Source organism: Barbatula barbatula, assembly GCF_947034865.1.
Source record: "Barbatula barbatula genome assembly, chromosome: 9".
Lineage (NCBI taxonomy): Eukaryota > Metazoa > Chordata > Actinopteri > Cypriniformes > Nemacheilidae > Barbatula > Barbatula barbatula.
In genome coordinates this window covers 23,455,206-23,516,153 of record NC_136772.1, presented here as the reverse complement: position 1 = coordinate 23,516,153, position 60,948 = coordinate 23,455,206, and the positions used below count along the sequence as shown (strand labels likewise).

Sequence of the window (60,948 nt, the reverse complement as noted above, 5' to 3'; positions counted from 1 at the left end):
ATCCAAGGATGGTCGATTTCAGTCAAGTTGGATTCACTGTAAGCGTCTATATTGTCGATATTAAATAAACACATATGCGCATATAAATACATAACGCTTTCGACTATATTTCAAAAGATCGACCTCTTTTTTACATGCTACTTGATATGTACATATTTCCCGAGTTTCATTTTAAACAGTAAAAAAACATCTGTACCCTTTGTGTTTCAGGGCAAAGTCGCAGTTGAAGAGGATAGAGGGTCCAATAGCCCCAATTTAATTTACTGCCCACAGTTTATTGTACTGTCTAGACTGTTCAAGGTTTCGTAAACAGCCTTAGTGTAAAACAACATATACTAGGAAATGAATTAGTTATAGACCTATAAAGTTTTCACGCTTTGGAACCTGAAAATGGTTTCACTTTATTTCATGGTCCCCCTTTCACTTGCTGTATAATATTCAAAACGCATTTGTTTATAAATTGAAAAACAAAATAATACATGATACAGAAATACGAGCTTGAAACGATGCTCTGATAAATAACTTTTCTTTAGCTGACCTACATGTACACACTACCACACACATCTGACACAGCGATAGACAGAAATATGCAAAAGCCATTTTGTATTTATATTTATTTAATACACCAATACATTACATGCTACTCACGAATAAATGCATACACAGTTCTACCTCAGTGTATTTACGTATTGATTACTGTAATCAAGGTATATTTTGCTTACGCAATGTGAACTGTTTTTTTATTTTATGCGTTTCGTTGAACAGTGGAAAATACAATAAATAAATAAAAACATAAAGCGATTGAATTTCAATGTCATTGACAGAGCATAAAGGATTAAGAGATTGTCCCGGTACCTATGTTCTCCATAATGGTTATTTTCGTTCTTTGTAAGTATACAACGGCGTTGCGCATAAAATCGGTTTAACAATTATTTTGCATAGTTATAAAATACAGTTGACCTGAAAATACCTCATGTGTCTTTTCTTCCACAATTATGACAAAAATATAAACGTGGTCGTCTGCCGAAGCAGACAATATTATGACTTTCAGAACAATGGATTTCCAGTGAAATACTGGAGGCGATCTCGGTTGAGCTTTTTCTCTTTCATCCTTCGGTTCTGGAACCAAATCTTCACTTGTCGGTCTGTAAGACTGAGCATTCTGGACAAGTGCAGGCGTTTCTCTTTGTTTATGTACACATTGAAAAAGAATTCTCGTTCAAGTTCTCGGATCTGGTATTTTGAATACGGGCATCTCTTTTTTCTGGACTTTGTCGCACCTACAAAAAGAAACGTATCTTGGTTACATTACTGTGATATTAATCTGGAACAATCTTGGTAGATTACTTTGAGATGTGTCGTTGTTGGAAAGCGTGGAGGTTTGTTTGAACTGTTGTGTTGTCAACACTACACTTATCAAGGCCCTGTTTAAAAAGAAGTATATACTCACATGCACTGATACAGGCACAATCACATGCATTTACGCGGCCCATGCGCACGCACGCACGCACACACACACACACACAAACACAACACACAAATACGGAATTACACGCAGGCTTCACGTACACAGGCACGCAGGCGCACACTGTAGATGTGCCTTTGGCTATTTCTTTATGAAATACCCTTAGTTATAAACTGTGACGCCATGCTACTAATAATATATGTGTGCACACCTTTGAGAAAATGAATCATGGTTTAAAAGATAGTAAAAGTGAATCAGTCTTGTTTGTTTTTGTTTTCCTTAAAATCACAATTAAACTACAACAGATGACAAAACAAAATATGGTAATTACAGTTAAACACTGGTTACTTTTCGGAAAAGGATGAATGGCCATTGCGTTTGTGTGATCCGGCAAAAGCACTTTATCATCGTAAATATTTTACAACAGCAAAGCAAATCTTACCAGCTATATAAAAACTTTTGCATGCTTATAAAGCTGCACATAAAACTCAACAGACAAAGTAATGTGGTGGATTGAAGCGCCGTTATCGCGCGGACCTACTTGAGCCGTTGTTCTTGTCTTCTTCGCAGGTTGATATTGAGGATTCCTCCTCTGTGGTTTCTCCTCGTTTGCCCTGCTCCGCGCTATCCGGAGACACTTTATCAAACGCAGCATCTCCGGGGACACTTGTGTCCGGCTTTTGTTTGGACTGCTCTGGGCTGGGCTTTTCAGAATTCGCGGTATCAAAGAATTGATCAAATTCTTGCGGAAGCACTCCGTTTCGGCCCACGTTAGTGAGGAGATTGCACGAGGAGTTGGTGCCGCCGTGATGGCTGTACACGGAGTCGTTCTTGAAAATCATTTCCGCTCTGCCTGATGACTGCAGGAGATCTCGGTGCATTATCTCGTCCGTCGAATAATACGACGCGTAATTGCTCCTGTAATGCCATTTGCTCGGATGGTCCAGTCCGTAGTCCCTGAAAGACACTTCGCGAACAGGTTGGACTTGAGCTAGGTTTGAAGAATAGGGAAAATTAACTTGACACGGCGTGGTCTGTGGTAAAAACGACGAGACAGACGAAAAATCGGGTGCAGAAACGTAGTACGGTAAATACATATTAGATGCACAGTTGCTGCGATCATCGTAATCCGTCATTGCTCGCTGCGGTCTCAGAGAGCAGGAATCGGCTGCTTTCTGTGTTAAACTTTGCCCATCTATTGCACCATATGCGTGCGGATAGGACTCGTGAGGGAGAAAAATCGGAAACGCACGCTGACGTGCAATTCATCTTGATCGATTCTTGAGGTAATTGTGTCATGTGATCTGGTAAAAAAATTACCATATATCAATATCAGTCATTAAGTCGGTTCTGAGCGAGCCAAAGGTAAACGCACGAGGCAGGTCATTGGTTGCCTGTATTTTTTGAAACTCCCATGTTGATTTCCTCCAGTGTATTACAAGGCATTAGTAAACAATCGCAGAAAGCCCGCGCCATAGATTATGTTAAAAAAGGAATTTCGAAATGGAATAAAACTGTCATCAAAACGTTAAGCGACGCATTCCATGTGCCCTGTGGTGTTATTCGTTTATTTGTTTGATCTACTATTTTGCGTATCTCAATCACTGCACGTTACAATCCGAAAATGGAAACCATTTACTAGAGAAGTACAAATCTATTTGGTGTCTCCTACATTGTTTAACGTATTTCCGTATACTTAAATCTGCATTATTTCTTTATCATAATGTACCGTGTGTTTTTATACACAACAGATCAGTATTATTCCGTTTTTGGAGCCTGTGGGGTAATTTATAAAAATCTTGACAACATTTTAAACGTACTTATCTAATCTCATCGCTCTTTTGCTATACACACAAGACAAATAAAAAACAACGTCAATGAAAATATAGTTTTTGTGTGCACAGATTTCTGAAAACCAAGCAAAACTAGATGTAAACATTTACATTGTGCGGACAACGAAATGCTAATGGAACCGAACACACGTGTTAAAGAAATTAAACATTTTAAACTGTACCTTTGTATCTTAAGGTGTAAATGGAACTCCGGTGATGGTTTAAAAGGAATCCCTCGACCAAATTAAAAGAGAAGGAAGAGACGGGAAAGACGCCCGAATTCACACTGCCAAGTACAAAACAACTGGCTTTGAACGTCTGTGGTCTGAGACAATACACAGCCGGCAATCACCAATAACCGTCAGCCAAATCATTTTATTGCACAGACAAAAGGATGTGCTGTGGTGTAGTGTGCTGGGTGGAGGTGAATAGTGACCGCTACAAGATTAGCAAGAGAACTTTGAAAATCTACACATTTCCCGTCTTTAGGGGATTTTTACAGAAAAATTAAGAAGAATATTTCAATTGTACTGTTAAACAAATGCGAACCTAAGAGATATGAGAACAGATTTTGATTGTTTTTATTTATTTAATTGATTTGCATTTTTAAATCCAACCACAATGTCTGACTGTATTGGCTACATGAGATTAATTTGTAATACAGCTTTTTGATTTAAGCTATAGTGCACGTTGGTACTGGAACTGATTTAGTTTCGTAGATTTTCATTTTATTTCATTAGATTTTGTAGATTTATTTAAAAAATACGTGTACGTCAGCTCAATTGTAAGGTTGCTTCGTTGTATCGATCCAAATGACCTTTTGTGTTTTTGGTTAAGTGCTGGACGACGCACAAAGAGTTACAGGCCAAGATATATTTTGTTTGTAATGTTCAAAAAGTTTACAGCAGACAAAAAATTGTCCTAACAGCGCGGAAACCTTTTACTTAATTTTTTTTAAAGATGATTGATTTGTTTGTGCATGTTTAAGGCAGATGTCCGTGTTATATGAACGGAAAAACAAAGACAAATGACACGAGTTCAAACGCTTCTTACATATTTGCAAAAAAATTAAGATTGTACAAAAGGTACAAAATGTGAGAAAAATCTCCAGATAAATTAAATGCATGGATAGTTGCATCGGAAGATTACAAAATTAGTCTATTTCAGTGCAAGAAAGTCACTAACTTGACCTTAACTTTGTATTGGCGCCCCCAGTGCGCTCCAGTAACGTCTGGCAATGCTCTTAAGAACGCAACCTTACCACGCGTTTCTTCTTTGTTTGATTTAAAATAAGAACTTTTAAAGGAATTGTCAATGTAACAAACTCAAAATTAACATATGTATTTTTTGAGAAACGTTTAAATGTATTAATTTGCTTTTATGAGAAGGCTACAGTAAAAAAATATAATAGCATCGCGACTGCAGAGAGTTTTGCGTTTGCCACCTAAACAAAAAAGAGGTTTCTCATTGCAAAATGACGAGATATTTACACCGATTTTCATATTAAAGCTTTGATAAATGATTCCTTGTTCTTACCCGAGGTTGAACACTATAATGGTCTACGATATAGTTTCCAGCAAATACACGCACAGTTCAACAACAGGGTTATTTATTCAAAGTATTAGAGGTGTGATTATATCATTTGTGTACACTATGGGATTGTCCAATGTTCAATACGCGTTTTCTCCACGAGTTTTATGTTCTCATCATACCAAAAACTTTTAAAGGCCATTTTTGTTTGTTTATTCAACCAGCGTGCAATTACATATTAGACCACTGCTTCACCATCTCCTGCATACACCAGAAATAATATACATGCGCATTGTATAGAATTTGTGTCTTTTTTCCTTCAAAATATACCAAGCAATGTATAATAAGAATTTAGAATTTTTTCTTGACAGTAGCACGTAATAGTAAGTTTTTAGTTTTCCATTTCGTAAACAAAACAACCTTTAAGCGTGGTGAGGCCTATAGGTAGCTTTGCATATACAATGCAATGCAAAAAAGAAGCCCACTTGGTTATGTCGCTCGGTTTATTTTTACATGACTTATTATATTGAAGGGATAGAGATGTTCTCCATTATTATTCTGTGCATTGACAAACGAACTTGAGCTTGGACTTTTAAGTCAGCGAGGCGCTCCTGTTGTTCTTATTACAGTATTTCAAAATCGGTAAATAAATTAAAAGCCACAAAACCCACAAATTTGGTAGAAGAATGCCAAAAGGTTTAATGTATTTCATAATTCACAGGAGAGTTCATCGATATTACACATAACACTTTAGTAGAAAAAGCCAGATACAAATGAATTTCTACGAACGTTTCTAAAAATGTAATAATTTAACCTAAGAATGTTAGCTGACCATTTGCATTTTTAGAGTTTCAAATGTTGGCAGAACGCATGTTTATTATAACTACAATACATGTCTATACTCAAAATGTGATTCCGTGCTAAACTACTAACTATTCTTTCTGATGATATTTTAGGCTCTGTAAAGCAAGCATTCACAAACATCCAGCAGACACACGAAAAAACAAGCAGTGACATTTTGACAAATAAATATAAATCTCAAAATATGTATCATATATTATTGTACACTTCATAAGCTGGGGATTCATACTTTCCCGGCGTCTGGTGGTCACAAATGAAGCTTCTTGTATGCAAGATGTCATCGCTAAACAAACAAACACTACAATTGTTCACTTATTCCTAGTACATAGTGAAGGAATGCTCGCGCATCATGAGTCTTTTTTTCTTCATCCTGCGATTCTGAAACCAGATTTTCACTTGCTGGTCGCTCAGTTCCAGTCTGTCCGAAAGTTCCTTTCTTCTCTGACGGTTTATAAATTCATTTAGCATAAATTCGTTCTCAAGTTCGGCCAGCTGTGGCTTCGTGTAAGGTTTCCTCTTTTTTCTGGATCTCACCTGTGAAGGGCACCATGGTAGTCCTGGGAATGAGGAAGAACAAGGAATTAAGGAAAGGCGTGGTAGTTATTATTCTTTTACATCACCGAAGTACAGTCGAATTCCCTTAATTGGTTTACAAATATTGATGGATATGGATAATTACAAAAAAATATTTTAAATCCACCCGAATACAACACAATCAAAAAACAAAGTGTGTATACCACACATAAAACTACATATAAACAAACTTGGCCTACAGAATAAACTTCACAAAAATTAAGCTCACAGAGTCACATCAGTATCATTTGTTTATATGACGGAAGGCTCGAAGTTGCGTACCATCGGAGAAGGTTGCGCTAATACTCTGGCTGGTCAGTGATGGCTGGACCGGAGCGCATGAGCTGACAGACTGTTTTGTCCCGTCGGTAACTGCCTGGTCAATGTTGTGTGCCACCCCGCTCTGCTGTCGCCTTTCCAAGTCTGAAACTTCATACTTGCTGGCAGACCCAGAGATTCCTTGCTCACTTGCTAAGGCTGCACTAGGTCGGACCGGCTCCCCTGATTTGTGGCTGACATCTTGGAAGTAGTACCTCCCGGATTCCTCCAGCGAGCCCTTGTTGTGGCTGTTGAGGCTAGCGCTCACAGCGGCGGAATTGCTGAAAAACGGCTGAGAGTAGCCACTGTAGGCGCGGCTCTGGCTCGGGTTAGTGCACGAATTTGGAGAACTCCACGGGAGCGAACACACCTCTCTTCTACCGTAGGATATCGGCGGAAGCCCAGATAAATGGGCTCCATTGCCACGCAAGTTTTGGAGGTACAACGAGTCTGGGGGGTGAAAATTCAAGAGGGGAGCAACATAGCCAGAACTAACTAGATTGTGCTCACACATTTCTCATGAGCTCAACGGAATGCTTCTTACAGTGGTTTTTAGTTACCCCCAAAGAATACGGGCAAGGTAATTGTTGATTTGTTAATGCACCGTCACGTGATATGCAAACGAACGCATACAGCCCCGCCCACGTCTTGACAGTAAAACAGCAGTGTCAGAAATAGATATTGCGTGTACGAAAATGACATACTCACACTTAATTAACAAAATACCCGACATTTTTTTTAAATCAGGCCTGTGTGACTCATTTTTTACCAAGCGACTTAAAAAAACGATGTACCCTATGCGTATAAACAAATACACACAAATAATACGTAAGCAAAGCAGAGTCCTCTCTATGTATGCATTAAATGCAATATGCAGTTAGAATAATATTAAAAACATTAAATGACAAGCCATAATGTTTATTATTTATTATAGATTTAATTAAAAAATAAACATGCTTACGCCGCAGTCTAGGAAGGCTGTAGTTTACAAAGGTAGCACATTTCACACAATTTTTGTCCCTTATTGGTCCCCATTGTCTGAAATAAATGCATTTAGGCTTTATACTGGGATGAAACCAAATGATGCTCTCAAGTATTCAAATGCAAAAGAGGACGAAGACGACAAGGCCGCCTGCAATCTGCATTTTAATACATTTTATTGAATTGTCTTGTTATTATCTGACATTTATATGAACTATACGAACATTTATTTTCCCCAGAAAATACACGTATTGAGATAATTTATTTCTTAAAATGCATTGTACGTCGCTTCGGATATCAGGGTTTATTCCAACGTAAACGTTAAGGACATGTCGCCTACTCAATTCCATTATCTGCATACAACATTGTTAAAATGGTGTAAACGAAACAAATGTAAACAATTAGACAATTTATTCAGAGGGGAAACATTTATGCAATTTGTGATTTCATTGGCCTTGAGATGGCTTGCTTTTTCAATGAAGAACTACTAATATAAAATATGTATTTAGTATTTTTGTGTCTTATTTTTAGAATTTTGCAGACAAGGTTTAAATCTAGTCCCAGATTAAAATGAATGTCTGAGCCGTTTCAACTGAAAATAGCTTGCCCTGACATATCTTCAAATGCATAAGATGCACACCAATGATGTTTTTCTGAGGGATTTTTATAAAAACAACCTAAATATCCTAATTTTACTACACAGTCTGTAAACCGGGCGGCCATCACATCTTAATTCTCTTACCTCCATGGTTCGGCCAGACGATCCAAAATCGGGTGAAATGAACACATTTGAACCTGGAGGGAAAATGACTATTGTAGAAGACCCATCTCCGGAAGAAGTAGAGACAGCACAACCTCCCACTTTTACGAGTCCAGTAAAATCATGAAAACCTTTAAAATAGATTTCTTAGACTGTTTCACATTCTGAGACAGGTGGGCGATCAGACGTTTAATCCTAAACCCCTTATGACACCGACATTAAATATCAGTATAGATCAAGGTCAAAGTCCAGACGAAGAAGAAGCCAAAAACAAGTTCAAGTACATTTGATTAGAAAAGATCAAAGCGGAATGTGATGTAAATTGTGTTTAAAATGATCAGGCAAACCACTGGCGTTTAAAAGGATACCGGCGTCGTGTTAAAGGAAAACGCTAAATATGTTTTCCTTCAAAGTTTGAGACACAGTTGTTAAACCCTTCTCCGTGTTTTACGAGCTTTTAGCCCTTCGAGGGAAGTCTTTTCTGAGCTGAAGAATTTGGTAGCGTTATAGCGCTGCACTATTCGGCACGTTTTTACATTTCCTGTTACATGTATTAGCATCACCACACCTCATTCTACGAAACAAAATAGTATAATATGCACCAATCTCAAATGACTTTGGATTTCTCGAAGTTATCATATACGTTATAATTAAGGCTTAATGCAAGACACATGCTAACCGATAGATGGCGAGACAGTTTCGTGAACTGGCGGGAAGTTTTATTCATGAGGCTCAGTTCAGTCAAGGTCTAGTCTGACAATGTGTATGTCTCAAGGTCATTGAAAAGACCCAAAAGAACAGCAAGAGGTTAACAATGTTTGACCGATACTTCGATTATATATTAACTATATATTACATTTTTATATAGGCCTAAATTATTAAACAAAAACTGAAAATGAATTTCACATAAAAATAACTGAGTGTATGTGGATGCCTTGATTCAGTGGTTAACTTTCTTTTAAATATACATTAATCGTGAGAACATTAAAACACAACTGACCTAATGCAAATACATCCCATCGTAATGGTAAATTTGTTCACGCTTTTAGTTTTAACTATAACTATTATCTAGTAATTATTTTGGGTCAAACATATCTTAAATATTTGTATATATTTGTTTTCCCAAGATAACTTTAACAAACAATACATTTAGATTAAAAAGTGTTTATTTTCTCACTTACATCGATGTTACATAATTGTACGCATAAAGTTTGTTACATGGTCTGTTGTAAAAAAATCGTTAAACACATTCTGATAATGAAAAAAGAGAAGTCTGTAAAATGCAATTATTTAATTGTTATTAGAGCAAAAATATTTATTAAATAATTCAAAATAATAACACCAATACTGTCTATATACTGCAGACCTAAAAACCATTATAAATGTTTGATTAAACAAGACATTGATTGCTTATTTTATAGCAAAGGTATAGGCCTCACAACATATGTAATAAAACAATACACACGGATATATAATAATACGCTAAACTCTTTTATATGTACATTATTTATGTTCGAATTACTTGTTAATAAGATTCATATTCTTTAAAGGCGTTTGGTATTATCTTCTTGTCCTTGACTCGCCGGTTTTGAAACCATATCGTCACTTGTCTCTCAGACAGGTTGGTAGAAGATGCGATCTGCCGTCTCTTGTCCTTTGTGATGAACTTCATGTTGCTGTATTCGCGCTCGAGCTCTTTCAGCTGCAGTTTGGTGTAAGGAACCCTTTTCTTTCTCACCCGCTGACCAAATCTCGCTGCTGTGCCCTCTGAGAAAAGAAAACATATTTCTCAATTTGATTTTCTGTAACAAGGTCGTTTCGTGATTTACAAATGCCTTCATTTGTTCACATATTTACGTCCATGGGGTTTTAAATACCTTCCCATAACCTAAATAAATAATTCAAAAACAAAAAGGGTACATTTACATTTGTACAGTTTTAATGAAACCGTAGGACTTTTTTTAACATTTCATTTAAAAATATATTTTCACTACACAATGCTCAGCGGTTTAAAACAGAAATAAGGTGAAATATGCACCTTTTCTGAATCAATCGAACCCAACTTATGGATTTGTCCATGTTTGACCGAGCTGTGTGTTGAAAATACAGCATCTTTAAAGTGAATGCTTCTACTCTCTTAAAAATACAAGATTTTTGTCCGGCTGTATGGTAAATGGTTTATAAGGAACGGGAAATGTCTTGCATAGAAAACCCTTTCTGCACCTCGTTATGTGTTTATCTTATTTAATGATTCATTCATTCATTCATTCATTCATTTAACAAGTTTTTAATTAAACGAGAGATCTGACATGATCCGGCATAGTGGCAAAACAATTCACAGCCATACATGTTTTGACTTGTGCATTGGCCTTATAATATTAAGACAGTTTATATGCAGTCGTCATTGTTTAAATAAAAGATTTTCCAAAACATGACAACACTTAACTATATGTTTTATTCCATCAATGAGGCACACGGGTAATAATTTGTGACCTTGCCAAAATCCAACCCAGCTAATATATTTGTGTGTGCTATTTACCGTCACATATTCTCCATACATAATGTAAATATAATAGACATATTTCAAATTGAGTAAGATTGAAATCATAACGAAATTAATGAATTACTGAATTTAAACACATTCTTATTTCATAATTAGGTTTTTCGACTTTAATCGGGATTTCACAAGGTCACGTTTGTTCATTTTCTGCTCGGGACATATATGCGTTACTAATAAAAAGAGCTGAGGAGTGATTCGCAGAACAACATAGACCCAATCTTACCTGTTAATGAAGACTTCCAGATAGTGTTCTGACTTTGGTCTTTCAAGTTATTTGTTTTACTATTCCAGTTGTTTGACCAGTCCCATTGCCGGTGGCCATCCGTTGGCAAATAAGCGTCATGCCTGAGGTCTCGGCTGACTGCTCTGGGAACAACAGGTACATCAACATAACCAGATACTCTTGGGTGGGATCCTATGTAGCCCTGGTAAAAAGCGAACTCCTTTAGCTTGGACGAGGTCTCTCCGTAATGTTGCGTCGTATTGGAGCAAACTGTCATATCCAAGCATTTTTTGACTGTCTGTCCATTAACAAAACGATTCTCGTTTTGCTTCACACATGGTCGAAACACAGTGTTTTGAGACAATTTAAAACCACAACAACTGTTGCTAAAGTAACACCCAAAAGTGACTGATTCATTGGCGCTGGTATCCGTCGGGAAAGTCATGTAAGGCGCGAGAGACTCGGGGCTTATGAAAGTCGGTCGTTCCTCGACAGAGTACACCGGAGTTTCCGAGGAGGACGGGATTGTGTGCGTCCCGAAAGCAGACGGGTAAAACCCCCTAAATTCCCCATGTAATCCCCCTGCATCCATACTTGCACATCGCATATGACTGGTTATTCAACTCATCGCCTAATATAGATCCAAAATCAAGACAACGCCGTGCGCAAAGTGTCCATCACCATCTCTGGGACAGTCACCCTTTTATGTTTATTTTCCGGACTAATTACATAGGTCAAATAACTTGGAACACGATTGGCTGGCGAATCCCATGTGACATGCAAACAACAACCCTGAACCTGAACAGCATGGATTTACACAGTTTACGCACTATATATGATTTGCCCGATATTGTAGTATCTATAGTCTTTTACGCCGTTTTAATTCTGATCTGCAATCCGTTTATTGAAACGGGCATGTAAACAGAACTCTGTATTTCCAAAACCTTGCTATGCAGATTAAACCTCATTTGAAGGCATCGGGTTATAAAAAATATCTAATAAATCAATACTTTAATCATTTAGTTTTTTATCTGGATATATTAAATCCCCTATTAAATCATATTCGCGTTCTACTTGAAAAATCAGACCGAGGAAAATAATTTGACAATCCATCTATTCCAAACGACGAAGGCGTCTGAACCGACTGCAGTAACATCTTTATATCACTAGATGGCACTATAAGATCATAAAATAAGTGGCACTTTAGTGCGGTTTCGAGAAAGCAAGGTCTCTTACGTAGTGCTTTTACGCTATTCTTAATTAGGCAATGATGACGTGGACTTCAGACATGATCAAAGTTACCACACGTACTCATATATTATAATCAACACGCATGCATGTGTATGTGTGCATTCAGAATATACACTGTTCATTTGCACAGTAAGCCATTCTTATAGAGTTTTTTGCCGTAACAATAACAAACAAAATAGTTTTGTACTTTCTTTACCCTTGTTTTCGTCATTGGAGTTGTGAGCAAGCAAGCCCCAGCGAGAAACACTTATGACCCCGAAAATTAACAATTATAGCCGGAATTGAACCAGTCAACCCGTGTGTCTCTAGGGCTGTCACAACATGTCTGTACGTTTCTTGACAAGTACTAAAACGATGGGACGTATTTTCTCAAATGTGTTGCAATACACGTGGCCCTGGACCACGATTTTGAAACAAATGTTTCTAGAGACCTTTTTAAGACGTAAAGGCCAGTGCAGTCTAAGTAACAAACAGAAATCAGAATTACATAAAAGCATGCCTAAACATGTTAGTGTCAAGGCCAAAATCAACATACAGGTCTTAACAAAAGTGAGCTTTTAGAATTACAAACAGAGAAGAGAGAAACATTCACACTTTGGGCTTAATAACTTAGTAGTTTCAATAAGCATTATAAAACTGTACATTAAAATTGACAAAAATAGTAATTTCATTACCTGTGATAATAGTTCTAGAATCTATTGAATTCATCAATGTTAATTGAGTCCACCATAAAACTTACAGTCTTTTCTTGAATGGTATAAACCTGCGATTCTTAATCTTGGGCCTTGTGACCCCCGGTCTCTCTCTGTTTAACACAACTGGTTTACTGTAAATCACCAGCTCATAAGAAGAGCACTTCATGAACGAACTGTGTATTGACTGATATGGTCCCTAGACAGTGTTCACTGCTCTCTTCTCTATCCACACAGGAAATCAGATGAAGTTTGAGGAGATTTGCGCTACACGACTGCCTGCAGCACCTTCACGCACATAGACCAAACTTATTACAGAAATATCAAGTGTTCTTTAGCCGTAATCATGAGATGTACATACTTCTTGTGCACTTTAATGCCTTTTAAATCTTACATGTGCTCATTTCCAACTGGAATCACGGCAGAATATCCAGTGATTTATACGGTCACATTGAACAAACTTCCCTGATAGCACACATACATCTGGCTTACGTCTATTTGACGTCTGCATTTACATCTGCAAGACATCTACAATATTTGCTCATCTGCAATATGTCTCGGAGACCTCTAGAAGATGTCTGTAAAATGTTTATGATTTAGAATGGATGAATAACAGCTCTTTCAAAGATGTTTAGCAGATGTTTTTATGTAGCATATGTTTCCAGATCTTTAGCAGACGTATTACAGACGCCTCAGAGACGTATTGCAGACGTATTCATTGAAGAAACTGAGAATAAGAAATGCACGATATATCGTCCCAGCCCTACTGGCAAACCACCTTAGTTTTTTCCTACTATGGGAGTCAATATCAACCCCTACACCACCAACCACAAGAGAATCCAGAGAGCCCTACTCCTTCACGTGAAGGGAGAATGGGCCTGAAGGGTCATTCCAAACCGAAGTGCACAGAACCAGCCATTTCAAAGGACCCTTAGGAAAATAAAGTTAAAGGGTACAACTGATGTACACTTCACTCCCCCATAATTCGTTGCTTGACTATGGTGCCTTTTAAAGGGCACAGGCTGAGGACACAAAAGTTATTTGGTCCAATACTCCTTTCATAGCTTCGAAGCTCTCACTCCCCCTTCAAAGGGATTGGTGCATTGGGATGGACGGAAGAGTGAGATGTCATGCAAGATGGCTGAACTTGATTTGTTTACGGGTCACAAGCTGGAGGTTTTTTGAGTATTGAGGAGTGCCCACTGAGCACCGAGCCTTGACATACAGTTGCCGTTTTCAGAAAGCATTAGGGTGTCTTATAGTGTCAGTTTGTTCTGGTGGTCGTGGCAGGACTTGACATATCTTGCAGCCATGTTTGTCTTGTATTTGATTCCTTAATACACTTGTGTTCACACACAGTTTGGTTATTTATAGAAGTGTTAAACCGCAATCTATAACCAAACTCGCACCTATACATTTTCGTTCAAAGTTTCTGAATATCAAGTTATAGTCATGCCAACTATAAATGCATCTACCACTGACGACTTTTTCTGCAGCTCAGAGCATCTTTTAAAGTTGAAAAAGCTGAACTTTTCTGGAAAAAAACGCGCTACGTCAGTCAAGTGCATTTTTAAAAACTGACCAATGAAAAGCAAGTTCGTTTCCATAACAACGAAAAAGGCAAATGAGAGGAAGGTGATTGCGCGAGCAGGATTGAGCTCGGAAAAATACAATTGGGGCCGAAAAAGCCGGTGAAAGCATAGTTTTGTAAAATTTTCACTTTCAATGACTTTTCATTGTATTTCTTGCGAGAAATATTATATTGTAGTTTTTAAAATGTGATTGGTTGTTGCAAAGACATTCTCTGTATATAATTCAAATAGAATTCCATTATGCTGCCTGTGAAACCTTTCTGAATCTGTTTCTCTGAGCTGCCTAAGCTTTCGCATGGAGCCATGGAACAGGAGTCGGTTGATAGATGCTGTTTAGTACACTACGATTATTTTAAGAAGTACTAGAGATACATTTTTAGTAGCCTATATTAAGTACAAAATTAGTGTGCGAAATAGTGTACCTAATTGAAGTAATTTTTTTCACATAGGGGAGCATTTCCATCACCAGAATGGCACACAAAGCTTTGAACCAATTGCAGAATTGTGACGCATTTTTACACAATCACATAAAAGTCTGACATGTCATGAATTCTGATATGACTGTTCACATTGAGGTCGCATTGTAAAACATCAGACCTGTATCTGATTCAGGAGTACATAAGTGGCTCAAATCAGATTAGAAACGATCCGATTCCATGTGGTTTGTGCTGTTCACACGGTCATGCAAAAATCTGATCTATGTCACATATTCACAAAAATCTGATTTTGATGCCATTTTGAAGTGAACCTATACATTTTTATCTAAATTTGTAAAAATTTGTTGTAATTTGATTGGTTGAAATCTACCGGATGTCAGGGAGACGCGTGTTGCCTTCCTTAATAGTCTGACTAGCAACAAGGCAAAACCTCTGATGACAGAAGAAAGCTATGGTGTTGTGACACTTATTATGTTTACATGCACCCTCATAATGTGATTTTGGAAATAGTGTGATTAAACTTGACCTCATGTAAACTCATTGGTCTAAATATTGTGATTCAGCAGTAACATATCGTAGAAGACTGGTTTTGCCAGGCATCCTTGGAAGAATGAACTCAGATGGAGGCATGGCAATTACTTCTGCATTTGATGCATCCCTGCTATCAAGAAACATCGAGGTATTCTGAGTGTTTGGGCCAGACATTGAGGCTTTGACGTAAAGCGAAAACACAAGGATGCAAGATAAGAACACATACGAGGCCTATGTTTTCTGTCCCAATACATGGGATATTTTCAATTTTTATTTTTAACTTAATAATGTGTCTATACACTGACCCCATTCTTTTTCAAATAAGACCCTGGAAAAATTGATTTTAAGCATGAAGTGGCAATATTGCGAAAAACAAATGACTATTAGGGCAAATATCATTTTAAAAGTCTAAATAACATTTTAAATGCATAACTTGTGATTAAATCACATAACTTGATGGAATTAATTGTCACATGACTTGACTCATGTTGTTTAACTTTTGTCACCAGATGGCATTAATCTGCCGCAATACGTCATATTTTCTTGTTTAAAATTACAGATTTTTTACGGTAGTGAGATTATATAAATGTGCTCATTTACATATGCAGAACAGCAGTAAATTAAATAAACATGTGAAAAAGATAACATAAATATAGATAATGTTATTGTTTCTACATCACCGTATAGGGCCTATAGGCGTTTCCGTTATTTGACTTCCAAATTTCTCTATAGGGCCTATTCGTCATATTCATATAGACATGTTACGTCGCGCCAGTACAAATCCCCCTGAATGGAATAAATGACAATAGCTCTTAAACTCCGATTTAACACTTTTTCGGAAATGTAAGATTTTTGGGTTCATGTGCGATCAGAATTTCTGAGAAAAAAAGCTCACATAACAGTGTAAAAGTCTTCATCATATCTCCACAGCAAACAAAAGTTTGCTTTTATTTCCGATGTCTAAACATTCTTTACCATTAACTGCAGAGAGGTTTTTGTAGGAACAATCAACATTAAGCACTACAGTAGAAGGGTTGGTCCATAGAGAACATAGCATCATCACTGAATCACTCTGGGATAACAAACTTAAATCTTCTGTAGATTCTGAATTAATTATAAGTAATTACATCACACTCTCTCATCATCTGCGTTATCATCAGCATGCAGGTTTAAACTTGCTTCAGACGAAACACGGAAATGCGAAATCAGTTTTTTGTCATACTGCAAACGTCACATGTAAAATAGGCCTTATGCAACAACTGTGAACTGCTTGGTCAATCAGAACGATTTAAACTAAATGTTTTCTGTTGCAGTCGTTGCACTCGATCGGTTGTATTTCCCGAGGATAAACTGGCGAGGGCGCCAAAGAACAAGAAAACAGTTTGATGCTCTTTTAATCACCCCCCCCTCTCTCTCTCTCTCTCTCTCTCTTTCAATACACGAGGAGCAGCGCGAGATTGACCTCGCCATCACAAGCTACTCACACCCCCACGCGCACACTGGATTTGTAGACTGTACATAGACTGTAGAACATTGACTGTAGTCTCACAGAGTCTTGGATCACATAGTCTTTAAATGGCCAGCTTTGCTAATTTTGTAAAGTTCCGTGAGATGCAATGGCAAAAAATTTAAATGAACTTTTATTAAATTTACTTAAATCTAGACGCATCTGTGCAATTGTTCTCGATACATTACCGTGCAGACCACATTCGTGTTCTTATCATATTTCGCGTGTGTGTATATTCGAAGACTTTGATCGTCATTTATGCTAATCATGTTGCCCAATACTACTACTTTAATGATGCCGCTGAACAAATATACCTTTTATTATATCACGCTTTTAAAAACGGACCTAAAATCCTTCAAATAATTACTGATTATTTTTTATCGCCTACGTTTAGTTACACATTTAATATCATAACATCAACATTCGTTAAACCAAAGATCTTCCTGCAAATAATATGTTCATATTTTAACCATGTGATAAAATGACCTTGTCATAATTAAACGAAAACATTTCGTGATAAAAATATCTGCAGTACTTCAACGGTATTCTTTGATGCAAGGCTAGAATGCATTAATAAATAAATGTCAAAAAATAATTGTTATATATCACCTACTAAATGGGAGATCGCAGCAATGTGTTTCTGTACATTTTATTTCTTGAAAAAATTCGTGTGAACCATGTCTTATTTTGTGATAAAATTCTGCAATCGTCTTCGCGTTCGCATCTTCTAACTGGTTGTGAAAACGAATAATTAAATAAAAACTGAATCTTTAACTAATGCCTCTCAACGTCTGCACGGAATAATCGACAAAGCAAGGAAAAAAACGAAACGCGAAGCGAGAGAGGGAGCAGGAGAGCCAGAACAGAAGGAAGGAACAATAGAGAATCAAAGCATAATGATATTCCTAAATGAAGAGGGAAATGTTGCCGCGCTCATTTTATTAATCAGACTGTCAATTTCACCCCAGAGGCCAACCCCAGGAGCCATCTAAAACAGACTCAGATCTGAAGCTGCTCTCCTCACTTCTCCTCTCTCTCTCCACCTGGATATACCGATCAAGGGCCGATGTCAGTCTCTCTCCTATTTATTTGCGTATAAACCTGTTACAATAAATGATCATTCGAACCGCGTCACGCGCACCTTTAACGACGAAGGCACAAACCACTTTTTGATGAATGACATTCTGGACCGGAGAGGATGCTCGGGTCATTTTGAGGAGTCATTCATTGCCCGCACCGGCATCCCTCTGTTTTTTGCGTCCAGCTCATAAAGGTGTTATTTTATTTAGAGGAGGCGGCTGAGCTGAATGCGGATTAGATCCGCCACCAGTCATCTACGCACCAGCCCTGGGACTTTGGATTTTTTCTGCACGACTTCATGATGGAGAGGATAAGAAAGGAAATGATTCTGATGGAAAGGGGACTACACAGTCCAGTGGCAGGCAAGAGACACTCCAACCTTTCTGACTCGGCCGGGAACGCGGTGCTCGAGGCCCTGGAAAATTCTCAGCACGCCTCGGGTCGCCTCAGCCCGAGAATAACTTCCGCCTCTCTGCATGGCAATCTCGGAGATATCCCCACCAAAGGCAAATTCGAGATCGACAGCCTATTCGGAAACCACCACGGAAGCGACAATACCTCATCCACAGAAATCTCGTCCTCTGAAAGCAGGAAGAAAATAAATCTCTATCCCGAACTTTCTCCAGACTCCGACATGAACAGCGATGTGGAGGTGGGCTGCCCGTCCCACCGTTCGCCTGGAAGCGTCAGCCAGCAGAAAGAAAACCACAGCAAAGGTACAACGATTCAAACTTTGATCCAGACCGTTGATCATTTAGCTCTATAAATATTCGATTCTGGAGAAATAACACAAATCGTTATGGTTCCTATATTTTATAGAAGAGCCTTTTTTTGTGATGCCGTTTTAAACAGGGAAATTATTATTTGTAAAAACACTTGTGTCTAATTTATTTAATGTCCATATTGTGTACAGTTTACATCTTTCGTATTAAAAAGTATTTAAAGTATTTAAAAAGAAGATTTTCGCCTTCAAATTTTGATGTTCTCTGCATTTCCTTTTGGGTGCATTTGTTTCGAATTTTACAATGAATTTTAGAGGCAAATAAAAATGATCACGTTGCGAGGAAAATATGCAATTTCACGTGATGAATTATCAGTTTGTTATAAATTATCGTCGCGTATAAATGCAATTGTTTGATGCATTTCTTTCATTATCTTGTTTAGGTTACTCGGACAGTAATTCAGGAACCTCAAACAGTTTATCGTCTCTCTCCAATCTTAATGGTAATTCCATCGGTAGCTCCAACAGCTCGAACTCGGACCAGGTGAGAAGGTATCGGACTGCCTTTACCCGGGAACAAATTGGAAGGTTGGAGAAAGAATTTTACAGAGAAAACTACGTCTCAAGGCCCAGGAGATGTGAACTGGCCGCAGCGTTAAACCTACCCGAAACAACAATAAAGGTTAGAGTGCTTTAAATCATAGACATAAATATAACCTGCAAATGCATAATACGATTTTAAAATATTCAGTTAACATCGACCGCACTTTTTCATCCAACGCGGCGGTTTGGAATATATCCAATTTATCATGTCCTTTTTTAATTCTAATGTGTTTTTTAGTTTATATAGATCATACACTTGAACTTTATGTATTAAACTATTTAAATATGAAAACTATATTTGGTTTTGCTCGTGCCACACAAATCAAATATGTTTCATATAGGCTACACATTCTCGAAATGTAAAATATTGTATTAGCCAGTTTTTGCTGTGGTTTGAGCACAAAAATAGTTCTGTTTTATTCTATTTGATCTCTGTCCACTGCTCACCTGTTTCCTAATTGTTACCTGTGTGTTTTGTGAATGTGTGTAGGTGTGGTTTCAAAACCGGCGAATGAAGGACAAGCGGCAGCGCCTGGCCATGTCCTGGCCACATCCCGCCGATCCCAGCTTCTACACCTATATGATGACGCATGCAGCCGCCACCGGAAGTCTGCCATACCCTTTCCATTCCCACATGCCACTACACTACTACCCCCATGTAGGTGTCACAGCAGCAGCTGCTGCGGCAGCCGCCTCAGGAGCCGCTTCTTCACCTTTTGCTACCTCTATTCGTCCCCTCGATACCTTCCGTGCTCTCTCACATCCCTACTCGCGTCCAGAGCTGTTGTGTAGCTTCCGACACCCAGGACTATACCAGTCACCCGCAGGCTTAAACAGCTCTGCGGCGGCAGCAGCGGCGGCCGCAGCGGCGGCAGCGGCGGCCAGCGCACCGTCGGCACCGTGCTCGTGTCTCAGCTGCCACAGCAGCCAGGCGGCCAGCGCACTGGGTTCCAGGAGCGCCGCCTCTGATTTCACCTGTACGGCGACCGGGCAGAGGTCCGAGAGCGGATTTTTGCCATACTCAGCGGCGATCCTAAGCAAAACTTCGGTGCCCTCACCAGACCAGAGAGAAGAAAGCGCGCTCAATAGATAGCTTAGCACTAGAGATATTTTTGGAAGCACTTGTAATAATAGTTCCCCCCTTTTTTTGGCACAGCATTATTAAATGTATTTCGCCCAGAATTAGAAAAATGATACAACAAAATTAATACAATTAATAAGGCCTTCAAACACACGCAGTGTTACAAAAGTAAATACGTTATGCTTTCATTTGTTCTTCTTTGGTTATTTGAAATCGTAGTACATTTTATTTATTTATTATTATTATTATTATCTGTACGCAAAAAAATATTTTCTACGAGATTAGACCATACAGTGCAGGATAGAGAATATACACTGGATGCTTTAACAAGAGGACCAGGCAGAAATAATGAAGTGTTGCTGCTCGAGGGGCTCTCCCTGATCCAAGAGTGTGGCGGACAAAATCCGCACTGCTTCTACAATGTCAATTCTACCGTTAATAATGTGAAGATTATGAAGAAAATTGCCAATCATGTACCTTGATGGACCTCCTTTGAATGTGGAAATGTAATAAAGTTCCCCGTTCTGAGACTCGCTGTCAAACCATAACAACCCGCTGTGGGAAGTCATTAGACAAGATAGATAAAAGACCTTGAGCATTTCGCATTGTTCTTGGTGTGTAGATTGTACAGTATTAAACGTGGTATTCGTTACCTGAGGAAATTTTAAAAAATCCCCTTTCCACCGAGTCCTATTTCCAATCTTATTGGAGCGTTGGCCGGCCTGGGTACACTTTTTTTTCTCAGAGATGTTACGCTGATGCGAGCAGTCTCATTAAATCCAAACCGATATTTCCATAATGCTCCCAGTAGAGACTTTTCACTCACAATATAATGGGATTATCCACACAACCCCAAACTTCAGACAAATTGCTCATGCATTTCTGTCTGCATACATATTTTTGTCACTGGGAGGAATTCTGCCTCACATGAAACCGCATTTTAAAAATAGCAAAATAGCACTTGTACAGTATTGTGAGGAATGTCGTCATAACACGCATAGTCTCGTTTAAATAGTACGAAACCAAATGTTTTGACTGCCATCCGACATAGATGCCTTTTTATATTTTTTATAATTTGTGTGTCTCGCTTAATGTTTCTTTTATTTATTTTAGGATTACATCGTTGTTTTGGAGGTTCACAAACCCTTCTATTTTTTCACAATGCCGCAGGACAAATTTGACGAGCAGGCCTCAAAGCATGTTCCAAGCCAAAATGCATTTATACCAGTTGTATATAACACATATTACATTGATGTTATTCAAACGAAAGATTTTTTAAATGTTACTGAGTGGATGCGCGGGGCTGGCTGCAGTCTGTTCAGTTAACGAGAATACTGAAATCCCGGTGTTTTGCTCTCTCCCAAGGGTCGCTGTGATACATGACTCTGTACATTACGTCTCTGTATTTTACATATTACCGACTGTATGAATTTTCATATTTTCACTTGAGAAAAATGTGCAATATAAAAATGTATATTATGTTATTTATTGATGGTGTTTGTTCTTGGAAAATAAATATTAAAAACGCAAAAATGTTAATATCGTTATCATTTTGCATGTTGCAAATGGTGTGTGCAGTATTAACCGAGCGCAATTGCCGAGTCAAATCTTAAAAAATGTGGCCGTTTCATTTCAAATTCTTCACGTTTTTTTTACCTCAATTTATTTTGTAGTTAGTTCATGGTGCAGTCCTGATTATAACAGAATTAAGCACAACGAAATTCGTTTTTTTTATTTCATCAAATCAAAAGCAAATCGGTACTGTAAACTAGATCTTATAGGCTATTTCTTTTCAAATCAGCACTGCAACGAAAAACACATCCAAAGCGCAGTTTCTGTACTAATTCTTGCTCCTTAGCGAGTCTCGCATTAATTAAAACGACACGAAAACTACAGGGAATAGAGAGTCTGCGATCACGGGTCATTCTGGCCCTATAATTTACCATTATTTTTACATTACCTCTAAATGATACAAGCTGATAGTGTCGTTAATTGCAGCCTGGTTAAATATATACTAGAACACTCCCCGGGGACTTTGAGATAAGTTGCTTTCTTTTTTGAACGTCCCCATTAAAGAAATGGGATTAGAGGCGAAGTGCGGGTGTGATGTATCGCCATGCATGTTTCGCTATGCTCTTTACCAAGGCGAGGGTTACAACCCATACAACAAAGGCATTGAGATAGATGGAGAGGCAAAGCGAAGAAGACAGAGGGCAGAAAAACACTGGCCACAATAACTCCATCAGTTTGGTATCCAATGTGCAAGGGCTGAAAAAAAGAATTCATCATAAAATGCAGCAAACTGTCTGTCATCTAAGGCGAATCGCTTTTGACAAGAAAATAAATCTGCGGCTTGTTTAATATATTTTATATTTTCTTTATTTCGGTGCTAATAGAAAACCCAAATTAAATGTCCACCGCCGAGATAGAAATGCAAAGATCGATGATGCTCCCGCTACTGTCCAATCACCCCCATTTAATTGACTGTATTTTCTGGGTAATTGAACTGCTTGTTGTAAATTGGAGATTTTATAGAAACGACATAAAAACTGCATTTACTGACATTCATCGCATCTTTGACATTGATTATCTGATCAGCGCGTGTCATGCTAACCTCCAATTCTTCATTACACACTGTTTATGAGCTGTTGCAGAACAACTCGCTTGTTCCACCGTGATTGATTGCCTTATTAACGCGTGTTCTTGTAAGTGTGACCGAACTGATTACGATGCATATGTTTAGAATAATGTTTCATTTAGCTGACTGCGAGTAATGCGAGGTGACAGCTGCTGCGGGGAGGACAAAATCCGAGCTGCAAGCGGGGAGCACGTGGGGCCAAAACACTGTTGTTTTAAGGTGGAACTTGGCTGGGAACAGGATTTGCGGGCAGAAGCCTATACCGCGCCGGTCTGGCTACTCGTTGTGCTTTATTTTTGCAATCAAAACACTTGGCATATGCCGTTATACGAAGCGTCGTTTTTGAGCGTTCTCCGAAAATCGGAGCGTGCTATGGGAGAAAAAGGCGATCCCTGAGATACCCACCTAACGAGCGCATCGCCCTACAAGTTTAATCTGTTAGGGTCCCGAAGACATTATGTAAATAGCACACCATATGCCGTATGAATTGGGCATGAACGTTAAAGCAAGCTTAAATACGCAAGCTAGTGGTTGATTAAAAACAATCATATTCATATTTTAAAATGCTCGAGAATGATCAGTCAAAGATGTAATACTCGCTTAATTCCCTCGTCGTTATCGAAGAAACAGACGGGAGTAGGGTCGTGCTAACATCGGTGGCTTTGATGAGGAGATTTATGCATCAAATGAAACTGCGGCCACCCTTGTTTGTCTCAAATGAACGCTTCTGTTCAAATGTTGCTTTCATATATTATGTGACATTAATTTAACTATAGCTCATTAAGACAGAATGAAATGGTTAAATTAACTTATCAACCCATAATGATGATGAATGAGGTAGTAATGCAGATACAAGCTAGCCAATTTGCAAGTCTGCACATTTTGATAGTTCTCAAATAACATTTTGAATAGCAGGTCATCCCCTCAATCAATTGCATAAGCACGCTAAAGCCTCTACCTCTCTGAAAAAAAAGAAATGTTTTTCATGCATATGTATTAAAACGTGTTCGCAATTATCCTTGAAAATTGCCTTCACTCGCTTTAACTGCAGAGCTGTCGGTTGACTGCCAGCGAGAGGGTTTGCTTTCCTGGAGGGGACGGTCAAAACATTATGGTTTAGCTACTCTTTGAAGTATATCGTAAAACCGATGTACATTGTAATATGCATTGTGTAAAAGGAAAAATGTTAACAGTAAGATAAGCGTGTTGGTTTTGCCATGTCCAATAATAAACTCTTAATGCTTTCTTGGCCTATGCACCGTCATGATGTCCTCTGGCACATAACTTATTTGACGCGCAGAAAACACTCACGCACATTGGTTCTCTTTTCCCGTTTAAACCTGACAGGTAGTTTCAAGCATAACGCATACAACTGCAGCACAATTTATTACTTAAATGAATTACAGAGTTAACCCTTTGTCTGAAATGCAAAAAATTAGTGAAAAACAAAGCTCGATTACAGTGCAAAATTTCAGCTTTATGATGGACTGCGCCTACTTGCATTTTAGACACAAGCGCCTGGTAAACATCTCCACTGACGCGGAGACAGGGCGCAATACTATTGTCGCAACAATAATCGGGGAAGGGTTTTAATTAGATGCGATAAAAGGCAATGTGATCAAGCTCTTGTGAATGATCATGGTTAACAACGAGACTGATGCGGGGTTAGGTCTCTCCAAGTGTTGCAAGGCGTTTACGACAGACATGATATCACACAAGAGTTCAAACTGGATGTATCGGATTTCTGAGTGAGTTACAGAAACGCAATGTGATGATAATTACTATACACTACCTTGACACCTCATTATATTGAGCATGTTTTGATATTGCTGTACTATAATAATGGTGACAGCTGCTTAGATTCCGCTGAGAAGGGCTTCGTGATATCACGATTCAAGAGCAATCTGTGACAATCTCGCCGTTAGTTTGAAGAATATAAATACCTCACAGTTTCAACTCTTGACACACACACACATAAATCAATCTCATGCCATTTATTTTCTATGTTGATAACTCTATCTGTTTATATGAGGTTAGTTGACACAGAGTTTAAAGGGAATTTGATGTAATATTTTATCAATTAAAAACTCCATCAATATAAATATCAGATGTGATAATCTATTTAGGGTGCCTCCCCCTCACTATCTGTCTATAAGCTATATGTGTATAGGTTAATGTTCAGATTTCAGTTTTGTTAATATTTTTATAGTTCATAAAACTATACCTTCATATAACCCATTGTTATTATACTTCACTGCTATTTTGAATTCTTATCTATCTTTATTGTCTTGATATAATCAGCAAGGGGGGGGGGATTTCACAAATCAGATACCTGTCAACTTAAAAACAAATATTAATATTGAACCTTACATGTGTAGGTGAGCTCTAAACGATTTTACAAAAAACGGTGACTTATTTAAATAAATCTGTATGACATGAATCGATTATTAGAAAAAACACCAACAAAGCACCTCTAAACCTAACTGTAAATGGCGGGAAAGTATATGGTATATGAATTCACAAGTAGCAACTTAGTAAAATAAAGAAGAATTGCCATTAGATGGTGCAGGTAAAACTACAATGTAAGATGTATTATTGAACAGGAAATCAGTCGGTGAAATCATTTTTTAAACAAGCAAGAAAATAATGAAACGGCACTGCTGTGTTTTGAATGCATGTCTCTTTAAATAGTAAATTAAACAGAAACAGTATTACACACAATGTTAAGTTTATTCACAATTACAGTTTTTCAGTAACAGATCAACAATGGTTTTATATACAGTTTAAGTACAGAAACAAATAAGGCTCAGATGTACATAAAAGGTGTTTCATTACAAGAAGAAAATGTCTCTCAGTCTGCACTCATGAATTTCAGCTTTATAGATTTTATGTTATGAGGGGACAAGTGATGGGCCACACAGCCAACCCCACAGCCAGAGGATAATAACCTGAGTTTCTTCCAAATACATAAGCCAATAAAATATAATTGTTGTACATGATGCCAGTTCACCTTCTACTTAGCAAATTCATCCAACATGACATAATAATCAAGCTTTTGCTTTTGGATTTGATTCAGACCTTATCAGTGGGCAGGAATGTTTATTTCTGTCTGTCAACTGAGATGAGTCAGGATGAATTTTCTCACACTATGTTTTACCTAATTGTGGATTAAATGGTTATCATTTGTTTCAAGTTATAAATTTTGTTATTGCATGGTTAAGGTGTTGATAAATAAACTGTTTACAATAACTTATTTGAGATTCCAAGTAATTAGATTAACATTTTTACTCTTGGTTGGTAAGGGATTAGTGTAAGGGTACACTGTCCAATGTTTTTACATTTATGCATTTGGCAGACGCTTTTATCCAAAGCGACTAACATTGCATTACATTATACATTTGTTTCTGACTATGTGCAATTCCCTGGGATCGAACCCACGACATTGGCGTTGCTAGCGCCATTCTCTAACCACTGAGCAGTGTTACCCAAACAAGTTACCCAAACTCTGGTGTGTTACGGCTAGTTCACACTGATCCAATAAACACCAACAAATGCATTCATTATTCTAAATTAGAAGTCACTTTTGTTGGATCATTGTGAATAAGATTTTAGATGAAAATATGTGATGTATGGTTACTGTCCATGGTTCTGGTTTTACAATAATCCATGTAAAATACCCCAGAGAAAAAATAACTGTCTGTCAGTTGTTTCATTTCTTAAAACAAAAACTAAGCTCAAGCTCATCAAGGGTTGAAGGATAATGTAATTTTTAAAATTGCATACTTCAGCTTCATCTAGGGCCACAAATTTAAGAAATTATTTTATCTAAATTTAAACAAATGATGTTCCCAGTGGCAGATACACATTTATTATGGCGTTAAATTATAATGTTTGTATTATTAAATAAAATACAAATACAACAAAGATAATAACGCATAATATATCAACAATAATACACAAACTTATCTGTTTGAGTTAAAAAAAACCTTTACATTTTTCTCAACCTGAACAGACGTCTCTGCCACACAAAATCTTCAAATTCAAGTTATAATTGGTGACATTACCAGCATGGCCAGGTACTGTTGTGTACCATTAAGATCATGTTATAATTTTTCATAACAGTTTAAATGGATTGCAATAATATAGGTAAAATAAAACATTCATGTCATGTAATCCATACATTCTATTACTGTAATCCAAATTATTTACATAGGCGGTGACCGGGAATGGTTGCAACCCTTTTTGTGCTATTAACCAAAACTGGTCCTGTATCTCTCAAATTGTAACACAAGAAGATGTCTATAGCAAAAATTAGTCAAATACAGATATCAGATTATAAAGCAAAGTCACGAGTCATTTACCTCAAATAAAGTACCACAGACACATATGACGTAATTTTGTATGGAAAGCCCAGAAGCAAGTTAGCATTTTAGCACTTCCGGATCCATCAACCCAAAGTCTATACATTGTTTTAATGGGTGTTTGGTTAAATGTTTAAAGTGGGGTATGTGGTTAAACCTGTTAATATTTTGACGTTTATCTGTGACACAAAACACACCAGTTGTAACCTGATCGTGATTTTTAAAACTTTGATTTCACTCTGTATACTTATGCTGCCCCTCATTCTTTTTGCCACTCAGTGGGAGGAGCGACAGTCACACCAGCTGATGCTGACATCATGTGCATACTCTATTTTCTTACAATCTCATTTTAGTTTTATTTGCTTTCGTGACAGTGACATTAGGTTTAGGGGTGGGGCTTCAGTATTGCTTTTTCTAGTAATCGTATGTTTTTGTACGATTCACAATGTATTAATTCATGCGAATTTTCCACCTGGTAAAATAGTTACGAATTCCTGTGAGATCAGGTTGGTACTCTATATGGCAAGACAAACCGTAACTTAGTACAGGGCTGGCCCGTGGCTTAGCCGAAATAGGCGGTTATATCTTTCTCTGTGTTCATCAGAACAAAGACATTTATACAGATTGGGAACAGCTCGGAGGTGAGGAACTGATCAGAGTTTTTCCTTTTTTGGGTGAATCTGTGTCCCTACAGCATTTGCGTCGATGTTGACAAAATGTTTTTTGAAATGTGGCTTTAATCTTTAACTAAATAGTAAAAATCAAAATGAAATATAAAATGTTTGACCCCTCTAAACAATTACAGTAAGAAGGTAATTAGAAGGATTATTTACTTACTTCTTATTTATGTTAGTCACAATTCATGTTATTTTAAAATATTTTAAATTCTGATATTTTTATTTATTAGTTTATTGGAAAGGGGCGCAATCTAAAATCTTGCCTAGGGCACCAACAGAGCAAGGGCCAGAATCAATGAAATGTAAAGCTTTAAAACACCTGCCCAAAACCAGGCCAACTGCAAATGCAACAGGCCTCATTGACTTTAAGTCAATATTTAAAACAATAGAGAATATGCATTAAGCAGTTACTGAAAGCATAACTTACAATCATATTTGACTATTTTTTACATGTTTGTAACTTACTGTAGCTATAGCTAATTACAGTGAATGTTAACAGACGATTTGTATCGTTGTAATTATTCTGCTGTTTTGTTCAAATCCAACACATAATACATTCAACACTCTGTAGCTTTTACTGCTCCGACAATAGGAAATATCAGAATAAACGTGCACTGGGTGAGCGCTCCTGTTGTCTTTATGCTCAGATGATGAATGAGGCTCTTCAGAAGAGGGACAGTTCCCATGGCAGCTGCAGTGCACTTTTATTATTTTTTATTAAAGAAACATATGTAAATATACAAATACATTCAGGAGAACATAAAAGAGGTAAAATACAAAAGACAAAGGATACAGAGTAATTACAAATTAAGTACCTTTCCATAGGGAAACGATACCAACTAAAGATAATGATAAAGAAATAAGATAAATAATAAATATAATAAATAAAACTTATTATGACAGAAAGCTGGTCAATCCTGACTATCAGAGCTATTACAAAATAATTGTTCATATAGTTTTAGGGATCTATCACATTTTTGATTTCTTATTAAACTAAAAGATTTAAGCAGTGAGTCGAAAAATGAGAGAAAGTAGGAAGTGACCCCATACATTTCTGTTTATGGATGAAAAATGTGCCAAATAAAATAAAAAAGTTAAAAATGTATTCTTCGGGTGTGTGGGGGTCAGTATAATAACAAATAATATCTTTCAAATTAAGAGTGTGCGTGAATGGGGGTTTTATTTAAATGACACCAGACCAACATTTCTGAACCAAATATCAAGAATCAAATAAGTGTATTAATGTTTCATCTTCCTCGCCACAAAACGAACAAGTACTAGAAGTATCAATATATTTGGACAGGATATATCTTATGTCATATTTTAAAGTGTCTTCTTTGGTCTTGTTGGCAATAAAATAAAGCTGCGGTGCACGTGAACTTCTCATCTCCCGCTCGCGGTCACGTGACAGAGGGGGAGCGGAAGTCAGTGCCGCGCAGACTTATGGGAAGAGTTTGATGACGTTTTCTTCTGAAGTAGACGAATAATACCGCCGTTCTCAGGTAAACCGTCAAACTTTTATCGATATTTGCGTGTTTTTGCGTATTAAAGCTGCGAATATCGTCCGATCACGTGCGGCGCGTCTACTTGCGACTGCTATAAACCGATCCTTTCATTTTCACTTAAGTTAAATGATCGCGTTGCACTTTTAAAACCGTGATTCTGCACGATTCTAGTTGTTCGAGTTTGAGTGCGAAAGCGTGTTTGAAACGAGACATTTATTCATGTCATTGAATGAATAAACCTGTTCAATAAGCACGAGCTCACGCGCTTGTTTGTGCGGCATATAAAGACTTCGTTTCACCCAAAATGTCAGTTTTGGTCTGCGAACTTCTGAGGACTGAAATAGAGAAGCGTCCTGTTACCTTACACAGTCTGTGAATCTGATCTCACTCCTCGGGCACAGTCACAAGTCACAGCTTGATCTGGATTATTAGACCATTTGTTGTTATGCGAGGCTTCAAGTGCACTTTAAATGACTTCGCCATTCTATTGACATCACGTCCTCATTTGGAGACCTTGAAGTTCTAGTAGTTCGTTTTGAAAAACTTTATTATTCGGATTTTGCCACTTGTTTACACAGTTTGGCTTTCTAATGCATTGACATTCATGCACCCAAGTGTGAAACATTTGTTTTTGGGGGCCATTATAAATAAAAGCATGACCTTTACGTGATATCTTGAGTCGTAATCATGTTAAGCGTGAGGCTAAAGTCTTTTTGCTTTGTGAACAGGTGTTGAGTTTTAAAGCTCCGTGACAGGAGTAAGAGAACCCAGGCTTGGACAGAAGGACTTCCCTCGCAGGATGGGGGCCGTGGTGTCTCGATGGAGGGTATTTTTATATCGCTTTTAATGTGTTGCATTGATGTATGAGTGTGTGTAGTCTCCTTTTTAGGTCACTTAAAGGAGTCACATGATACGGCTAAAACAATTATTAGCATTTGTTTTAAATTTAATGCAAAACGCAGTATTTTAACTTATAACACAGCAAAGACACAGAAAAACACGTATTCGCACCATATGACCCCTTTAAGATAGAACAACTGTTCACGTCAAACAAAGCAAACGATTTCCTCCATACTAGCAATTCTCGCTGTGACAGAGATTTCTTGTACTTTTCTTGGAGTACTAACAACAGTGTGCTCTTTCACAGGCCAAGCCGTCCACTGTGGAAGTTTTGGAGGGATTCGATAAGGTATAAAATGCAACGAATCTTCGAGGAGTATTGTTTCTCATTTTGTGACATCGAGTTTCTCTCTTTGCACTGAATCCACAAAAAAATCCATTCAGAGTATATACTTGAGTGACCTGTACAGACACGCTGTGGCTTTGTGTTTGATGATAGTTCAGTTAATATGCTCAAAGATTTGCCAGTGTTTTTTCAGGTCATCCTCTCATTACCTAAAGCAATTCAATTGGGTCAGATCCTGTCCGTCATTGAGGCTTATAGAGTAACGGAGAGAGAGGAATACACAGACACGTGTCTGCTGAAGCTCAGGCCCTGTGAAGCCGACTTTAGGATTATTTTAGGATGGGGCGGTTATACAATACCACACACTTTGAGTTTACAGTGTGCTCCGAGTTTAGATCACATGGATTTGATTCAAGGTTTGACAAGTTTTCATTCCATGCTCCAAAGTTTATAATGTCTTGAGCATCATTTTGATATCAACACTTTTGTACATTATACTGATGCAACAGTTTTTTATATATGCCCACAGTTTTATTCTTCCAGTTCAAACTCGATAATCACAATTTTAACAATTAACCACAATACATTTTTAAGCCATAATCACATCTGAACAGTTTTTTATAGACCATTTTATTCACCCCAATTTAACTTCAGGTCTGTGTTTAGTTATAATAAAGCTATTTATTTTATATTGAATTTATATTCATTTGAACTCAAATAGATTTTGTATTGTTTATTACTATATTCAATTCATGAAAAACTTCTCAACAGTTGCTGATTCTTAGCAGAGGTCTACCGGAAGTTAAGTTTAGGCCACGTAATGTTTGTTTATTTTGTTGTGGCTGAAATCATCTGTAGACCGCTGGAAGATGTAAACAACGCTTCCAGCAAACTTCCTGTTTTAACACTGCACAAACGTTTGATCAACATACCACCAACAGAAAATATATAACCCAATTAAATGTATAATTAATATATAAACCATACATTTGTATAAAAAAAAACAATAAAGTGCTTCTGGACCAATGTTATCATCTTGCGAAGTGGTCTATGTTTAACTAGCCTGCCTGAGTCTCTTATGGATTGTGTATTGTTGACGGCTCTCAGGACATCAAGGCTCTGGAGGAATATCGAGAGAAGAATCAGAGGCAGCTGAAGTTATGGCTTTACAGACTGGTGTTGTATTCGGTTCTCCTTTACTTCGTGGCTTCTATAGTCATCTACGTGTGGTACATCCCTGAGCTTCTGATAGGAAAATTAATAGTGGCTTCACCGTTCTTGATATTTCCTCTGTTGTAAGTACTCTGCAGTTTGATTTGCTTTATAATGAATATCCATCCACACAGTGATTTAGTTTAGTCTCATTTCAAGTGTGCATGAATTTACTTTCGTGGATGAGTTTATTACATATTCTCCTCATTTCTACAGAGTCTGGCTTCTTAGGAAACTGCTGATTGTTTTATACTACAAACGAACGGAGAGAAACGGTAAGAGTTTCCCTGTTTGCCATAATGTTATGTTCTTGTATGGGAAGAATCACACACTCCGTTATAAATATAGTGTTAATAAATATGTTCTGAAGTCAAACGATATGTGAACCAATAAGATGCAACCATGAACTTGCCATGTAAGCATAAAATAGTCATCATTGTTTTCTTGCAAACGTATCGTTTTGCTTCAGAAAGCTTTTTGGAGCTTCGTCATGTTGGCTCCCATAGAGAGAGATAACATGATGTCAATCTAGTAATAAATCATAGGTTTTTGGTAAACTAAAAAACAAGGAAACCATGCATATTTGGAATGGCGTGAGGGAAAATTTTCACACTTTTGACCTTTGAAAACTATCTTTTGTTTTGTACATAAAATCATCATATTGTTAAGAATATAACCTTTTATATTTTTAAGGATTTATATCACTATAATTTCAATCCTTGAGTCAATATTAAAGTGAAATTTATGAGATTATGAGACTTCAGCCTATATTTCACAGACTGTCAAACTTGTGTGAACTGCTCTTTATATTCAAAATAATGAATCGTTTAGTTTTAATCATGCCGACACATTATTTTTGTTTATCTTTTTCGTCTTAGATGAAAGGTTAGAAGAGCTGAAAGCAGAGAAAAAGAAAATAGTGAGTAATCCGTAGAAGTGTCTGTTGTTCAGTATTGTGCATGTACGTGTCTGTCCTCACACCTGTGCATAGCGCTACATGAGCGCAGACCTGCTCGCATACATTTAGCTGAAATATGTTCACCCTAAACTAATGTTAACATCGTCCTGTTTTCCTGCCTTCTGTGGTATTGAGCCGCACGCGAGCGAGAGAGAGATCATTTCTGCTCTTAATAAATAATGTGAAATCAATGGAGACGGCGGCTAATTGGCACAGAGACTTTATTTGGTATAGCGCTCGGCTAATGGCTTGTCTTTAAATTAATAGTGTTTAGTGATGGGAGGAAATAAATCTGAGAAATTGCTTGTCATCCACTGTCATGTCTAATAACTTTCAATAATTACAGCTGATGGATTTTCACACTCCCCATTATCGCAGTAGCTCTTGTAATTATTCTTTTCATTAAAGTTAAATAATTAGCACTATTTGCTCTTTCCCTGAAATGTATTTGGTTTCGCTTTAAAACTTCAAGACGGACAGATTTTCCTTTCGCTCTAAAATAAGCAGTGGGTCTAGTTCCTTCAGTCTGACTAGGTGCGACTAATGTTGTTTCTCACTGTCACGAGTCGATGAGGTTTTTCTAGTGGTTTAAGGGTTTGGTGAATGCTTGATGTTCCCTCACAGCTTGAACAGGTGATGGAAACTGAAACGTACAAAAATGCCAAGCTGATTCTGGAGCGCTTCGACCCAGACTCAAAGAAAAAACTTACTGTAAGTCACATCGCACTGTAATCCATAAAGAAACATTTGGCCCGATACACACTAGTGCATTTATACTGCTTGTGTTTCTGCTTAAGGAGTTAGAGACTCAACCCATAGGTCCAGCTGCGACTCCAAGACAAGGTCAAGGTGAGATGTCTCCGGTTTCAAAGTCACCATGTAGGGGTGTAATGGAGGGAACACTTGTTCTTGATGTATTTACTACTAAATGTTTATTGTGTCAGTCATATTAAAATTAAATCAAATACTTGTATATGTCTATCTGTACACTTGATTTGACCAGGACTGCATGAATGGGGAAAGAATTAACCAATAACATCAAAGTCTGCTTTTCACCATCAGATCATGAAAAAAATCGAGTCCTGGCCTGTGTTTTATTTCCCATCGACTACTCTTGTATTGGGTTCAGTCTAGTTTGCAACTTAAAATGCGGAGCTTAGTCCATCAGACTTCTTACGGCTGATAAAAACAGGATTAATTCAATTAATTATTTTTCAGAGCTGCGTCAGAGGCATGTGACCCCTCGTCCCGTTGGACGTCCACCTGCTGGCCCTGCGACTACCCCGCTGTCGGCACCTGGTGGTCCTCCTGAAAAAGGTTTATCCGCCTCTGCTCCACAGGGTATGATCAGGAGGCCTGGAACCCCGGCTGGCCCAGCAACCCCGGGGGTGACGGGTAAGACATCACATCTGACACGGATCTAATTACGAACAGGAAATGAATGGTACGGTAGTGATCACTAATGTGATGAAAGGCAGCTGAAATTCAAATAATATTAATGTTAACATAGGCCTGTAAAAATGTGGGGTTTTGTCTTTAAATACTCTTTCACCATGTAGAACATCTTTTATTGCCAGTTTGAAGTCACGACTGACAGCAGGAGCAAGTAATGCAGTGCGTGAACACTTCTGGGCGTAGTTCAAGCAAACACCTTTAGCAGGAAATTGGAAGTGAAAAGCACCTCGGTCCACTGCGGCCTCGCCATATGCTGGAAAATGAGTAAACAGCAGGGATTCCACGCTATGCCAAGGCTGGCAGAAATGACCACTCGTCTCGCTATGATCGCTCTTGATGTTAAATTATATTAATTATGAGTGTGGATCGCAGCAGGCGTCAGTCGGGAGGTCCCTGTATTAAACGCTGTCCCGTTTATCATTCACCACGGATATCACCACGCGTCTGCAGAGATGTGCGCTGATGAGTGTGTGTGTGTGTTTGTAGGAATGCACCCTCCAGGACCTCCGCTGACCAGACCTGTCCTCCCCAGAGAGAGAAGTGCCATGGACAGGGTCGTTGAGTACCTAGTGGGTGATGGACCTCAGAACAGGTGAGCACCTTATCTCAAGATGATGATTTATCACTGTACGCTGGGTTTGATATGTTGAAAAATCACCATATTGTGTAGAGAGGTTCAGTTTTTTAGTTCAGATGGGAGACGGGGAGTGGAGATCTGCTTAAATCTTCTAGCAGAATCTGATATCTATTAATGTTGCCTTTATACGGCCATCTCTACGCAACGTTGCAGTAAATATATTGAAAGGAAAATTATTGAGCAAGCACATACATTAGTCGACATTGATCTTTGCTCTTTTTTTCCTCTTCCATGCCCCGATTAACAAAGATGAACTTATAATAGGGGTTTATAAGTTGAAATGTCACATTGACTTTTGTGGCAAATATCAGTTCAAATGGAGATATAGAGGCTAAAGTCAAATAAAACTAATTTAAATGGGATGTTTAATTGTAACAAAGTAACATTGGATTATAATTGTGATTATTATTAATGTATCATTAGAGCTCCACAAAAATAAATGTGTACAAACATTAATAAGAAGGCTATTGATGTGAGGGAAGTTATAAATAATTTCCTATGTTTAATGTCTCCAGTATCCACAGATATTTAACAACCAGGATTTGCTCAACCCCAAACTACCAATACAGTTCCCATTTTTCTTTTTCTTTAATGAGAACTGAATGCGTTAACTACAACCAAAAATTAGACTAATTGCACATTATTGACATAGAAATATTAAATCTATTGACAGTTTTGTTGTCTCGGGTATTGATTTCATATAAATACTGAGATGACAAAGGCTGATATGATACCAAAGCCCGATATGATACCAAAGCCCACATTGAAGTATTGATTCCGTCGTAACCCTGTTACATTAACAGTAAAGCAGATAGAACAGAACATGTTTTGTATTTGCATTTTGTAAAATTTTCCTGTATTTATTGCAGATATGCTCTGATATGCCAGCAGTGTTTGTCTCATAATGGCATGGCTTTAAAGGAGGAGTTTGAGTATATCGGTAAGATTTAGATAGATATGCACCACTTTTCCTTTTTACCTCTAGCATATGAGTTTTTAACATGTCTCCAGTCCCTCCACTGCGTTCACTGGCAGTGTGTGTGTGGTTTGGATATTCACGTAAACGTCTAAAGGATCAGTCGGAGTTTTGAGTTTGTTTTTATTTCTGCTCTTTTAGCATTCAGATGTGCCTACTGTTATTTCCTGAACCCTGCCCGGAAGATGCGTCCCCAGGCCCCGCGTCTCCCGGAATCCACCACAGAAACCAAGATGAGCCAAGACCCCCCCGGTGTTGCCATGGAAACGGACCTGTCGGGCTCTACACCTGTCCCAGGTATCAGATCTCCACCAGAGTTCACCTGAGCAGTGGGAGGAGATGATGCTCCTGATGGCCTCGGAAGCACGAGTAGTCTTTGCTTGTCTGTATTTAGGAGTGACTTTTGAAGGGAATGGGGTTGTGTTTACAGCGCAGCGTTGTGTGTGTGTGTGTGTGTGCCCGCGTGCGCGCTCGTGGCCTCTGAGGAGATATTTGCCGATGTTCTGATGTGTCTGAAAGCAGATCTGTACGGTGATTAAAGGCTTTAGAGTCTTTTATTCCCCCCCACAGCACTGCCTAGTTAGTAGGGCTTTACCCGTGTCTCCACCTGCTCGTGCTCTCTCTCTCTCTGTCTCTCTCTCTGTGTCCTCTCTCTCTCTCTCTCTGTCTCACTGTTATTACTGTATGTGTTCAGCCAATGACGAGTGACTATAATACGCAAACTACTAATGTGTGTGTGGTGTTCTTCGTTTAGTCTTTCATTGCCCTTCTGTTTTAATCGGTTTGTTTGGCGTTTAGCACAGCTTCTTACTGTAATTGAACAAAGATAAAATGTCTGAAGACCGGTGTGCTAGTTACTCTTCTTGCTATAGTACATATTTGACCTCTATGTAAAGGCTAGCCCATGACTGGTTATAGGTTATCATTGTTATTTGTCAGTGTGGGAGTAGTACAACTTATTAATGAAAAATCCCTGTTGAAACTTTGTCCAGATATTTGCACTGTTCTGTCTGACATGGACATGGAGATGGAGATCAAATAAACTCCTGCACTGTGAATCCAACTCGGTTGCAAAGTGATTCGTGAATCATATTTCATGAAAGCTTTGTAATGTGAACTGGAGCGGGAGATTTAACGTGTCTGAACATCAGAATATGTCTGCATGAACCATCAAGAATCACCCTGTTTACCATGTGATGTAGTGACATGTTCCAGTTTTATTAACATAAGCACTCGTTGTGTTTGTTTGCCAGAGGGTAAAGCTGCCAGTCCAGGGCACTTAAAGGCAGAAGGCGAGGATCAGCGGGCAGAAGTCATCCCGTCTGAAGAGAAGCCGTGTCTTCCAGAAGCCCAAACCAGCCTACTTGACAAACCCAACGGCGAGTTGGATGAGTCCGCCATGGAAGTAGAGTGAGAGCCAACTTGCCAATATAAAGCTGTCTATCCTAAAGCTGTCTATCCCGAGTGTGTGTGTGGTTTACAATTGAGGGTTTGTTTCTGTACTCTACCTTTACATTTTGTTGTTTTAATTTTACCAGATTAGAACTGCATTGTTATTTCATAGGTTAATGCAGTCAATCTCTGTAAAAAAGAAGCATTATGTGGTCAAAGGAGTTTGGTGGGAATTTGGTTTTGTTACATTGCTTATTATACTGATAAACAATACATATGCAATAATGAATTATATTGCTGGGGTTACTTACAGAATATATTGTCTGCTTTTACACGTTGTCTATGTTTACATGTTATGTAGCAGACACGCAACACGTACCTGTTTTTCTTTTAGTTGTCAGGAAAAGCGGCTATTGAATGTATTTAAAATGCTTATTTACAATACATAATAATGCCAAAATGATCTGTTTATATTTATAGATATGAATATCCTCCTAGTGCCTGGTATTAAGCACATGTGCTGTGCTCCGAGAGATGCTTTCGTGTTTACATGTCAGTATTGTCATAGGAATGTCTGTTTATTTATTCAGTATTTTCAGCCCTATGTGCCTTTTTATGTTTGACCTTTTTCAAAATTAAAAACATGAATTGTCAAATTAGTATAGTGTTTTCTTTCTGATGTAAAACGGTGGATTTAACACCGTTAACTATCAGTATTAATGCAGCATCATATTATAATAAGAGTTTAAGATTTGCATACATTTGCAAGTTAAAATCTGCTAAGAGGTTGCCACATATTGGAGCTTTTCTTATTTGAAAGCCAAACATGTGAGTCTCTAAGTAGCATGTCATTTGCTTCAGCTACATTCTTACAAAAGAACATCTCCAGAACATTTTATAAATGAAGTGATGTCTGCTGGCTGTAGCACTAATAACATTGTCAAAACACACTCATGGGCATCAATTACTAAATACCTGCCAGCTAAGAAATAGGTAATCGCCAACCATCCATGTCTTAAATCAACATGATTTGACTGGTATGACATCGATCGTTCACATACCCCTGTGATCTCTCAGATAAAGCTTACACCGGACATGACACGACGTGATAAAATAGCATAAACTGGTTGAGGAGCGACGCGATAAACCCATTAATAACAAGCCGCTGTAGTGTCAGTTTTGAAGTAACCAACAGTTTAATGTTTAACAGTTTGTGAATGACTTAATTGTCTGCTAATATAGTTATATGGTGTTTGATAGCAAAGGGCATACTTTGCTTCAGCAACACATTCATAAGAAAACAACTGATGGCACATATTCATAGAAACTAGTTTCTAACTAATGAATCATCTGATTGTTAATCATAAATATAAGAATAAATTATGTGTGAGGCAGTCGTTCTTGCAATGGTATGCAAAATCAGGATCCTGCTATACAGCTACTTCAATAAGAGTACAATATTCAGCAATCAATTATTTATGACATATAAATACATTTCAGCGATATCTTTCGTAGCCATATTTTTAAGCCAATTATGTTTAAATGTAGCCAGAAACGTATCGGAAAGTATCAACGGAACTTAACAAAGCCTAAAGGTCTCATTAGCTACTGATGCCTTTCAACACAACACATTATGTCCATTGGCAAAACCACTTAGCCTAGGCTACTAGAAATAAAACACCAAAACTTAACATGAACTGTTAAAAATTATTTGAATTAATGCAAAAGACGATGGAAATCTGGCAGCCTGCATGTTTCTTACCTTGACCACCTTTCTTCCATATGGATCTAGTTTCTGCTTTCAAGTCTGGACAAAATAACAACGTATCAGAGGCATCATGTAGACTTCTCACAAAGTATTTTGTACCAATAAATAAAAATACAAAATGTGAAGCTATTCTCATCAACCTTATCAAATACAAATGACAAAATACTGTTCTGTATTTAAAATACATTTATCATAAAAACTGCCCGTCCATGAGTACATGCGTATTCCTCTCAGTTATTTAAAAGATAAACGTAGCTTTAAATTGGACAAAAATGCATCGTGCAACATTCAATAAAACAATGATACATTTGTACATGATATGTTACATTTGTTTACCCCTTTTCTGATTTTGACTCTTGTCTATGAGCTTTCAGCGTGTCGCATGATTTCAATGTTTCAATGTTTTAGATCCCTGATATGGCTGTAGTTTTCACCTCATATTCTTGCACAATCGTAACATTTCATTTTCATATTGAATTCATTCCTATGGTGGGCTGGAGAAATTTGTGGAGATGTGTAGTTATTGCTGTCGCTGGTGTTATTTGTGCGGAGATTGCCGGTCAGTGGATATGCCACTTGAATGGTTAAGTGACCTCGCCCGAGAGTGCGTGTGTGCGCTCGTGCTCGACTGAAATGGGTTGTTAGGGTTGTTAGTGGCCTGCAGCATCATGCCCACCCTGCGGTCCATCCATTCTGACACCGAGAGACATTGAAACGAATGTGTTAAAACACAGTCCATTTTCATTAGGCAGCCTATTTTAGCTTGTGATCATTTTATTTTAGCTCATTGATCATTTCAGACAGTATTAGATAATGAGAGTGACACACAAGCCCGGCCGAGCTTGATTACTTGACCCTCTTCATTTGCAACAAGAGAGCTATCTTTGCTCGGGCCGCCCCCGACACGCACGCGTTCTCGCTCAGGTCAGTCTCTTACATTTGTCTTTGGGATTTTATAATGCATGTTTACAGATACGTGACCCCGTGAGCACAGCAATGCATCACTGTCAGGGGGACAGTTGCACCTGATTCCCGCGCACCGCGCTTCTCTCTGACCTCAGACACACCCCGGCGCTCTTGAAAAAATAAGCCGTCAATAGGACATTTGAACCTTTCCCAGCAAATATGATGTAGATCAAGTGTTGGTGAATTACTTGTGAGGTGGGCGCTCGGCAGCCCACCCCCAAACCCAGAGCGAGTCGAACTACATCACTACATCATGTTGCGAATCGAAACCTGACATTTTATTGGACACATTGGTAGCGTACTGTCAGCAATATCATTCGGCGTGCTTTAAATTCCCATCCATTGAAAGAGAGTTGTTTTACATTCTCCATAGTTTTGTTTGGTTTACGTTATTCTTTCATGTTATTTTAAGTGCGTTACACGTCGTAATAATGAAAGCCCGACTCAGAGGTATATGCGTTTCCCAGGTGCACAGGCAAAATAAAGATTTTCGAGAAATTCATAATGGCCTGCTTTACACCACAGCTGGCACGAGGAGAATATATAATCTATAAAGGTGGAGAAAAAAGATGGTTAAGGATGCATATTATCTGGTCTGCTCTTTACATCCATTCATCAACAGGAAGGAGATTCCACCTGCTTTCTGCAATCAGTGACCCACTAATTGATTTTCAAAGATGACAAATGAGTCGCCGGTTTACAGAGCAGAGGTAATCCCGACCCGGTCCTGTTGGGCCAATCCGATGTTCTCTGAATCTCTCAGAGTCACACGCCGTGTCTCTTGACTCAGATTTATACTGATCTTTTATTTATTCCCTGAAAATATGGCAGATAAGAAACATAAGTGTTCTTGATATTGTGTTTTGTCATATCGAGCAGCCAAAGATTGAAATCCTAAGAAACAATTTTCTGTCGAAATGAAAGAGCTTGGCCTTCTGAACCCTGGAGGAAAATAACCTCGCTGCTCCAGGCAGAATATATATAACAGAAGAACCGAATAAGTTAAATAGACAAGTGCACGAGCCGTGTCACTTTTCCATTTACTGCCCTTTGGGGTGAGCGCTTCAAAATCCTCTTAAGAAAAAAAGACTTGTTATGTTTCGCTTTGTGTATGGCTTATATTAAGCGTGAATCGCGAGGGGCGATAAAAAACCGAACGGCTTCTCGAATGAACTCATTTTAATATCGCAATTTAGACCTTCGCAGTTGCCGCGTAAGGACGCCGCGAAGAACGATATAGACAATAATGAGTTGAATGTCACAAAAGCAATTAACACTTGCTGGAATTAGAGTTCACCGTGGGACGATGACAACTGTATCATTATCAAAGTCATCATACCCCCGTAGGCGTGAGGGACGCATTAAAATCGAATTAAAGAATGGTATCGGGTGTGCAGCGCCATGGACCGAGCCTGCAGACGCTTTGAGAACGCTTGGATTCTGGCAATTAGCTTTTGGCTCTGTGGTTCTTAAATGCCACAGGACAAAGTTGAGTGGCGTGCATTCATTTCACGAAAAGGTCACAAGGTGCCAAAAATATGTTGATTTGAACAGAATTACCATTTCAATCACCAAACACATTTAGGCGAGCCGATTTATCCTCCGCCCCCCGCATGCCACCATAAATTGTTGGACAGGAACAATAAGCTTCTCTGGAGCAGAAAAGTCATAAAAGCTTGCTGTTGCTCAAATGGAGATTGTAGAAATGACAGTATTCCTGGCAGCAGTTTGCCAGAACCTTACTGTAGATTTACATTTATGTCATTTACTGGCAACAGTTTGTTCAAAGATAAATGATCATTAAACACTAACAAGTCTTTATCTTTACAGAAAAGAAACGATAAAGTAACAGCCTCATGCTAAGCATTCTGGGAACCAAAATTAGAAAAATACTGAACTCAAAAGGGTTTATCTGGATTTCTGGTTCCCAGAATGCTTTGCATGAGGCTGTTATTTTATGTAAATATAAAGACTTGTTCATGTTTAATGATAATTTACCTTTGAACAAACTGTTGTCAATAAATTAGATAAATATAAATCTACAGTAAATTACTGGCAACTACAGCAAAAACGTTTACAGGTCATGCCCATCATCACCCAGCATGTTATCCGGCACCACTGCAAGGGCGCATTTATAGCTCAGATGCTCACCATCTCTCGTGGTCATTGATATATTTCCGGGTATCATCCAAACAAATCATTTGGTCTTGGTTGGTCTTTATCATTACGAAAACAGTTTGACCTTTCTATTTTTGAGGAGACGGCAAACTGTCGGCGTGCATTTGTACTGAACTTGTTACTGCACTTGACACACAATATATTCGAGGATTGAAAAGTTAGCGCACTGCACTAACCACAGCAAATCTTTCACTATGAGCTCCTGCAAGTTATATATTTTCTGCTGGCACGTGAATTGTTTTGAGATTGTTTCACTTTTTAAATCTAGCACACATTGTCACGTAAGGTCAGCCTTTGTTACATGAATCGTATCTTTACTTCACAGGCCATAATATAGCCTTTTTGTCATAAAGACTTGAATTTTCATCTTCAGTCCTGAAGGGTGACTTTACTACAAAGTTTGAACCCAAATAAGATGCATGTGTTATACCATGATAAGCTTTTTCAGTTTAAGTTTGCTTTGGGTTGGTCTGAGGATCTCGGAGCCATTTATCACTCCATTATCATTGGTACACAAAATGTTTGTTAGGTTCTACGTATATTGTGTACATTTAGCTCTGAACTATTTTCTGTAAAGGAGCCCTTTAGTTTTATGCTCTACGTGTTTTTCCATCTGAAGTCTTTTTCTAACGGAGCGAGATTGTTGCTGCCGCAGCAGCCGTATTCGGAGCAGCTAATTTAAGAAGGGGGCCTAAAATTAGACTGACAATTTTCTGTCATCTGAGAGTTTAAATATCACCCGGCCTACATATAAATAGACCCCATCCTGAATCCATCCAATAACATGTGACACTTCGATTTACTGTGAGTTTATGTTTTAGGTGTTACTGTATGGGAAATCAATGTAACGGCAAACAGACCGATTCCCACAAGTGCTCAATAATTATGATAATTACAAACCTCGCCCATGAGGCAACGCCTTGAGAGTGCATCCCATGACCCTTTCAACAGCAACACACAATATAGAGCTACTTTACCCCCACGGAGGGAGGCGCGGAGTTGTCGCTCACGCGGACCCGTAACTCTTTCTCATGTGGAAATCATACATAGCATCCTGCAGCCCGCAGCCTCATTTTATGGCCTCATCCATTACCGCTCTGTCATTGTTAATTGTCTTCTTTTTACCTCTGCAGGATTCTCCAAATTGGTGCTATCGAATGTGACAGGGAGAAGAGCATTAACCATCTGACAAGATGATATCTGCGTTCAATTTCCTTTTCTGCGCTGATATATACCTGCGGCACATCATTTTCCTCTCTGTCATAAAGAGAGCGATAAATCAGGGGTGCTTATGGAGGCAGAGCAGAAAACAGGTCCGCCCCATTCCCGTCCCCAGCGCTGGCTATTTGGACGCCATTACCGCCGCTTTCTGCTCCTTCAAACAAAAATGATCAAGCCTAATGCCGCCGAGATTAGGGAGATTAAGAGGAAAACGGAGAGCGGCCTCCGTCGAAACAATGCAGAGCTAAACTCGATAAAAGAAGCGGCTTCTTCTCCAGTCTGCTCTCGTTGACACTATTATCCATCTGTTTGGACGAAATTGCTGTATCATGGCATAAATCTGAGACGCAAGTGACACCTCCTCTAAAATAAAAGGGAACATTAACTGCTCTATCTTCCCCGGGCCCTGCGAGCCTCTGGCTGTAAGCTCACTCGAGTGTGCTGGCAGTTATGCCGGGTTTTACTGGAGTACAGACAATTATCCTTTACTCCCGTCCTCTCAGAAGACAAACTGCCCCGAGCGTCATCCCGAATGATTTCGAAATAGAATCTCCAAAATGTCTCTTGCTAGATGGCGGCCGTAGATTATTTCGCTTAAATGGACAGAAGTTGAAAAAACTAAAAAGCAAATCAACAAATCTATCACAATATATTTTATCTCACGGACATAAAGCAGCATATCACTCTATGTGTGTGTGTCTAACCTTACCATAGTCTGATAACAAATATTACTAGATGACTGTCTGTCTATCTATGTATCTTCGAGGGATACTGTTGCAGATTGCTGGCCGTCTTTTTTACACTTACAGGGTTTATATCCATTAAAAGTTTTCCATTGTTTGCCTAAACTAGCCCGGAGAAAGAATAAGATGTGTCTTGCTCAGCATTCCTTGCACACCTACACAAACACAAAAATATAGTCTAGACAGTTTTCTGCAGTGAAGATAGTGACACCAACAGTGATGTGGGTAAGAATCTATTACTGGATTTTAGTCACACACACACAGAACGTGGTGGGGAATATCCAACCAAGAGAGCAAATTACAGCTCTGAGCTCCGACTCAGCTTAAGACTCATATACATTTATTGTATTTGGTCTAGATGCCTCAAACAGCCATGCATGACTCCATCCATCTCTGTTTGTAGTGCGATAGATTTGCGCAAGATGAGATGAAGATATGCAAAAGAAAAAAAAAGAATTCGACACAAACGGGCAGAAATTGTGCTGATTTGTAACAAGTAAATTGAAATGCCGCTTGACTGGTTTTCATTTCCTAAATATAGGAATTACATCTGTTCATGGCTCTTCATCAAAAACTTTGACGTCCCTTGTGTTTTTCATTCCTGTCTACCGAATGCTGGGACGTGCTGGATTGAGATGAGACAATAATCGCTCTTAATTTGCGAGGTGGTGTGAGGTTAACCGGCAGATGAATGACTGACAGACCTATGAGAGTACAGCGTAGAACTGCGCAGTATCTTCTGCTTTCAATTAGGGCTTCCATCTACATATTCACCTTGATGTTTTGAGTACATAAGCATTTACATTCTGAGACGAAGTGCGTTGGGGGAGCATATCCATCAAATTCTTGCACACGTAGGTAAAAGAGGGTATCTGTGTTTAGCCACAGAGTATATGGCTAAATTTAATGTTCTAAACCCACGTGACTTTCTGTCCCTATAACACAAAAAGAGGAACTTTGATAACTTTTCATGCTACTTTCTTCTATTTAAAAAAAGCATCCACTCTTAAATCTAAAATCATGCTAAGCAATGCCATAGAAAGAACATTTTTGGATTCCAGAAAAAAATGCACGTTTGTAGAAAGGTTCGACAAACTTCTTCTTTGGAAAGAAGAAAGAAATGTTTTTACGGGGGACCCAAAAATTATTCTATGGCATCGCAAACTTTTCTAACACCTTCATTTATAATAGTGTAATGTGACCAACTCAGTCTAGCAAAAAAAAGATTAAGCACATTAACAACCATAAAAACAACTTAAGTAGTTCATACTGTATGTCTACAGTGCAAAATACAACCCATTTTCTCATATATTCCTGAAAATGTCACTAAAAGCATTCCGTTCTCTCAAACATGGCACATGAAGATGCATCACACCAGGTTTTTTGTCGGTGTCTTGAAACAGTAATATGGCGAGTCTCATGCTGTAATATTGTGAGAAAACCGTATCAGTGAAACAGGAATTTTTAGTTTGTTTGCTTTCACAAAGCAAATGGTATTGGCATCAGAAGACCTGCCCTGTATACCCAACAACCTACTTGAATATAATATAATAGGTGAAAATCAGTATGAAAAATTTCAATTTCTGAAAACCTTGTTATGCAAAAATATAAGTGAGAGAAACTTGGATTGTCTAGTGACAAAATTTGTCAGTATGCACCGTATGGACACTTCCCTATCTTAAGAGGGCCTGGAAGGTAAGTTTATAAATAAAACAGCTCTTTTCAAGTGTATGTGAAATAGGATCCAAGAAATGTTTTCCCTGTGTTTACATTGTACTTGTTAAACAACACATTGGGTAAAACAACTGGGCAGTTAATAGGTGACCGAACATACAGGTTACATGACATATGTAGTTTGTCAGGAATGAGTTCATACTGCAACCACACATACTATATAGGACGTAATGAATTGTTATAGCTTGAAAGCTCCTGCCACTAGTTGGCGGTCATGCTATGTGAACCATTCGTTAGACCCACGGCAAAATGCTCAAAAGTGTTTGGTGTATTCCAGCATAATTGCTGCGTTACTTTATTTGAGAAAAACTTTCATCTGGCTCATAATGCTCACTTCCTCGGGTTCACTTTTGTACGTTCTCAAAGAAGAAAATTCCAGTGTGTGTGTGTGTGTGTGTGTGTGAAGGCGGGTCTGTAAGTCATCATTACTGCTGAGCTGGGCATGGACCGCTGCTCTGGGTGAGGAGGGAGCTGATGAACTGAGACCACAACACAACTCCTCAATGCTGCGCTCATTTCACCTCTTATACGATCTGTTATCCACAAGGCCGGTGCTCAGGTAACCGGCGCCTAGTAAAAACACTCTTCTCCCATCGCTTGTGGCCTTGACATGTAATGTGGCAGTACAAAGAGTCATCTTCACTTTAAAAATGAGCTTACCGCTCAAAAGACACAATGGAAGTCTAAAGTGTCCTCTTTTATTGTGGGCTGAACACGTCCCCCGGGGCTCGCAGTTGGGCGTTATGAGAAATCGGAGGCAGAGAGAGTCATCCTCCCGCAGTTATAGTTCATTATTATGGCGACGCTAGAGCAGAGGAGGAAAACATATGCCAGTCACAGTCGTCTAATTAGCTCGATAATCCTTCAATGGGCACGGGCTAAATACTGTCGTCCTGGAGGAGGTGAACATTCACTACTGTAACACTAATGGCACAGGCTATCCGGCAGGTACTTCTTTACAAGCTTATTCCCCACGGCCCGGCATAATTAATAGCTTTACAGTCTTCGAGGCCATAATGCTCATCAGTTATTAATTAGAAATTCATTTTACTGAATAAATAACGTTGATGATTGATGATGAAAGTTGTAATTGGGCTCTGCGAGATAGTCTCGTGGGAGAAACGCAATCACAGTCGAGGAGTTCCAGTACGCTGGACGGGACACAGGGGGACTTCACGAGCGTGCTGAGCTGTTGTGTTGAGGCGAGGCTAAACGCCATAAATGGGACTTTGATAAATCAGAGCGCCGTTTTTCTGACGTACTCAGAAAAGTGTTCTTCTGCAGTAATGATGCTCATAAGAATCGGCTGTCAGACACAAAGGTTTTCCGCTTCTGCGTCGGTGATCTCGACTATTGGTAGGTAACACATTGTGCGTCGGCACAAGCTTCACCTAGCAAAAATAAGTTTCTGAACAATCCCTGTGTGCCAGTGGTTGAGAAATAGACAGTCCCGCCTCCCATGCCATTGGCTAAACCAACAGAGCAATGTTTTCATAGTACTTGGCACATTTTGTATGAATTTGTACGATTGTGAGAAAAAACAATAAAGAAGCCCCGCCCCTCTGTCACTGGCGTGAAAGCAGATCATGATAGTACAAATTCATGCGACTTAGTCACCACACAAAGTAGTAAACATTAACTGTGAGATTGTTTTAAGCTGTTTCTTCTAGGCTCTCTTGTTTAGGAAGTGTTTTGTTGAAATGGATGCTTTATTGACATACTTCAATGCCTTTTCATTATGCAGTGTGTCTTCTGATTAACGTTCGGTCCCCGGACCGCTCGTCACTTCAACGATGGACAGTTGAGCATAGACTTCAGCAGAGCACAGGTAAACCGGGCTAAAAGGTGATCCTCTTACAATCTCGTCCCTACGCCACATCAATATTTGCAACAAAAGGCTGCGGAAACAACAATGGTATTACGGTACTGTATACTTAATCGGAGAAACTGCGCAGTTGCTAAGTTACCGAGTCCCTGGGGGCCGCTGCAGTCTTTTTAAATGACGGAGGGGAGCGGTGAAAACTCCAGCCCGCTATGCTTCACTATCGATTTTACACCGGAGATCCCAGCACTGATGATAGGCTTCTGATATATTTTCCTGCTGCAGCGGGTCCCTCGGAGCATTGAAAGAAAAATATCTGCCAATATGCTCCTATTATGATCTCTTGATCTGCGGCGATAAAAACTTTAAGCGTCGGCCCTTATCACAGAATAATGGGTCGGACTATTCGATATCAAGTGCTGTTGTGATTTAGGATTTTTCAAAGTATTGTTTTGTCAGAGGGACGGCTAACCCTCGGTGGCCCCGGCTCCCAATGCTTGGGGCCTCATTAGTTTGATTGACTTACAGGATACAATCAACATCACAGTGCAACGCGGTAAACAGCGTCTGATGGGCCGGCCTGAGGGCCGCCTCTCTTGCATGCCAAACTCTCGCCGACCTATTAGCAATTTATAATGGTAATCAAAAAGCAGTCAGCAGCGAATCAAGACGACCGTCTCCACGCCGCACTAATTGGGCTGTGTTTCTTTCTGATAAATGGCTTGTGACTAGCATGAGGTCCCTTGGATTTCGTTTGCTCTAATGGCCCACGGTAACTGGATTTACCAACACATACCGGGTCACGGAATGGAAATGGGGAGCAAAAAATGTTAATTAATATCAATAATGGCCAATTATGAGTTTGACAGAGGGATCTGTGCATTTGCTCTGATGACTCAGGCCTGGGTTGAAGGGAAACACTGCTAAATTAGCATAACAGTGAATGCCCACTCCACAGAGGAGCCCAGCAAACAGCTGCTGCGTTAGAAATTCAAATCCGCTCCCTGTTAGCGGCACTGGATGTAGCTGCATAATCAGCCATTCTTCTTGGGCCATTTTGACGGCGCTAACAATGCCCCGGTGACCGGGGCCCCTCCCCTATGGACCCTCCAATCGGATCGGCCCCATGCAGACCCGGCTGTAACCGCGACAACGCAGGAGTCAAAGAGCACTTCGGGGACCAGCTTTGTGCGGCAGACGCTAATCCTTTTCACCCATTACGCCGCCTTTATTGGAACTAGCACTTAAACAGACAGGCTTTAATCAAATTTAAACATGCGTTTGGAGGCTGAATGGGGTGTAAATGACATATTAATTGACAGGCTTTTCTGGAGAGCCTCTGCTGACTTAACACTTCTGCCCCCTCTCTGTGTAATTCATCACGAGAGGCGGATTATGCGCCGTTAAACCGTGCGTTCTGAGTCAGTAACAGATAAATAAAGGAGTCTGTGACTGCATTATTCGCTGCTCTTTCCGTATGCGTATCAACATTTTACTCACAAACCCAAATATTGTTCCTGCTTTCAGAGCGTCTGGTTAATGTATTGCGACGCGGCAGCAGTGTGACCGTATTGACCAAATTGGACCATATGACAAGCGGTGTACATGTCAGAATCCGTGAGGAGTGGTGGGTCCCTGAGGAACGGCTTTAAAGAGCTGATAGAGCAGCCCAGCTGTGGGAAACCTGCTCCTCCACACCCCCACACACGGCTCCGCTCCGAGGGCCAACGCTGGGGTGCGCATATCTGTTGAGGGGACGTGAAGTGTTTTTGTTGTGGGGTCAAAGTGACACGACAGTGTTGTAGGCTTGCTTCGGTGTCACAAAAATATCTATCATTATCTCATTTGGCATGTATGCTAATTCAGAAACACACTGGGGCTAGCCTTCGTCGGTTCTCTGCTGTCGCGGACGTGTTTCCACAAGAAGTTTAATGTTGAACTTTGATGTGGAAACGCTGTTACCAAATTTACTTGCTGAACACATCCGAGTAATAAATGTGATCCAGTGTTTCTGATGCAGTGTTTTTTTTTTGTACGATGTGACTAAAACTAAGCGCAAGCTTTGATGAACATCAATGGATTGTTAAAAAAGCGATATGAAGAGGAAACAGTAATTCAGATTCTAAGATGTGAGTTTTATATTCAGAAGAATATTCAGTCCTTTGGGGTGAATGATTAATACTGATCACATTTAAGTATTAAATAACATTAATAAATTATTGTTTAGACTTTATTGTAGAGGGCTTGGGTTGATCAGCCACCACAAACACACTTTACACAGCGTAGCAACAGCTTAGCAACCACTCAGAACCCCCTAGCAACCACATAGCGAAATCTGTCATTGGCTTCCCCTTGCGTCATTCAAACCTGCATTCAGTGGAACACAAAAGAAGTCAATAGGTTTCCGTGTTGTTTGGTTACCATCATTCTTCTTTGGTCTTCTGCAGAAGAAAGGAAGTCACACAGGTTTGAAATGACCTAAGGAACAATCCCTTTAAGTCTTGTGCCGGCAAACATCACTCTTTTAGGAAAATATAAACAAATTATTATGTTAATAAGAATTGCATTGACTAATTAACAAATCCCCCGGAGAATAAAAATATAAAATCTTGAGTAATACACAAATGTACAATCATGTGAATGAAGACATTTTAAATTTGATGCCTTTGAGTTTATAGTTGTGTACGAAAACTGTCTTCAGCGAAACCTTTTTTATTAATGTTTTACCCTACTTTCCTTTTCTTCGAGCACAGACCCTCGCCACATTCTAATTACTCTTAATAAAAAGACAGGATGAAGAGAGGTGGGGCGTCCTTTCGTTGTACCAGAGTACAGAGGTCACGCTTCCCGTCAGAGGTATCGCCCTGTAGTATCAGATCAGCATCACCCTCCCTGACCATTACACTGTGTTTAACTGCCACTACGACTTTAGAGCGCTCACACACACACACACACACACACACACACACACACACACACACTGTGTGTGTGTGACCTCCTCCCCAGCACACAAAGCGTGTAGTGTGTGAAGGTGGTGTGTCATGTCTGAACAGGGCCAAGAGGTCTCTGTGGTTGCAGCGGTCTGATCTCGGATCAGCCCAGCAGGGGAGAGCTGCTCCATTGAACGGACAAGCCACGGTTCCCCCGGAGGGCAAAGCTGACAACACGTATCTGCATATCTACCAGCTCTCGCTGTGTGCAGCCCAAATCATCCTGACACATCTCGTTTATGAAGGACGTTCCACATGGCTGCCATGGTTCAGGTCAGGATGAAGAACGTAAAGGTGTATTTGGTCTCGGGTGGTCTGGTGGGGTGAAAGGTCAGTTCCTCAAGTAGGGGTCACACAGGTAGTCTGATTACTAGTTGACCGGTCATTCAAATGAGCAGTTATATATTGACATTCACTTTAATCCAAATCTATTAAAGTGTCATTTAAGGTATATCAGACATGATATTGGTGTTGTTAGCGCAATGCTATTCCAACTGAGATACAGGAACCTGATTTTGCATTTCACATTTGCATTCACTTTTTTTGCATGTGGCAGACACTTTCATGCAAAGTATTTTACAGAGAGTATTAAAGTATACCTTTCAGGTTTCTTTTTTGAGGGAATTAAACCTATGATATTGGATTTGCTAGCACCACGTTAAGCTTAAACTAGAAAAACAAACTTTACTGAAATATAAATGTCAGAATCTTGAATACCACAATATGGTATAATACGACAAGAAGCTACTCTCCAGACTGCTGTGTACTGTTTTTCTGAAGCTATGGATTACATAAGTCTTCAATATAGTGCAGATATTTGCTGATATTCATTTTGGGTTGCCTTTATCTACTTTTTGACTCTCAAAGTGATACTCTCAGCTTTAGTAGGCTATTTAACTGAAAAGTCACCTATTTCTTGAATAGTATTGGGTTAGGTAGATTAACACCACATTTTCATTTTTGGATGAACTACATGTTTTACATTTATTCATTTGGCAGACTATTTTACGTCCAATTTTTAGATAACAAAGGGAGATTGTCTTAGTAGCTTAAATGATGCAAACCGCAACGTGTTAAAGCAGTTTGACCCGTCACTAAATGACTTAGACCTAACATTGATTTAAGAATGAACCGTACACCCAATGGACCAGTGGTGCAGTATGCCACCCCAGGTGTAAAGATGATCAGAAGCAGTTTAGTAATTTAAAGTGTGAACGTCAGGAATTGAAGTCATGGAATCATGACACCCAATGTCTGTCACGTAAGCAATCTCTCAAGCAGAGGCGAGACATAGAGAGAAAGATCCATGTTAACACAGTTTATCACAAAGTTGCATTTATCTGCGAGATGAAGGGCTGCCGGGTAAACACAACAATTACCAACTCAACTATTTGCTTTCTCCATCACCGGTTAAACAGCACCAGCACAAAACAACAGCAGCAGTTCGGCATATGTCTGTGTGCGTTTCTGCATCACACATCGTCTCCGCGCCGTATAGTTGACTGGCGCCACCATGTTGGCGTGTATGTAGATGATTGCATGTCTGTTCGCCGCACTGTCGTCCCCACGGCCTAGAGTGTATAAATTTGCTGTCTGCTCTCCGTTACTCTTTCGTAATTCACTGCGTTTGGGTTGTTGGGAAGCCCTCGTCTCTGGTCTCAGAACAATCGGAGTGGAGACAATAGCTGTGTGCTGATGGAGCCGTACAACAGCCATCTGCACTAGCAGCTGCTGCCCTGCATCTGTACAATATGCTGCATCGGCAGCTAATCTGCATAATAACAACAGGGCTTATCCAAGTCTAGTTCATAATCACCGCCAATCCACGCACTTCCTTCACGTGCTTCAGCTTGTCAGAAAGCCACGTCTGCCCCGACATCCTCTACACGAGCGTGCATGAACTGTAGGCCGAAATCATGTCGAAATAATCCCATCTGTCTGTTTCCGAGTTACTGACTGAAAGTAGCTCTGTGTTTTAGAGGTGTGACTGTACCGGTTTTCCAAACAATGTACAGTAGCTTTATAATATCACAGAAACGTTAAAACAAACAAACAAACAAACAAAACAAAAATACTCACTTCAATTCAGGGTTTGAGGGTTTGTGAATCTGTGTGAGTCTTATATTGAAATATTCAAACCTATTTTAATGCGTCTCTGTCGCTTTGTTTTTGACTGAAGTTGTATAAAATATACATAATTGTTTAGTATAAATTACTAAAGACATTTTGGCGAATGATCAAAAGATTAAAGTCTTTCAGAGGAATCAAAAAAGTTTTATTCATGGCAGATAAAAAGCCTTCTGACTGTATTGCCAAATTTGCCAGTATTTTTTTTAAATAATGTTATTTTGTTTAAATTGTTTTATTGTGTTAGTTAGGCAGCTGTATTTTGAGTTATGATTACTTAATCAAAACAACCCAACTGCAGTATTGACAGTCTTCAGTTTTATATTTACATTACTTCTTCCATTTATTGAAAACTTGGTTCTATTCTTATTAGAGATGCACCGATACTACATTTCTCCACTGATAAGATTATTAATATTATTATTATAATGTTATTAATCATTAATAATGACTAAATTGATATTTAACATCAAACTGGTGATGTTTCTTTGCATCATCTAAATACAGACCTGTCTTCTTTTGATTGACAGGAAATATCGGCCATGATCATCGGCTGTTTTGAAACTATCATCTGATATGCAATATGGTGAAAATTGCTTTCGTCAACCGATACCGATTATTGCTGGCCGATGTATCGGTGCATCTCTAATTCTCATAACTGTTTTATCAAAGGTCAACTGTACTGCAGTTCAACTACTTTTTAATTTGAAGTGCTCATAGGTGGTGAAGCACCCGTTTCTAGTTTTCAGAACACTGACAAAGCAGATTGTTAGCAGGATGTTATTGTGATGTCTCCGCACACCTCTTATCACAAAACGAACCCTTACCTGCCAATCCTCGGAAGTTTCATGATGCCCGCCGTACCCTTTCCGACGTCATGTGGTGAAATGCAGGGGTGTAGATTTCGCCCGAAGCTACAGATTTCTTTGCACTCAATTTGGTCATTTCATGAATATCATGATCAGACACTCTGAGTTATCACACTGCAGGTGTTTGTCTGTTAAATTGGATCTCAATGCGTTTCAAAAGAGACTCTGTATTTTCTTCGACAACCCCTTATAGACTGTAAGGTTCATCTCAATCGATACCCTGACTGCTCAATACAGACTTCATGCATGTTCATCTTCTTATAAACTTCACAGTTAGAATAATAAATCTCAGAATGAATTTGCGGTTTGCGTGACACACATTTTATTTGCATATGTGGCCTTGTCACTAATGGAAAGTAAACCTGTCATCTATATATATATCACAAATCTACAGACTTGTAGACTGAAATGGACCCGAGGAGCCTAACAACCAAACATAAACACAACAAACCAATTTCAATGTCAGATTTGCTAGAAACAAAAATGTTGGGGAGTTATTTTGCAGCGCAACATTTGAAGGAGACGCAGTAATGATCACTCATCATAGTTTCGACTGTAATCCTCGGCGTGTGTTTGTGTTCGTCTGTAGTGCGATTGAACTGATGGATGAAGCACCTGCCCGGATCCTAGTCACAGTCGCTGCGTTCTGCACTCAGCCTCATCAAACATTCACCTTCATTTGCATAATTACAAAGAGCATCCAAATGACTTCTGGAGTTTGGCTCAGTCCTCATTAAGACTGAAGCTCAGCTTTAAGCCAAACAGCCATTAGCACCCAGAAATGGCTTTGTAGCGGGATTTGCATCAAACGCAGTAAGACTGTGCAACTGGTTATTACTGACTGACATTATGGGCCTGTAATAGAGCCATTCAGGTTTTTTTCTTATTTCGCCGAGGCATGCATTTAATTCAAGTAAATTACAAATTTGCTACTAAAAACTCATATAATATGTTCGGTGACCTATTTGGATGCATTCTGGCATTATTTGTGATGGAAAATAGAAAGTTTTATTTCCCGTATTAGGAGTGCAGATCTTTCATCTGCATGGAAATTCAGCGGGGTGAGATACGGTGCTGTTGTCTGAAATTAATAAATACCTTCGGGTAAAGGGACTGATAATATATATTCCAGTTTTCCTCTTTAATTTAAGCCTCGGTATTAGGGTGGATAATGAACTCTTAGCAGACACTAAATTGATAGAGTGGGAAGTGTGCAATAATATTGATCAACGGCTCGGTCCCTGTGGCGTTGCTGCATTTAGAGGCGTATGCTTATTGAATTTAAACAATTTAATGTGGTGTGTTTATGAAAATTGTACTGCGGCCGCACGCTGCTGATCTGGACCGGCGTTCACATAAAAACGCATTACGTCTGATTAGTGCGGATAACATCTACTTATACCTTCCTGATGATTTTGGATACATTGGTTACGCAACTTTGCGTTTTTCTCCAGGAAATAGTCTCGACGTGAGCTTGAAGTCATAATAGGGAAGATTGGCTCTCCTTGCTAATATCAAAAATAATTAACCACGCTTATATTTGCAATTTAAATGCATTCGCTATTTGAAACGGTGAGTGAAATTTATGTTAACTGCCTGCTGGATTTTAACATCACAATTTGCAGAGTGATTATGGAATAAAAGGCTCTCAATGATCTGTGCCTGCGTAATTTAATTTAACTTTTAAACTGTTTGTTCTCAAAATAAATCACAGTCATGAAGGCCTTCACTGGGTTTCAGATGTTAATTATAAACCTTCCAACATTCCACACAAACGTGCATCCCTCCAGTGACACAAGGCACTAATCCCGAGTGCTTGCTTTTCAGCAAGAGTTATGGAGGAGTGGTAGGCAGGTGCACTGGTCTCTCGACGCCGCGCCACCTTACCATGGAAAAGCACAGGTGTGTCTCAGCCAGGTGCTTATTGAGATATTAGGATGCGTCGGGTGAGAGGAACGTGTTCGTCAGCTGGGGTTTAAACCTGTCAGTCTTTCCCAACATACATCACAACAGAGCGCAATGCAACCCTATAGAAACTACTACTGAATACCCTACGGCCTTGCTTACCCCGTCATATATTAATTACGAGCTTCTCATTATAGCGCTGCAACTGCTGAGTTGAATTGGCCTCGTGGTTACAGATCTGGGCTGGTAACGGATCGGGTTGTACGGTTTGTTCCATGAGCTAATACCATCCTGTCCTTGAGTGAGACAGTTGAGTCCAGGTTGCTCCAGAGGGACTCATGTAAAAAGAATGCTGTAATTCACTCTGCAGAAAAACACATGCTAAATGAATCATTAGCATAAAGTTTTAGATTTCAGGTTAACCGCTGAAATGCTGCTTAATGTGTCCGATATTTTGTCCTGGTTCTTTATACATTGTTTTCCGGGTTCCATTTCAGGATATAAATGCAGCGCAATGATATCGAAAAACACAACGCAATCTCACAGGTATTCGTAACAATAATTTTTTGTGGGTTTTAGTACGGTTTGCTTTCGCACCAGTGGCGTTAAGGGAGGGGCTTCAGTATTGATTTTTTCCGATAATCATACGTTTTTGTACAATTCACATCGTACAAATCCATACGAATTAGCCTTCTCACATGTATACAATTGAAGCAAAATACCATATATCATAATGCACTGCAATCTTTTATAAAACTTATTATAAAGACATGTATATGTTTATATTTAGTTTATGTTATGTTGTGTTGTTGTGTTGTGTTGTGTTGTGTTGTGTTGTGTTGTGTTGTTGTGTTGTGTTGTGTTGTGTTGTGTTGTGTTGTGTTGTGTTGTTGTTGTTGTTGTTGTTGTGTTGTGTTGTGTTGTGTTGTGTTGTATTGTGTTGTGTTGTGTTATGTTGTTATATTAAAGAGTATTGATTGTTAATTTAGCTACACGCTAATCCAAGAATCACACGTTTTGTGACACTTAAGTAAAGTTTCCGCATTTAAAGAGTATTTTAGATAAATGATGTTCAAGGTTTTGTTACAGTCGGAGTACTGTGTATAGAATCACACTTGACAGTTAACAAAGTTTTGAGGCTAAGCCTATGACACCTCCAGAACTTTCACTTCAACAGGTTCACGGTAAGAATGATTTAATTGCTTGAGTCATGTGAACCTTCCAAAGGTTTGAGGTTTTGAGTTTTCTTCTGTTGTGACCTCATTCCATAATTCTGTTGTGCCGTCTCATGACAGTAGCTTGGTACTCTATCAGGAAAATATTCTTACATTTTAAATGATGTCAAATCGTACGGCTCTGAGACGCCATACCATCAGTTTCTCATACAACGCCTGCTCTCTTCCAACATCCCAAGAAAACGGAAAGAGCAGTCTGTCTCTTTTAGGACATAAAAGGCTGGAGATTTACGCCAGGTTTTTTTATTCTGCTTTGGATGTTACTCTGATCTGATAAAAGGCTCTGGAGCTACAGGCTAAATGCTTCTCTTTGAGGTTGTTATTGTAATGCTGAGAGAGCAGCCATTTTGAGCAACTCTACACCCCTCTGTGATTAGCCGAGCGTGAGCGCGGAATTAAGGCTCAGATCTCCCTCTCTTAAACTGTCTAAATAATGGCGGGTTTAATGGATGAAGTGAAATAAACTTTAAGCAGGTCTACGAACGACTCCGAACTCGGTCCCCTTGTCCCTTTGTTCCTTTGTTATTTTTTGTTTCTTTGTTTTAAAAAAAGGAAACACATCAGGGTATTCGCCCGCTGCACGCGTTCCTAGGAGATGCGATTAACGGAGAACTCCTCCATGTTCTACCATCAAGTTTACAGTAATAAATTAGGCACAGATTTCAGACGACTGGACTTGCCTGTCCAATGGCTCATCACGGTGAGAGCAGAACGGAGACTAGAGGGAACATTGATCCTCCAAAACAAACCCCCAATTTAAAAAAAATGTTTCTGCGAAATTATGGCATGCATCTACACAAGTCTTTGTTATTTACTCTGTAGGTTTATATTCCGACGGATCGCACCAACAGGCTTATCTGATCCCTGTTAAAGAGTATTGTTGAATATACTCTTTTGCATTGCCGTTTTTTGAGTTTTGTAATCCTCAATAAACAAGTTAGCTTACCCTATTTATGAATAACTGTAACATAGTTTGGGAAACTGACTGAATTTCAAAACATGAATAATTGAGTTTTTTTCCAGCCAGAAGGAAGGCAAGAACGTGGCCAGCAGGGAAACTGATTTTGTATTTAACATATTTTATTACAGTGAAATGGATTTATTACTGGCCTGTGTATCTGTGCTCTTATTAAAGTGAAATAACTCAAGGTCATATCAGAGGCTGGCCCGGAGTCCACAGTCGTCCAGCTGTAGTTTACATACAGCTTATGGCTCATTTAAATTTACTGCATGCTCAAAATGTCATGTTACTGTAAAACATTGATTGTAAACACTGAACAACAGTGGTAAACTATTATATAGGAGAAAAATCTTTTACAAAAGATTTGTGCACATTTCCAACATTTAGACACATTTTCGCATTTTTGGACATTCACTGACAGAAACTTGATTGCCATTATATTGCCACAAGCAATCTTGTTATTTAATATCGTGTGTGTGTGTGTGTGTGTGCGTGTGTATGTATATCAAAGAAATAAGTAACATGCTTACATCTGCCTTTTCTAATTATTTAATAATAATAAGGATGCATGCAAATACTGTATGCATGATCATATTAATAATCATATTTTAAAATTAATTTGTTACTCCACTAAAATGTTGAATGACTTGAAAAGGTGACAAGGTTAAAAGACATGGGATAATAGAAATACACACTCATATAATCATAAGCCTAATATCTACAAGTGGATGAAAGAAAAGTGGCTTTTCATGCACCACACCAATCATTATGCACTTTTATTTTAACGTGTATACTTTTTATGCATCCTCATGTCTCGCACCCGTGTGAAATTATTGATTTAGGAATGGTTCATTGAAATAACAACAAAATAATAATTTAGCATTGCATGCGGTTGTTTGTTGAAACACAGATTTGAGCGAACTGTTGTTGTGTGAATTTAAATAACAAGAATAATTGTGTTTGCATTTGGATGAAAACAAACTCAAGGTCATATCAGAGGCTGGCCCGGTCGTGGCCCGTGAATCCACTGTTGCCCTGCTGTAGTTTACACAAAGCATTCGGCTCATTTTTCATTTACTGCACGCTCGCAATGTTATGTTTACACGGTTATACCCCTCATACATTAAACAGTGAATTAGGATCTAACGACAGCTGTAAACTGTTTTAACTGAGGTAAATCTCTTTCAAAGCCATATTCACATTTCTGGGCTTGTTATACTATTTATACATTATACATTACACTTTATTCAGATTTGTTTTATTATATTTTGTGTTCTGTACAAACATTTCATTTGAAGACTTTTTGAATTGCACAAATCATGCAGTTAGGGGGTTTAAATACAAGATGATAATATAATTTATATAATATTACATTTTGATGTAACGTAAACACCTCTAGCTGTATTTTGCATTGCAACATACTTTCAATGAGTTTGACATAGAAGGTCACTGCTTGCAAATGCTCACCCTATGAGATGAATTATTTCATGATAATGGCGCAAATCAAACTCTTATTGTAGTTGCTTTTTGCAACATGCACAGTACTGTGGATTTATTAAATCACTTGTGTCCTCAGTAAACCTCTATAGTGTCAGATTCCCAGCAGGCACCAGATGTGTTCTTTGTGTGTTTATGGCTTTTCTAAACCGCATGTTCAAACGTTGAAAGGATTATCTGTGTGTGTTTATAGAAACAGGAATCATAGCAGGTTAACCTGGACCCATATTAGAATAATATAATAAATTAAATGTAATCTTCGAACAGAATGGTGTATGTTAGCATTAATACTTTGATGTCAAATGAAATGATCAGACTTAAGTGTGAGATGTTTTGTTTCTCTTTATTGGCAGCTGATCTTTCATCTCAATGATACTCATGAAAGAATAAAATAAAGAAGCAGATTCGTAACGTTTGTAGCGTTTGTCTCCCTCAGCCTTTAACAATAGCTTTATAATTGCCCCAGAGGTCTCCATCACAACAGATAGGGTAAATGTGAGATTTACAGAGACTGATGTGGCGTAATTACCCCTTCTGGTCTTCGTCTCTGATTTACCACCTACACCGCACTGCAGTAAATGCCCTATTAAGAAGATAACAGCCCATGCAAGCCGTCAAAATAAGACATTACATGTTTCAGGCTGGTAAAGGTTAAAAGGTGAACTCAGAAACAATCAAGTCAAGCACATATATTTTCAAGCTGAATGTAATTCTTTAGAAGCACTTTAATGTATGCTCTCATTTTAAACACGCCCAATAAAACCATCACTTAACTAGAGATAGATAGACAGATAGATAGATAGATAGATAGACAGACAGACAGACAGACAGACAGACAGACAGACAGACAAAAAGCCGGCAAGAACTAAAACAAATAAGAAACGCAAAATTGAACATGCTGCAATGCATCTTAGGAACTTTCAAACTCTTGCAGTATTGTTTGTTCAGCATACACAGTTTTGTAGTTATGGCAAACCTTCCGACACATTTTGGATAAAATTATCTAAATAATCTTTATTAGAAACATGTTTTTTATAAATAATTAGGCTAAACAATCGTTAACCAAAAATTCTATGTTCAAGTTACTTATTTATCTTTGTAGAGAGAACATTTTGCGAATTGGATTAGAAGTGTAGTATTTTTTTGTAATAATATATTTTTATTTATTTGTTTTTGTTGTGCCTCTCATGTTCTAGATTAAGCCAAAATTGGTTGGGACATCAGCTGTTAAATCCTGGTCCCTGTGTGGATTCATTGGCTCAATGACGGCAGGATTGTTGACATTCGGTAGCCTGTTAAAAGACGTGTAAGTGGCTTGTGTGTGTGAAATGAGGGGC

At 38.8% G+C, this 60,948-nt stretch overlaps 4 protein-coding genes across 4 annotated transcripts; 2 read left to right on the top strand and 2 right to left on the bottom strand.

Annotated features, from left to right (window-relative positions):
- Positions 1-1,047: 1,047 nt before the first annotated feature.
- On the bottom strand, positions 1,048-2,783 carry hoxd11a (homeobox D11a; the record flags this gene model as incomplete). The annotated part of the gene is made up of 2 exons (XM_079464962.1): positions 2,007-2,783; positions 1,048-1,280 (listed from the first exon to the last, which is right to left on the bottom strand). The coding sequence occupies exons 1-2, from the start codon at positions 2,599-2,601 to the stop codon at positions 1,048-1,050; spliced, it is 828 nt and encodes a 275-aa protein (XP_079321088.1). The 5' UTR covers positions 2,602-2,783.
- A 2,721-nt stretch (positions 2,784-5,504) lies between these two features.
- hoxd12a (homeobox D12a) lies at positions 5,505-7,093 on the bottom strand (the record flags this gene model as incomplete). Its single annotated transcript, XM_079464975.1, has 2 exons — positions 5,505-6,245; positions 6,544-7,093. 2 exons carry the CDS (start codon positions 7,091-7,093, stop codon positions 6,007-6,009), a joined length of 789 nt encoding a protein of 262 aa, XP_079321101.1. The 3' UTR covers positions 5,505-6,006.
- An 11,398-nt stretch (positions 7,094-18,491) lies between these two features.
- evx2 (even-skipped homeobox 2) lies at positions 18,492-20,610 on the top strand (the record flags this gene model as incomplete). Its single annotated transcript, XM_079464977.1, has 3 exons — positions 18,492-18,909; positions 19,358-19,596; positions 20,008-20,610. The coding sequence occupies 3 exons, from the start codon at positions 18,492-18,494 to the stop codon at positions 20,608-20,610; spliced, it is 1,260 nt and encodes a 419-aa protein (XP_079321103.1).
- Positions 20,611-29,662: 9,052 nt separating this feature from the next.
- On the top strand, positions 29,663-38,331 carry lnpa (limb and neural patterns a). The gene is made up of 13 exons (XM_079464195.1): positions 29,663-29,776; positions 30,508-30,605; positions 30,927-30,968; positions 32,073-32,260; positions 32,394-32,452; positions 33,056-33,096; positions 33,760-33,846; positions 33,933-33,984; positions 34,354-34,530; positions 35,077-35,182; positions 36,097-36,167; positions 36,345-36,500; positions 37,457-38,331. Exons 2-13 carry the CDS (start codon positions 30,579-30,581, stop codon positions 37,615-37,617), a joined length of 1,167 nt encoding a protein of 388 aa, XP_079320321.1. The 5' UTR covers positions 29,663-29,776; positions 30,508-30,578; the 3' UTR covers positions 37,618-38,331.
- Positions 38,332-60,948: the final 22,617 nt, after the last annotated feature.

Coding starts and splice junctions, on each gene's coding strand:
- lnpa (XM_079464195.1), top strand. CDS start 30,579: ATGGGGGCCGTGGTGTCTCGATGGAGG. Junction 33,847..33,932: donor ACTCAAAGAAAAAACTTACT/GTAAGTCACATC, acceptor TTTCTGCTTAAG/GAGTTAGAGACTCAACCCAT. Junction 33,985..34,353: donor GACTCCAAGACAAGGTCAAG/GTGAGATGTCTC, acceptor ATTATTTTTCAG/AGCTGCGTCAGAGGCATGTG.